The sequence below is a fragment of the Malaclemys terrapin genome, chromosome 5 (assembly GCF_027887155.1).
Source record: "Malaclemys terrapin pileata isolate rMalTer1 chromosome 5, rMalTer1.hap1, whole genome shotgun sequence".
NCBI lineage: Eukaryota > Metazoa > Chordata > Testudines > Emydidae > Malaclemys > Malaclemys terrapin.
In genome coordinates, this window is record NC_071509.1 from 111,583,558 (window position 1) to 111,655,646 (window position 72,089).

Below are 72,089 nucleotides of genomic sequence, written 5' to 3' on the forward strand. Positions count from 1 at the left end.
AGGAATCTTTTCGGTGCAGGCTCTTTGGGAGAGGAGGATTAGGCATGCATGCCTAGATGCGGAATAGTGCATCGATGTGGTTTATCACATCACGCGCAGTAATTGGCCTCGGTAATCTCCTCGAATGTCTCATCCAGAACGTGTGCAATGCGCTTGCGCAGGTTTATCGGGAGAGCCACCGTGGTCCTTGTCCCAGCCACGCTAATGTGTCCGCGCCACTGTGCCGCGAGGGGCGAGGGGACCATTGCTGCACACAGGCAAGCTGCATATGGGCCAGGGCGGAAGCTGCATTGCAGTAGAAGACCCTCCCTTGCTTCCCAGGTCACCCTCAGCAGCGAGATATAGTCCAGGACAAACTCCTGTGGAAAATGTTGGGACAGTGTTCAGTGTAGGTGCCCCCTGAAGCTGCTGGCTCTCTCCAAGGCACAGAAACCCAGAGGACAGTGCAGCCCTGAAACAATCAGTCCCCCTTACTCACCATTTTGAGGCTCCCGTGGGATGTGTGTACTCTGTTTCGGAAGGGAAAATTATGCTATTGTGTAGACCCTGTGTGTTTTCTACTCCTTAAGTGCGGGCAATCATTACTCTGTCTGGTATAAACAATGCTGCCTCTGTTAAATGTTGCATTTTGCCTATATAGCAGCATCAACCTTGAGACCTCAGCCGTCCCTCTTATCGCCTGCTCAGAGACTGCAAAGATTCAGGAAGAGACCGCGAAAAAGCAAAGAAGACATGCTGCAAGAAGTGATGCGGCAATCTATTAAAGAAAATGAGAAAGCACAGGACTGGAGGGGGAGAGAAAGCAGGATCCGCCAGGAAAACACAGTGCACCGGCGGCAAAGCACCGCGCACTAGCAGCAAAGCACTGATAGGCTCATAAGCATCCTGGACCGCCAAGCAGATGCTATCCAGGAGCTGGTAGCCATGCAGAAAGAGGAGCAGTACCGCAAACGCCACCCCCCCCCACAGCCCTTGTCCCAAAACTCTTTCCGTTGTGCCCCACTGTCACTTCCAACCCACTTTCCCCAACTTCCGTGTTCTTCATGCCACTCACTGCCTCCAACACCAGTATCTTCACCACCCAGCCCTGAAAACCACGACCCTTACCCTCTGCACTCAACCCCCATCACCATGCAGTATAGCTGTCCTGAAGTGCAGCACTTACTGCACACCAGACAGGACATACGCGAATCTGTGATTGTACTGTTCCCCACTCCACCCCCTTATTTCTTTTCAATAAATAATTTTTTTTTCAATAAATGGATTCTTTGGCTTTGAAAACATTCTTTATTATTGCATAAAGAAAGAGACTCCTTAGCCCAGGAAACAAACAGGCACTGCAAGTCTGCTTGTCTGCTAAGCAGACACTGATTCCTAAAGATTGGAACTACTGAACTTCACTCCACTCCTGTGCAGGGCACCAGATATCACTGCTGGTTTTCAGCCTCAAATTGCTCCCTCAAGGCATCCCTAATCCTTGCAGCACCACGCTGGGCTCATGTAATAGCCCTGCTCTCTGGCTATGCAAATTCAGCCTCCAGATGTTGAACCTCGGAGGTCCATGCCTGAGTGAAGCTTTCACCCTTCCCTTCACAAATATTATGGAGGGCACAGCACAGCACGTGGATATAACCGCGGGGATGCTGTTTTCGGCCAAGTCCAGCTTCCCATACAGAGATCACCAGTGGCCCTTTAAACAGCCAAAGGCACACTCCACAGTCATTCGGCACCGGCTCAGCCTGTAGTTGAACCATTCCTGCTGCTGTCAAGGCTCCCTGTGTAGGGTTTCATGAACCATGGCACTAAGCGGGATCTCCAAGGATCACAATGGGCATTTCGACTTCCCCTACCGTGATCTTCCGCTCTGGGAAAAAATTCCCAGCCTGCATCTTCCTGAAAAGCCAAGTGTTCCAAAAGATGCGTGCGTCATGCACCTTTCCGGGCCAGCCTGTGTTAATGTCAGTGAAACGCCCACAGTGATCCACAAGCGCCTGGAGAACCATAGAGAAATACCCCTTCCGATTAACGTACTCGGATCCTAGGTGGGGTGGTGCCAGAATAGGAATGTGCATCTCATCTATCGCCCCTCCACAGTTAGGGAACCCCATTTGTGTAAAGCCATCCACTATTTCCTGCATGTTACCCAGAGTCACGGTTCTTCTGAGTAGGATGCGATTAATGGCCTTGCAAACTTGTATCAACACGATTCCAACGGTCGACTTTCCCACTCCAAACTGGTTTGCAACTGACCGGTAGCTATCTGGAGTTGCCAGCTTCCAGATTGCAATAGCCACCCGCTTCTCCACTGGCAGGGCAGCTCTTAATCTCATGTCCTTGCGCCGCAGGGTGGTGGCAAGCTCCTCACACAGTCCCATGAAAGTGGCTTTTCTCATCCAAAAGTTCTGCAGCTACTGCTTGTCATCCCAGACTTCCATGACGATGTGATCCCACCACTCGGTGCTTGTTTCCCGAGCCCAAAAGTGGTGTTCCACGGTGCTGAGCATGTCCGTGAATGCCACAAGCAATTTCGTGTCGTACGCATTACGCGGCTCGATAGCATCGTCGGACTCCTCACCCTCACTCTCACTGTCACTTTGGATCCTAAGGAATAGTTCGACAGCCAAACGTGACATGCTGGCGAGACTCGTCAGCATACGCCTCAGCAGTTCGGACTCCATTTCCGGCACACAGATCGTGCTGCACAGAAACCATTGAAAGATGGTGCCAAAGGTGGCGGAAACAAAGGGATTTCTGGGATGCGAAGCGATGCATCACGGGGCATTAGGACAGGACCCAGAATCCCCCGCACCCATGCCCCCTTCCCACAACCCACAGTGCCAGAATGGGAAAAGATGCTCTGTGGGATAGCTGCCCATAATGCACCGCTCCCAATAGCGCTGCAATTGCCGCAAATGTGGCCATGACAGTGCGCTGGGCAGCTGTCAGTGTGGACAGACTGCAGTGCTTTTCCTACTCAGCTACATGAAGGCAGGTTTAACTCACAGCACTGTACATCTGCAAGTGTAGCCAAGGCTTAAGTTGGAGTTTTTCTGTCAATGTAGGAACACCCCCCCCCCCCACATATAAGATTAGCTACATCGACAGAAACACTCTTCCGACATAGCTGTGTCTACATTGGGGTTTTTGTCAACATAGCAATGTCAGTCAGGCGCATGTTTTTCACACCCCTGACTGATGTAACTTTTAAGTATAGACCAACCCTCAGTCTCAGTGGCAGCAGAGATGGAAGAGGGAGGTAATGAGGGAGGCAGGGGAAAATGGCAAGGAGGGTGAAGGGGTGATGATCATATCTGCTATGACCATCTTCTTTTTAGACAACGCCCTGTGTGGAGAGGAAAGAGTGCTGGGGATTTAAGGAGGGAGTCAAAGACAGCATATAGGTGGATGGGACTGTCATTGTAGGATTTAATGAGAGAGGAGAAATAGAATTATTCAGCTAGAAAGATGGCAGAACTGAAGAGAGAATGAATTTATAGTGGAGGAAGTCTGTGTGGTCACTGGATTTTCCTCAGCAGTGCTCAGTAATGCAGGATCAGGTGGTGAGGAAGTGACCTCTAATAGGTGTTATTACTTACTCCAGCCAAACATCCTACCATACCAGATAGTATAATTAATACATCATGTAACCATTAGTAAATAAAAAATTGCATGCATGCAGTAGATCTCCTCTCAAGGGATTCTAACAAGACTAGCAGACTGGTTACCTGAACACCACTGAAATGTGACTCTCTCTGAAATATAGGGTAGTGGCCAAACAACTGACATCAGAAATAAGCAGCAAGGGAAGATTTTGGCCAAGAATGTGGAGTCAACAGCTTCTCTTAGGAAAGGTGCCATGCAAGGGTCCTTTAAAGTCCATGCAGAGCAGGAGCTTGTTTTGTAAAGCCAAGTCCCAAGGCCCTCCAACAGCAAATTGCATGATATCCATTCTATTCTCCCCGGAAGGATGGGCCAAGCAGATCCTTCCAGCTGGGAAAGGGTCAGCCTCAAAGCAGCTTGCCTAGCTTTAGGCCCTGTCCTCCAGCCCCAAAGAGCTCATCCTTATCAGGAGCAAGGGGCTGGGGGAAGTAAAAGGAAATCTCAGAGAGGAAGAGGGGAAGGAAGATGTTTGTTAGGGCTTCCCACTTTACTTGGAGTGGCCCAGAACAGCCAAGGCAGCTGGGAGGCAGGAGAGGGTTATTACGCGAGCCCCGGGAGCGCTGCAATTTCACATTAGCTAAGCACATTAGGAAACGGACACAAGGTGTCGCCCGCTATTTTGCACATTTTGCAACCAATGCCACTGAAGGCTGGGCTGCCAGGGGCTCCTTGTCCCAGGGAGTGGGTGGCGAGGGGCTGGGATGGGGAAGGTAATCATCACAGCCCACACGGCGGCCAGACGGCCTGGCTGCTGCCGAGCTGGGGAGGGCTCCGTCTTCAGCACCCCCCCTCCCCCATACGGGTGCTTTGTCTCCAGCTGAAACCTGCCCTCCCTTCCCCCTCCTCTCCCGCACAATCAATCCAGCATCCAGACCAAACACACGCAGCCCGCCCCCCCCCCCCCGGGAGCGCCCTTCACCAGCAGAGCGGCGTGAACACACAGCGACGGGTTAAAACCCCGCCCCTGCTGCGGGACCTCGCACCCTGGTGCCTGGGAGCTCGCGCGCTCGATTCTCCTCCCCGCCCCCAGCATTAGGCGTCGCTGGCCCGGGTTTGCCCCCGTTTCCCTGCCGTGCTGCGGCCGGGCTGGCTCCACGCCCAGCCTTGTGTGAGGCCGGCCAGGCGGCAGGGGCAGGCTGCGCACGGGAGCGAGCCAACCCAGTGCCAGCGGCTCTGCGCCACGCAGCTCTCTTTACACGAGACTTGGGAGGTATTTTCCTGCACGGCCTGGGAAAGAGCCATGTAAAGCTCGGGGATTGAGGGAGAAGGCACAACGCTGTAATGCTTCCCGGCGTGGGCTAGCTCCGCTCCAACCCTCCCTCCCCCCCGCTTCCAGCCGCCTCGCCCCCTCCCCCCCCCCCGCCCCACCCCCAACCCACTCTAATGAGAACACATTAAGCCTCTCTCAACGCCCTGGTGTGCTCTTACATTGCAGAATCCCCGCCTTGCAATGCACAATGCAGCCCGAGGATTTCTAGCGTTATAGAGATAGATAGATAGATGCAAATGCTTGCCCGCCTCTCCCCAGCGTGCAGCAGGGATTTAAGTGTGTCTACTTCTAGTGAAAGTAAATGCCTGGTTTCGCCCCCCCCCCTTCATTAGTAGGACCCCCACCCTCCCCTATTCCCTCTCACAAAGGCATCTGTATATTCTCTGGGCATCTGACACTTCTGCACACTGCGGACACTGTCCGCGGTTGGAATTGTGGACCACACACATACATCGTTTACGCTCGGGGTTTATAAAGCTTTCACATTTTATTCCTTCACACACACTGCCCGTTATTTTTCAGCTCCTCGTGCAGATAAAAGAAATATGCAATACGGGAAGGAAGGCTGACAGCCCAAATGGTTTTAAATAACGATTCCATGGAAATGAAACTATTTTATTTACCTACTTACTTGGCTGCATAGGGATCATGTATTGAATTGGCGTAATGGGTTGGGGAGAAAGAAACCACCTCTCTTCACTGAGCTGGAGATTTAATGTGACTCATTAAGCGAGGGGGAGAAGCCTATTTCTTCCTTACATTCACAAAGGATATTCAAGGTTACATAGCTCAAACTTTGGTGCCCATGAGGAAATAAACCACGCAAATTCCTGTTCTGTTGCATTGGGTGTGGGTGCAAATGCCCATTAAAGTTCTGATCTCCCATGCTGGCAATAAGAGGGCCAAAGTGGAAACATTGAAGAGTGACTGAGCTGGATTGAGATTTCTCAGTTCCCCAAAGGTGGTATTGTTTCACTCACCACCAGTACGACTGGCACTGAGTACCCCAGGGTGCAACTAGCAGAGGATGGGAACTCAAAAGCCATTAATACATTGAAAACCAAATCCTGCCTAAGGCCAATTTTAAGAGGCAAAGGGCATTCTATAAAGTAAATTTCTGATTCTTTTTCCTTTGGCGAGTGTAAGTGTTTTTCCGTGGCTTCTTTTCCTCTACATGGTTTTTCTTTTGCAGTCCTTTCTCAGAGGCTGGCAACAGAGTCGTTCCAGCATTGCATTTCGGAGAGTGCATCACTAAAAGATTAGTCAGGGGTCTGTAGGCCACAGAGTGCTGAGAAAGAAAGGAGGGAAAAATGGTTAACTGAGCAACGGTCATCCAAACCGAATTGGTGCAAGAGATCAACACTCGATCCTCTTTTCTTCCTCCACTGCAATGATCAAATATTACCTCACCTCTAAAGTATTGCCCCTCCATTAATAAACAAAATAACTATACAGCCCCTAATCTAGCATATCATTCTTGGAATCTTGCATGAAATGATGCAGGGGAGCGATTCACTGCTGGGGACCAGAAGGCTCCCACCTCCCTCCCCCGCCCCCATTGTTATGGAAGAACGGTTCTCCTATCTCTGTGTGTGTGTGTGTGTGTGTGTGTGTGTGTGTGTGTGTGTGTGATCCCCTGATTATTCTTTCTCCTCCTTCCCAGCTCCATGTGTGGGGGGAGGGGAGTGCTGTGTGATACCCACTTGTGGCAGGAGCAGAATTGCCAGTGAAATAGTTGTTTCCGGCTCCAGTGGCCAGAGTCGCTACAAAACAATTCATTGCCACCCAGCTGCCTCTAGAATAGATTTTCCCTGCCACGTTGTCCTGTGTTGAGTTCCTCCAACTTGCTCCAGACACAATAGTTTCAGTGGGACATAAACGGCAGTTCCTTAGACCTAGTGGAAATCAGTATACGAGCCCCCTAGACTTTTCAAACCCTCCTCTTTCTTCCCCCAGCACCACCTGCACAGTGCTCCTTTCTCCTGTGAATTGAATGAGATCTCATCAGCTGTCCCATCTTTTGAGATGCATTCTGGTATCTTTTGCACAGAAGCTAATATCTAAATAGAACTTATATTTAGCAGTGTCTGCTGCTTTTCTTAACGTAGCATTGCAATATATTCACGACATTGTTAGTAGGTGACTTTTAAAAGGGGTGCTATTCCCTTTAATTTCCCAAAGTAAATATAAATATAATTTTATAAATAAAAAGCTTTTTCTTGCTTTCATAACCTCCTCCCTCTTAGTGTCTGCAAAATTGGAAATATTGACAACTGAGATGCTAACATGTCTTAGGGAACAAACCTTTGAGAATAACCTGAATGTTTGACATCCTTTAGTTAAATATGCAGTCAAGCAAAATCTCCAGGTCCTAATTGGTTATTTTAATTGTTCCAAACTGATAACGCAAACTAGGACTCCTGACAAAACTGACTCTCCTTGTTCTACATCTTTAAAAGTGACATAAATATATAGAACCTGCAAATCTGTGTGGGGACTCATTTGGTTACATTCAGTTTTTTAATTGCTTGGTATATTGAATTAAATATGTATTTATCAGAAGGGATTTCAGAGATGGAGGGATATTTACTGATTATCAATAATAATAGGGTACTTTTTATGGCACCAACAAAATGTATATAACCCATAAGCAAACAATAAGCCTTTGTGTCTGTTTAGTTGAAACCTCCTGGTTTTCTTTGTTGTCTGAATGTATTTCACTCTTGTGTCAAAGTGTGTCAACTCTAACCTTTCCTTTTGCACTGCTGGCATCTATCCAGTCTCCAAAATGCCTGTTTGACTCCCATCTGACACCTTTATCTGATACAGTCACAACACCTCTCTGCATAAAGAGCAGGCATTTTCTACACATCAGCATGCTCAAAAAGGTAATTAAAAACGTTTAGATTTGTTGTTTTGTTGCTTTCCCGGATTCAACAGCACAAATGTAACTTCTGCTCAATTAAGCTCTAGGATTAAAACAATAAAAAAATGAAAGAGGTCTTAAAGCCAGTTCTTTATTTCTGTGCATTAAAACTGTAGCCTTACACTTGTGTATCCGCCCCCCCCCCCAGGAAATCTTTAAATAAAAATGACTTTATTTGACCTGACCACCATTTATAAAACAAACAAACAAATAAACAAACACCCAAATCTGTTTGTGCCTCTTCCTGCTTATGCTGAAGGTATATCCCTCCCCACTTACAACAGCATTTTCACATTTTATAGGAGGAATAAAGAAGGGAAAAAGATGCATGCTACATGTGGAGGAGCCTTCCTTCTGTTATCCAGAGAAAGAAGAACTAAAAGGATTATAAAAGTTCAGATTAAAATGATATAAAATCTAGCATTTGGCTCCAACACTAGTGCCTTGGTCCTCTGTAGCTAATCTGTATGCACTCTGTGACCTCCTCGCAGCGAACCCTGCTAAATATATTATTCCCACGGGGGCTTTCACTGCTGCTTGGTGTCAGAAATCAATATGTATGAGGCGCGTGGATGGGAATTTCTAATAGATCTGCCTGGCCCTGTGCTGCTTTTCAATATCTGCCTTGGACTATTAGTGCCGGCTCGGTGCCTGTGAAATAACCGAGATAATCTTTTAAGGTGCACTGTTAAGGTGGAACCTAAATGTTGCTGTTTCAATTAAAACTATATATATATATATATATATATATATATATATATATATATATATATATATATGAATGACAGTGCTGTGTGTAACCTTGTGTGTAGCCTGATTATAAACAACGGGGATTCAAGTATTTAAGGGGAGGATTCTAACATTTAGATTTCTGAGAAAGGATTTAATTTTTGTAAAAGGAAAACTGTATGTTGAGCACCAAAAAAGTGTGGGGAGGAGGGGAAAAGAGGGGGTTCACACACTGTCTCTCTAAAATCGTGTTTGTTCCGATTGTGGGCGAAAAAACAAGATTGCCACATTATTCTGAATAATGCACCCATTTTACCTATAGGAGATGAGATTACAATTCGGCGGGGCTCTCCAGTTTAGTATAATTTATGCACATGAAAATTATTGCACAAGTGGCTGGGGGAGGGGGAAAGGGGGAGGTAGGGAGGAGGCGGATAACCGCACAAAATGTTGTTTTAAATCATTATTGCACCGTTATGTCATGTCATTATTTATCCTTCTATCTGCCTGGCTTCCTCGGGTGATAGCAGTGGGGCTGAGAGAGCAGGTTCATTAGCGTGCCATTCCCCCACCACACACACACACACACACTCACATACTCATTGATGACTACAGCTCCTTTCTTCAACAGCCCCCAGCACGTAGCGGAGTGAGGCTCAGGTCTGAGAGCTGTGTACAGGGAACGCTGCATCGTGCTCTTTTATTCTCCTTTTCACTCTTTGTTTTCAGTTCAATGCACAGAGGAAGCTGTTTCAGTTCAATGCACAGAGGTGCCGTGTATAAAAGCAATAACTTGCAAAAGGACCTTTCTCTCTCTCGCTTGCTCTCTCTCTCTCTCTCTCTTTTTATTAGGGAGAAAGGTAATCACTAATCCATGCATACATTCATCTGGCTTTATACATAGCAAGGCTGAGTTCAAATCCCTGCTAGAAATGACATGTAGAAAGCCATCACCCAAGAGCATCCTGTTTAGCCACATTTGGCTCTGTTGCCCTTGTGTGGTTGTCACCCTCCCAGAGGTTGAAGAACTGGCATATAGCCCTGTATATTTTTTTCTCTCCTCCCTGCACACTTCACTTAGCACAGCACAATCCACCTGACAACTCTCCGAAATCCCCTTGACTGCTTGTCTGGCCTTATCTGGAGTTAGTATGTGTGAGGCAGTAGCCTACAATTAAGGATGTGGGGTCTAGAGAGAAACATGAGGAAAAATACCTAACGTATAAGTATTCCGACAATTTAGAAACAGCCATGTCAGAGTAAAAGTTAGAGCCTTCAAAGGGATGTTTAACCCATTAGAATTTCAGCACAATCAGTTGAAATTAAAATAGGCACTAGCTAATTTCCTAGTTTATTTGTTGTTGTTTTGTTTTGTTTTTAAACACACACTAATTTATCTGCTGGTGTCACAGCTCTTCTCCAATTAAGCAGTATGTTATCCCAGTTCTAGAAATAAAATAAATGTTGATGTTATCTGAAAAATATAAAGGGGCTGCTCAGACACTTGGTTAGGACCAGATTCTGCTACCCTCACTGGGGCTGAGTGTTACCTCACTACACCAGTGGGCCATTAGAGAAAAAACAATTGTCAGAGTTTTTCTAGAACCCATTCTCCAAATTAAGACCATGAATCTTTTCAATTTATGGCAATCTGGCTGAAATATACATTTGCCCCAAAGCTAGTATATACGTAAACCAGAGCTGCAAATTTCAGATCTAGATTTTAAAAACCACCGCCAAGATCTGGGAATTTACATTTGCGGATTTGGCTTAGCCTGTTAGGGACGGGGATGAATTTTGGATTCAGACTCATGTTCCGATTCCAAACCTACTCAGAGTTCAGGGGTGTTTGGCTCTGAGCAGTCTGGCTGAGTGCACAATCCCTGCTTAGAACCCTGCCCCAGCAGAAAAGCAAAGTACATCATCTTCAGCTGAAGTGGAATTCCAGGCATACAGTTTGTATTAAATATCCCCTGCACACTGAAAAATGCAAATGTTTATAAAGGGCTCTACACTGTAGGCAGTTTTATCCGGGATGTAGAGAACCAGCCAGCCAGCTAGTTTGCTAGCTATTTGAGCTCCTAGCAGTATCCATAATGCAGGCAGTTTTAGTTTAACACATGCAATTCGCAAGAGTTTAATACATCTGAAGTTCCTTTTCTCCCCTCCCCTTTCTCAACCCATCAATTAGGTAGGTGTATGTGAAAACAACCAACCTGTGTGTTTTCTGCATGTCCTAAGGAGGTGTAACGGTGTGACTGTAAGTATTCACTGATGGCAAAAGAGGAGCTGAATGAGGCTTTGTAAACTATAAGCTTTATTTTTCACAAATGCTGAAAAAGAGCAATGTAACTCAGAGGACTACACTGACAATTGTGGTTCAGCCTGCACTAGAAAATCAATTGGCCTGAGACCCAGTGATAACCCGCTTGTCATCCAATATGGTTAACAGATGGTTCTGTTTTGCAGTATAAATGGGACCTACCAATATTGTAACCTGATTCCCTAGCACAGTTGATTTTGTAGAGTGGACAAGGACCTCTGACTTTTTTAGCTGCTCTGATGGTGGTCTTCTCGAGATTATACAGAGCTATGTTATGTTAGTGAAGGGCGTAAGCCAGTAGCTCACAGCTGAAAACCTTTCACAATACAGTACTGGAATACCTGTTTGGATGGGGAAACCTTTTACATGGCATCAGAAAAAGCTGAGTTTTAGAAGCTGATACTTTTTCTGTGAACTTTTACAAAAATAAGAATATTGTTGTTGGCAATGGTAGAGGTTGGGACCCACAATCTTCTGTACTTTGTATGAGAACACACTTCATAGTATGTGCCAATATGACTTCAGTTACTTTTCTATGCATGAATGTGAAAGTTCTCTATCTTCTATCGCATTTTCCGATCAACTTAATCAATAGCCTTTAACACAGAAAGCCCATCAAAATCCATTTGCTTGTGATACATCATTGTCTTGCCAGCATATATGGAATGGCAAGTCTCATGACAGAGTACTTTGCTTCAAAAGATGAAACAGCCTGTTTCCTTGGTCTGTTTTTCAAACTGATCATACTTGTGTAAATAGAAGCATGTCTTAGGGTATGTCTATACACCAAAGAAAAACCCACGGCTGGCCAGTGCTAGCTGGCTATGGATGAGGGGCTGTTTCATTGAAGACAAACTTCTGCAACTGTATAAAGATGCATGTATCTGACCTTTTTCCAGAGCCCCCACTTTATATCATTATACTCTAAATGTTCATAGATGGGATTTGACAAAGTATGTCACCTTCCCTTTCATTGTAATGGCAACAGAGTATTTCTTACTTTCATAGGTTTTTCACCCACATCATAGCCACAACTCATTGCTGTCTTCTGAGGGATACCCCACTACAGGCTTAAGTTACTCCTGCTCCATTTTTTATAGAATCTGAAATACAGTTGATCTGAATATGTTGGGATTATGAAGGTAAAACTGTTAGGTGGGAACCAGAAATGGTAAAAACCTGGTTATCTCTTGGTCCATGTTACCTATATTGTCTGCCTGAAGCTGCAGTAAAAGCTCAGAGTAGATAAAATTTGTAGCTGAATGGAAATTTTACAGCTTCTACTGCAATAATTTTTTTTTAAATGTTTTTTTTTTCATTTTTCTATAACATGGGTGTTACAAAGAGACATTGTTGTGAGACTGGTTAAAATGGGTTCCATGGAACTCCACCAGTTGCACAGACTGGCCACCCGTAGTTTAACCCTAGTCACATGACCCAGAAGTTAAAACACCAGTGGCTGCTGGCACCTTGTCTATGCTAGCACTACCATCGATGTAACTCCACTGGTGTATACAGCAAGTGCAGACAACTAGTCCTCCCACCGTTATCCTACAATGTATCAATCACTGAACAGGTGGCCTCTGTGGCCAGTTTCTACTCTATTGGCCCGGGTCAGGTTTTCTCAAATGTTCAAATTGGGCTGCACATCTGGGATCTCACTGTGTGGTATTTCTTGCCAGCATCCACTTTGCAATCACTGTATCACTGTGACAATTTGGAAAATCTGTTGATGTAAAACTTGAGTTTTGATTGATATTTTGAACTCTCTATATTGTTATGCCTCAAAGTATTTTGACTCAGCTGTTTGCTAACAGGGACTGTGTCTTATACAGGATGGACCTTATCTAGACAGTTCTTACAGGAACATCAAAGCGCATTAATGTTTCAATAGGTTTACCTTACCCATACAGTGAGTTGGCTAAAAGGGTAGTTAAGCTGCAAGAAATCGGTTTTTCCAGTCTGGATTTCAGGTGGGTAATAATCAAGCAACGGGTAACCTGACAGGAGAACTTGATCACCTCATGGCTTACCAGGATGGTCACATGACAGAGAGGACTGAACTGTTATCAGAGGATAAGGTCTGGTTTTAATAGCTTTCTCTCTCCAACCAAAACAAGAAGCTGGGAGAAGTAAGAGGAGTGGAGGTGTCGGGAATGGACTGACCAAAACCCACAGGCTCTCAGAGTGGTGAACACATCAGATGGAGGGTTTTAGTGCAAATGTTTATTATTTTTGCATGGATCTGTTAGTCTCATGTTTTCCCTATAAGTAAAGTGAGTTTGTTTTTAGAAATCCTTTGCAGAGTGTGAGTGATACTTGCGTTCATTGTCACACAGCTCTGAAGAGGAGTAAACCAGAGGGTCTACAGCTGCAGTACCATTCTAGGAGCATGTAGCAGCTACTGGGGAAGCTTGGGAGAGCCAGTGTAGTTTCTAGGTGTAGGCAACTGGACTAGGGTGTCCTCATTGCTAAGAGGGGTGTCAGACACAGGGCCTACATCTGGAGTAGGTGTCTGGAGGCCCACAGCCATTCAGCCAGGCCCTAAACTCTGTCTAGACTCATCAAGACAAGAACTCTTGGGACCTACGGTTTAAGTTGATGACAGCAACCTGATGAGTGCCCAGCTGGGGAAGCTTATGGAGGCTGTAACAATTACCCTTTTGGAGCATGGCGCAGAAGATGCCATCATGCGAACTTGCTGCTGGGTGGCCAGAGGCAGACATGTGGGGTGACTAGGAGATAGTCATAGGTCTGTAATTCCAATGCAACAAACCCCAGGGTGCTAACAGCTGCTCCAAGGCAGGGAGGAAAATCTGCCCCTTTTATAGGGCATCTGTGGCTGCTGAGTTCATTCTAGACTGCCCTCAGGGACTTACAGCATGCTGTTGAGATACTAGGATGAGCAGGCAGAGGATATGACCACGGAGGTTCAGTCACAGAATCAGAATATGCACTATACTGGGGTCCCAAGACCTCTTTTCAGAGTCAGAAGCTTTGAAGATCTGGCAATGATAGTTAGAAAGCAGAACTCAGATGAGGGAACCTCTGCACAGGGTGAGTTACTGTTGTTATTTTACTGCTGTGCATTTTGTCTGCATGCTTTGGGGCTAGGGAGAGTGACTTTCTTGGCTCACATGAATGCTTCCATTATTTTAGTGAAATGGGTGGATGCACGTTCATGTGAGGGTGGAAATCCTCTCTCCCACGCTGCTCCATTGCCACAGATGAAGCAATAGCTCTGTCCTCCATCCCCCACCACCACAATGCAGTCTCTCGGATACTTCCCTTTCCATAGCCCATCCCCCATCATTCTATCCATGTTTTACAGTACGGACCATTGATCTAAGTGAGGGCTGAAATGGAAATGCTGGGCAAGCTGGGCATAGCAGTTAGCTGAGCCATGCCACGGCACTGGATTCAAAGTGGTGGCCAAGTGGGGAAAAATTAAGCTTCAAATGTCACTAAAACAATATTGGAAAGGACAAAGCAGATTCATTTATTGCAGTAAACCCCATGGCCCCATCATGTACATTATGTTGTATCACTTAGCCCATATGCCATTGCTGAGGGCCACACCAGAGCACCTATGTAGCTCCAATGGCTTTCATTCCACCTTTCTATGAAATGCAAGGAACACGGCCATAAATATTATGTCAGACAGTGTTCTTGTCTAAAACAACCACAGATAGCGGCCGAGGCCATCACCTTGTCCAATTGCCTGCAGGGCTGAAGCAGCAATCTAGTTTATTTTAGCCTTAATTTTTGCCCCAAATCCTCAGGAATAATCTCAGAAAATCTCCAGCAAAACCGGTGCTCCAACTTGGCAATTACATTACAAGACAATGCTAATTCTCCTACCCTCTCTGCACCTCTCCAGCTCTGTGGCATGTTTGTGTTATTACCTGAAAAAAATAACTCAAGAGTGAACTCTTCAGACAGGCACTTCCTTTCCCTTGCAGGAAACCTCAACAGAGAGATTCTGTCCAGGCACCTTTCATTCTGCAATAACTCAATGTAACTCCTTTGTGCTGCAGTATACACACCCCCATTCCCTCTCAATATACCCTTCTCAAACACCATTAGGGGAACAAAAGTAAATTAAATATTAGGCAGCCCATGGGGGTTTATGTGCTCACTAGCTTGAATCCCAGAATAGAGTGCTTTCAGAGATCAAGACTGAACTGAAAATCTTACTTTTTTGGTTTTCGGGGATAGCAGTTAATATACCTGTTAGCCCTCTCCTTGTTTCCCATGTCAGACACCACTGCTCACCAAAGCCAGGATCTGGAAATAGAGACACACCAGGCATCCGGCATTGGGGTCACAGTGCTCCTTTCCAAGAGGTAGAGACCAAGAGATGAACTTCAGAAGACCAGCACATTGCTAGCCTGCACCGCTTCTCGCCGCCCCCATTGGCCCGGGACGGCGAACCGTGGCCAGTGGGGGCCGCGATCGGCCGAACCTGCCACGTCAGCAGGTAAATAAAACTGGCCCGGCCTGCCAGGGTGCTTACCCTGGCGAGCCGCGTGCCGAACGTTGCCGACCCCTGCTCTACTGTTTCCTTTTGGTCATTCCCATCCCATGGCACTTCAAACTTGCCTATGTTGGGGGGAAAGAGGACAGGAACCATAGAAAATGCATTTCCTGTCCCTGTGAACCACATTTTGTATAGTTTTTCTTTAGCACTGGTTACTCAGTGAAGCTGGCTTGAATTTTTTGTGTTAAGTGATGTTATATTTCACCATTTATTTCTTTGCTAAGCGCTCACAACAGAAAAGTCTCCTTCCTCGTTCACAAGTTCTGCACCCACTGACGTGCATCCCAGGTCTTGACAATGCACCACTGCCCCACAAGTCTGTGTTCATGGTCCAAATGGTAAAATGCTCCTCCAGTTAACTCACATCATGATGCCAATTTGGTCAGGGATAGAGGAAGACAAAGCCCCTCTCACTGCATTGCCAAATGAATTCCATGCATTGCTGCCTCTGACTCTGGCTGCCTGCATGTATTGGTGTCACATTCTCCCTATGCTCCTGAGATGCTGAATGATTCATTTTTCAGGACCTCCCACAGCCAATCGTTTTTCTGATGAAAGAGCAAGCTCTGGCCATTCAGCCTGATTCCCCAGTTTGAGACTATATTTTGGAACAGTGTTCAAACCCTTCTCCCACAATTCCCTTTGCTTCCAGAAGGTCTTTCCAAATCTCCTACAGATCACTGCTTTAGGAAGCCATGACAGGTACTGTGGGATAAGCAACCCTGCAAAGCTTGCGCAGAGTATTGAGTGTGAAGAGGGGGCAGAATTATACCCAAATTAGATGGCTATTGTGAGTAAAATGCACCATAGCTATTTACACTGGTGCAATCCCACTGGTTCAGTAATTACTAGTAGTAATTGACTGTGGAGCTAGCAATAATGTAAGTGTTAGAGTAGACAATCCTCAGAAGCATGAGATGGGAATAAAAAAGTATCAGCCGTTTCTACACTGGCACTTGCTCACTCACTAGAAAACAGGTACGTAGTTTTCCAGCCAGGCAAGGCCTGGCGCTATGGAATTCCTCGGTGGGTAGTTCACAGTGTTTTTTTGGACTAGCAGCAAAGGATTAACCCTTTTTGTTGCCCTTTGCCCTTGATCCCCTCTAGTTTTCCATATAAGGGCAAGTAGATATTAACCAGGTGCTCTCACACACCATCATTTACACCCAGGGGAAAACAAAGATAGAACATTTATTGAGTCATGTATGTTTTAAATAGTAGGAAAAGAAAAATAATGAATAATAAAACAGGCCCACTCTCCAACCTAGCACTTTATGTTAATGATAGCACTTTCCATGCATAAAGACAAACACAGAATCACAGTGGGCCTAGGTATCATCCATTAGTTCAGCAGTGGTGAAGAGTGTAAGAGCTCATGCCACTGAGCTTATGAGCTGCCTAGGATACTGGCACAGCAAACAGAAAAAACTTCAAGTATACATCCAAATGCATTGGATAGAATACAAGTAAGCGATCAGACAGCCATCCAGTGGGACATAAACACACACACAAGCCAAATCAAAATGGAAAATGGAAACAAAATTATGAAACATCATGTGTGCACCCTTTCCTATCACTCTTATGGCTGTGTGGTATTGCCCTGGATTTGGCTTTTCTGGCTCAGGGTTAAATATGGCAATTGCTAGCAGGGTTGTAAGAGGGGGAAAAAAATCTCTTCATACTGAATGGGAAAACTGTGCTCCAAGTTTGGCAGCAGCCACAGAGTTGGAAAACAGTTGCCCAGTGTGGATCTAATAAAACTGTGCTTGGTAACCACTTAATGTGGTCATTGTAAGTATACAGGTCCAAATTCTGCACTCCATTACCTCTGTGTAAATCTGGGGACATTCTATTTAATCAGTGCATAAGTTGGACCATTATTTAAACAAGGCCTCACAGTCTGAACTAGCTGTTTGTTTCCCAGTTTCCTTGCTACTTCTGCAAGAGGAGGGTGAGGACAGTTAGATCAGCTCAATCAGGTTACAGCCTTTGGCAAGTAGAGCAGTTGATCAATGGGAAATCTGAGGTCAGAGAAAGAAAGACAAAGTACTGCACATCAGTTCCCCTCTAAGACTGAGAACAATTTAGGTGGAGACAAGCTGAGGCAAGTTTAACAGAGCTCCCTTGAAGAGTTGTTGTATGGAATACCATGCATGATATACATCCAGGAAGTCCAACTCCTGCAAAGGGCTCTCCATTAAGTGGTTAAGAGTCTGCTCTAAAAACTGGAAGGCACTAGCTGACCGACAACAGGGAAAGAGCCAGGAAATCAAACATACACAGGGTGTGGTAGAAGGATGCCTGCCTTACATATGGTGGAGAACACAGTCTAAAATAAACCCTTTTCCCATAATAACCTGCTTGCATTAAAAAGGATGTTGTTGAAGAGACTCTGGAATGGGTAAAGTATTGGGATGAGTAAACTATACAACACTACCCAGAGATAAGATAATACATTGTCTTATAGAGGACATGGGCAAATTCCATAGTGAATCAAGAGGCTCTGTTACAGACAAAGATACCTGTACCTCCACTCTCTCCTTTAGTCCCTCCTCTTTCAAAAAAGAACTCATTCAGTACTGTGGGCTTGGTGACAACAGAAAACCGACCATGGTTCTAAGAAGTACATGAAAATACAGTGGGCTCCCTTGATTGTCATGGCCACTGATAAATAATTCAGTGTTTGGGAGATGGGTCATTCTTTTTCATTAGTCATTACTTTGTAGATATGATTATGCATGTTTCTCCCTTGTCAAACTTGTCCACTACTCCTTGAACTTGATACAAAGCATTTTGGCCATATTATTGTGTGATGCTGATCCTCACATTTATTTAACTAATGAATAAAGTATGTGAAAAATGTTAAAAATAAAACTGAGTTGAAACTCAAACACAAAATTAAGGAAACTAAAAAATATTTCATTTTCCCTCCATAATCCCTCATTGTGACTAGGTACAGCCGTACGGATGATCCTGCTCCTTGTTTTGAAATGCCTTGGCACAATGGGCACCTGACAAAGTATGCATTAGAAATGAGCGGAACCAGTATGATATATTCTAGGGGCCAAATGCAGAGGTGAGTCTAACTTGGTGTAACTTGAATCTTAATCTGGCCCTCTCAGCATGTAAATTACACCAGTTTAGATGCAATGAGGCTCTTTTAAACTCCCCTAGATTCACATCCACTTATCCATATTTAACTTTTGACAGCTTATACATCACCTTTGAATGTGGTGTAGTAAGGGGATCTAAGATGGTGTAATTTACATACCAAGAGAGCAGAAGAGAAACAAGCAGCAGCAAAAGCAACTAACAGGAGACTATAGGTAGAAGCAAGTTAAAGTAGAAACTGCATATATATCCTGGTTAAAATCATGAGTTTGCTCAGGCAGAAATTCAACATTTTCCTTTTAAAAGGACATTTTCCTGTCTGTGGAAACTGTTTTTTGTTTCTGCAAAAAATATTAGGTGAAAGCAAATGATATTTTGCATTCCCACTAACCCAAGAAAAAACTGAGCCATCACTGCTGGTGAGATTGTTTTTGAACAGTTCTCTATTTCAGGCCACACTTTGGTGCTTTGAGGCTGCACTGAGGAGCACTGAGCCTTGGCACAGCTCAGTGCATTTTCAAATCCCTTCAGCATGGGTTGAATAGAAACATTTAAAAAGTAGGAAAAATATTGCAGGGTGGGTGAAGTGATGTGACAAATGGGCTGATTCTGCAGTGCTGAAATCAGTGGCAATTTGCCATTGATTTCTATGGGAGCACAAGCAGGCCCTTTATGCCACAATTTATATGAAGACAGTAGAATATCCTCATAGATAAATATTTTGGGGGAAAATCACCACATGACAATATTGAATATTTCAATCCCAACCTCCTTATAATGTGAGCTATTTGGATGAATAGTGACAATCTGTACAATTAAGAAGCAGTTTATACACAATGCAGCACGTTAACCCCTCCTCGCTGTAATTTGCACAGGCTGCAATGGAGTCTGTGGAGAAAAAAATCCATTAAAATAATAATACGTGAATTATTACTGATAATGAGAAAAAAATCCCAGTAATTTATACAAATAGCTATCATAAATACCTAAATATGTTACTTGTTTTAACATAAAGCTAAAGAAAAGAGTAATAACTATAGAGGCTACCATTATGTGTCAGAATAACAGTGAAATACCACATCAAAACACAGCAGCACACCACGTCTGAATAGAGGGCCTGTGATGTGCTCCAATGCAATTCACACTGCAGTGTGACTATCAATTGCAGGAGGTTTCTTCAAACAACCATCTTGGATGTAATCTGCCTCTATATATTGCATGAGGGAGAGAAAGTGAAGGGATGAAGCACCGTGTCATTTAAAATGAGGAAGACGTAGACAATAGTAAAAAAACAGTTAGCATATTTGCAGTGTGAACATCTGCCCCCATATGTTTGGTGATGTTTGATTAAACAATTATCAGAAGCTATTTAGCTGCCACAAGAGTAAAAAGAGGTTCTGCTCTATTCTATACAGGTTCAATTACTGCCCTCATCACTGTAGTATCTGAGTGCCTTCCACTAGCACAATAAGCAATGTGACCAACATCTGTTATGTGTTGCTGGTTTGTTCGTTCTCTTTGGTCCTTTTTTCGAGGGGGGTGGGAATTGTGCGTGCAGTGTAGTGTTACAGAGGTGAGACTTTTTGGAATTTTTAGTGAAAAAGAAATAATACTTTTAATTTAAAAAAAAAAGCACCCACCACAATCTCTTACACTAAGGGTTCTCTTAAAGTTATCACTTTCATTTGTATTACTTTCTTTTATTGACAGCAAACTTAATAAGTGGTGGAGTTGGTGGTGACACCTGCAGTAAAAGTTGCCTAACATGTTCCATTACAAGACCCTGTTTTCATTTGTTTATAACTTTGCAAAACCCTCTCTCTTTGTGCTGAAATTTTCCATGACAGTTGTCTGACTCAAGCTGAATGTGTTTTCAAAGTTTCAGTGAAAGCAGTTATTTCCAAGAATGAGATTAGGGAAAAACAAATAATTTTGCCAATGTTAATTTTGTACAATATTTTTCAAGTTTTCTAACACTCCCAGGGTTGACGATTGGCAGGGGGCAGTCCTCTGCTCAGACATATTCCTTATGTTGTCTGCATGAAAATTCACTCAGGTTGGCTAAGTTATTAGCCACAGAACAGTGCCACTTTCAAATGCTTGGTGCTTCGTAGAGCCATCCTGGTAAAATCTCTGAGCAGTCCATCTGCATTGCACAGTCTCAGAGAGCTTGCTAACTACCAATCACTCTGCGTATGCTGCAGCTCTACAGAGCTCCCCAACCTGTGAACCACACTGAGCATGTGCTCCAGCAGCTGGAGGCCCAGATGGGAGGATGATGCAGCACTACTAGCAGCAGTGCCCCTTCAGCCTAAGGAAGGTAGGAGTTAAAGTGAGGAGGGGATGAAGCAAAAGAAGGGCTCCCTTTCCATTCCCTGGTGTAGGGGAGCAGCACTCTCCCACAGCTTCCTCCACTTTGCCTGGTGCAGGTGTGTAAATATACTTTAAAAACTGGAGGAAGGTGTATTGGGTCACCAGATGGAGACTATGAATTCTGGTCATAGCTCTTCCACTAACTAGTGTTAATAATTCTATGCACTCCACAGTCTTTATTATCAAGCAAGACCTGACATGATACCTTAGTATCATTCCCAGTTTACAAACAGAGTGAGTGAAAGCTTTCGCCAGGTCACTTCTGGCAACACAGGAAATAGAATCCAGGACCCAGAAAAATCAGAGCATGTCAGCCACTCCCGTCTCTGCCCCTAACATGCCCACTCCCACCCTCAGTATGTTGCTATGCCAAGGGCTGGGAGTGGGAGGATAATGTTATACACCCACATGCACCAGACCCATGCTGCTTCTGAGCTGGCAGAATTCCCCTAAGGGTCCTCTCCTTACTTTAAGGCTAATGTATAATTCTGGAGCAGCAAAAAAGGGACCAAAACAGGGACGAGAATCTGGTCCCAGGTCTCTAATACAGCATTCACTTAGACTCATTGCCTTTCAGAATGAATGTGCCAAATCTATGTGGTTGGCTTTGTTGTCTATAACCACTGGATCACATTCTCCTCCAGAGGAGGGACCAAAATCCAGGAATACTGATTTCCAATATTCCTGTGCTGTCTAGCATGAAGAGTTGTGGAAACCACTGGCAAAGTGTGTATCATATTCTCCTGTAGTGGCCGGTTGGCGTACAGAGGACAACAACATATTACTGCTATCGATTACACTTTGAAGCTCAAGTGATAGAGCTGCTGTACTGTGCATCTAAAGGTCCTGGATACAAATCTGGATGGTAGCCCATACCATGAGGGGAGGGGATAACATAGTTTCATAGTTTCTGGGTTTTTTTGTTTGCTTTTTAAAAGACCTAAGAAATCAAAAATAAAAACTGTTACTAGAACATTAACATAGTAAAATCTAATACTCTAACGTTGGAAAAGGCCAGAATTAAGGCTGCCTGTCCAGTCCTAATACTGCTCTCTCGTTCATGTGTATTATGATACTGTCTTTAATCAATGTGTTCTACAGGACCCTGCCTCATACCGTGCACAGGATGAACAGTGAAGGAGGCAGATCACTGCAAGAAGAGAAAGGTCATTCTCTGGCATTTAAGGAACTGTACTGGGATGCAGGAGAACCAAGTTCTAGTTCTGCCACAAGCTTCCTATGTGATGTTGGGCATGACTGTTATTCTGCATTGTCTCAATGAGTCCAAATTAAGGTTGTCTGGGTATTTCCAAACTTTTGAGTGGTTGACTTTTCAATCTTAACATTCTTTTAAGTTTTTCATATGTAATATTTATAAAACACGTCAGCTTGACAGATATAGAGAATGAAGATTTCTATTTATCCACAGAATTGGATAAATACAGTAAATACAGCATAATTGGTGTCAGGCCATGTTTCCCCATATCTGCCTTGCCAACTTTGTTCTAGAGGCACTACCTCTAAGGAGGAGAAAGTTATTTAATCTCTACAAAAGCCAACCCCTAGCCTCCCTGATTAGTTATTCCCAGTAGTAATGGACAGCATTGAACAGCCTTTATATGGTAATTAATTTTGGTTACTACCAAGGTGACTGAGTTTGAACCAGCTCTTTAGGAGAAAAAAGCTACACCTGCCAAAACTAGCTGTTTGAGCTATCCAGTCCTCCTGCAGTTATTTTTTTTACTGTAGTTTTACAATACAACAATTTTACTTGACTTTATGAAGTTCTTCTGACTTCAGAGGTGCAGGAGGGTGCACGAATTTTTGCCTTTGCCTTCTGAAAATGAGGCCCTCTTGTGTGTGTCTTTTACATTACAAGTTTCAGAGTAACAGCCGTGTTAGTCTGTATCCGCAAAAAGAAGAACAGGAGTAAGGTGCCACAAGTACTCCTGTTCTTCTTTTTACATTACAGTGATACTTGAACCAGAACTCTTGTAGTCCAGCTCTACCAGGTGAACCAAAATATATGGTAGGCAAATGCTCTGCTAAATTTGTCTGAGCTGGAAGTTGCTCTTTGCATGTTATAGTATTTAAAAAAGAAGATCTATGAAACAGGTACAAGGCTAGCCTATTAAAGCAAACTCCAATCTTGTTTTTTCAGCCCTGCAATCTGAAAGTTCAAAAAAGGTCAGAAACACTCCTCATCCTGAAGAAAATGTGAAATGAATTTGAAAGTAAGGTTTTCAATTACAATTGGTATTTCTGAGTTTACCACTGGTAGCAGCTGTGGGGACAATTACAGAAATCTGGTTAAATTGAGTTGAAGTCTGCACCTAATTGATGTTCTTTATGTTTGTGGGGTTTTAAAATCAGGAAAGAACTGACACACATACACTTTTAATCCAGATCAAGTCCAAGTTTATTACCCTGTAAAACTCTTCCTCCACAAGCTAATCATAAGAAATTAATGAATGATTATGGAGTCTAGCATAAATATATAACAATTTAGCCATAGGCTGGAATTTATGATTGCTCACAAAATATCAGCAGATCACATGACACAGTATCAAAAAAGGCAAATCAGTTCAAGAAATGCAAACAATCAGCATAAAAGGCTAAACTAATAAGAGTAGAATATCAGCAAGCAATAATTCAAATCACAGTGATAACTTTCTTTAAATCTACTATTTACTTAGTAATCCTCCAGTGCAGGTGGAAACTAGATACATGTAACCATTTCTCCTAATTTAGTTACAGTGTCGAACAGTACATTCTCATATAGTATTTCTGCTGGTCAGATTAACTAATAATTAAATTCTGGGCATGGGTGGCAAAATGTAGGCACATGAAAGCCAATTATACTTATAATCCAGGGTGTTTCTCATAAAGCCTGTTGGCCTGAGAGGTTCAGAGCTAGGATGTGGGGGTTATGCAAAAGATGTTGAATGGGATAATGCTCTAGGTCATTAACTTGCGTTACTTTATGAATTAATGCAATGTACCTTCTTTCCAGATCAAGGTCATCTAGTATTCTACATGGTCATCAGGTTCTGGGAAGTTTTCCTGCATCTTGTGAATTGCAGACCTGATCCGTAACTCTTTCTTCCAGGTTTCCAGAATAAAGTGTGTTTGAGAGGGTGGGTGAGGATGTCCATCACTGCTGTTCAGGATAAATGTGTATGAATGTGTATCAGTCAGGAGGATGGGGATAGGAATGTGTGTTGGTTCCTGTCCACTTCAGTGCTGGTCTTTTTCAGTATACAGTCTCTGAACTCTCTGGCTACGGCTTCACTTACATGTTACATCTGGTGCAGAGGGAATGCATGGCAGGAGGTTTAGACAAATAACAGAAGTCCCCGACCTGGGTTAATTTCTCTCTTTCTCCCCCCGCCCCACATAAATTGTCTCCCTTACTGGTAAGTAAGAGTTATATTTCTCCCAATTGTGCTCCCTGGGAGAGGTGTAGACAGTTAGTGTAATCACCTGTTATTAACTTTGTTAAAGGAATAAGGGAACAAGGTGTATAGGTTAAAGTTCTCTTCTTGGATGAACTTTTTATGCCTTATGAGCTAGGCAGAACCACACTGAATAATTAATTCAGGTTCTGTTTTACATCATGGTATCTGCACACTTTTACACTGGAATTGTTTTGAATTCCTTTCTAGCAAAGACAATCCTTGACTTTACAAACTAAAACAGGTTTATACAGACCATGGGCTCCAATTATGGGATATCTTTTGCTCACCCTTGACAGAAAAATTCTTATGTTAGGTCAGGATGTATATCCAAGTTTCATTGGGAAATTAACCCCTTAGGGAAATGCTCTGACACAACCATTTTTTTGAAAAGAAAAAAGAAAAAGAAAAAAGTATCACAGGCCACATCTAGCCCTCAAATTATGAAACTGTAAAAGAATGTCCATCCTGCTTTAATGTTGTTTTAACAATTAGAAAAATAATGGGAATGTTTGACTTTTGAACATTAAAGCTTGTTTAGGATTGTTAAATCAGCCCTGCAAATGGTTAGTTTGCTAATAGGTTTCCCACAGTGACAGTATCTCAGGTAATATCACTTTTCAGAAGGACCTAGCTAGCCAGTTACCAGTGTTTATCATGCTCATTATCACCATAGTATCTGCGATACCAATAGACTGAAAACTAATTTAGGGCCTAAGTCTGCCACCTTTCTCATGCTGAATAATATCTTCCCCCGTCAAGTAGTTCCACTGATCTCAATATTTATTATATATTCTGCAGCTTATTGACAGTGAGAAGTATTTCTTATTAGTTTTTAGGACCACATACAACTTTCACTGGCATGAATGGGAGCTCCACTTCACATTGGTGACAGTGTGCACCCTTAGAGTTAGTATGAGTAAAATATGTATCATCTTCTTTTAAGTGAAAGTGATCTATAATTAGATCCTGCAAAGTATCTAGTGAAGTCAGTGGGAGTTTGAGAATGATTAGAACCTCACAGCAGACACTTGCATGATCAGGCTATTAATAATTACAGAATTGTTTCTTGGAGAAATATGTGAGAAGCTGAACTGGCTAGTGGTTAAAACAAATTATGGTCAACTCTTACTATAAGAATGGAGTTTCCATATAACAGGATATTACTGGGATCATGAATGAGTTTAAGTTTTACTTTGAAACATTACTCTTTCTTTGTTAAAAAAGCAAGCAAGCAAGCAAACAAACACCCTACAAAAAGTAGACACAGTTCTAAACAGCAAAGCTCAAAATTTCCCTGGAGTTCAGGGACGTTTTTGATTATGCCCATCTCTGCTATAAACATTTTTTTAACATTCAAACAGACAGCATTAAAGGGATAGGAACAGAGAGACCTTTTCCCAGTTCCAAATCAACCATCTCACCAAATGAGTATCCTTCCCGACCACAATCCTAGATTTAGTCTAGAGAGATCACTGTCTATTGCAAGTAACCTGCAGCCCCCTTTCTGTATTCAAATTGTATTCAAGATTCACTCTCTGTATTGTTTAATGAGAGTTATAAATCTCACAAGAGCATATATCCTTAAAGATTTCAATGAATGAGAGCTGGCTCAGTGAAAAATCTGCTTCTATTCCTTTCATTTTTGTTGCTTACTTAAAAAACCAACAAGTACACTGACATCTAGCTGGAAAATTGCTGGGTATTCAGAGAAACTCAGAGACCAAATTATCTAACTCTTCTTTCTGCACCTTTAACAATCAGTTTTTGATGCAGTAGCCTAGGCATAATGTTTATCAGAATATATTATCAGAACAATATGATTCCAAACTTCATAAAAACCTGGTTATATGTTGTCATTGAATTCTGCAGTCAAGAACATTTAAAACTGTTTGAAGTTGTTCCAATGTCTGCAACCACAATAAGGATTTACAATGTGCAGGAACCTGTTTCTTCTGCTTCTTGTAGTTTATGAGGCAACCAAAGAGCAGAACTTTGTACTGAGAAGTAGTAAAATGAGGGTAAAGTGCTATTGCCACTCTAACAAACCATATTCATAGTCCAAAATATTCCAGCAACAAAATGGTATTTTAATCTCAGGGATTACTGATGGATTTAATGACTATGGATGAAATTTCACTGGTGCATACTTTCTCCTATGTAGATAATTCTGTCAAGTATCAACCTCGTTACTTTCCTCCATCATACAAACATGTTTCAATATTATTGAGTTATTTTTCCTTGATCCATTTTGCTTCTATTTCAGTATTTTTTTCATATTCTCAAAAGCCTAATATAACATTTCCAATCTTTCAAATTAAAAATGTACTTTTTCTGCTGTCATAAAAAATGAATCGTACTATGTCATCTCCATGTATGCAACTTTTCCATCAACTGCCAATTGAGAACAAAAACTTTATGCCGATACTGTACTGAAGCTTTGTAGTGTTCATTCAGTTACAGCATTTGCATCTTCTTCATTATTTTGAAGATTAGTTTTCTAAGGATAATGTTTTCAGTGTTTAAGATCCCACAAACAAAAATCTGTCTTTGGAAAAAGAGAGATATTTTGCATACTAAAGTCCTTTATTCAACAACACAGAAATATCACAAAAACAACTTTACTGGGCAAACTGAATGTTTTTATACAGTTTTGTACATGCCCCATAAGTGACTTTTTTTTAATAAATACACTGTTTTCCAAAACTGCTTTTTTTCATAATTGCACAAGCATACATACACCTTACACAAATATCTTTTAGAAAATTTAATAGATAACTGCACAGTTCAGAAATAGGAGAACACTGTGAAAGGAGTACATTTTTGTGGCCCATGTTTCTGAAAAATCTCCTAGTTCCCTGCATTTGTGAAAATGGAATACTTTCTATCATAGGAGCTGTCTTTTATTCACTAAGAATAGAGTAGATCTCAGTGTGAAACTGCCAAATTTAATAAAAACAAAAATCTGAAACATTTAGCTGCTACATGAGAACCAACTGTTTGATATCACTATGCATCTAACCATGATCAAAGACCCACTACAGCTTTTTGCTGAATATATTCGACCCTAAATGGTATGTTCATTTAACTACTTTCTTTCTTCATTATTTGATTACAGATATAGCCCGTTTAGAGACTTTATATTCTTTAACATTAATTGTATGACTTACATACCAGGGGTTCTGGACAAAAGGAAGTACTTCCTTTCTCCTAGGGAGTGTCTATTATTGTCACATAATGTGTATGTGTGCCTCCTTTACAGCCTTATTATTTAATAGGTTTATCTGGGGTATGATAAAAAGATTTTTTTCTATTAGGCATGCTTAGTGCTCACACCTAGAATACTTCAAAGTTATATTATGCGGTTTTTGCACTGTGAAAATGAAGAACACAAAAAGGGATAAAAAAATTCATATTGTAAAGTATGTTAGGATCTTGTGAAAAGCACAAATTCAGTAATTAGAACTTGACAATAATCTAATTTATAAATATGTATGTACCACGTATAGGAGAGAGAAAGAGAGAGGCCAGAAAAGGAATTTCCTTCTTCAAACATCAAAAACAAAAATGCTCTCTATGTACTACATCATATAAATATTGTTTTACCAATATGGAAAATTGATGATATAAAGAAACAATGTCCAAAAAAAAAAGACATATGTGGGAATCAACGAAAATCAATCCTTGTTCATTTTTAATAATTAACAGGTTTGTTTGCTTTTCTTAACAATTTTGAATTGACGTAAAACACCACAATTACAATATACAGATCCATCAGTTCTTGAAAACAAAACAACAAAACAAAAAAAGAAACCACATCAAGACATGCAACATTAGGGTATTAGACAGTAAGTACATTGCTATGAATATCTTTGTACACCTAATGTAGCCTGAACTGAATTTTGTCTCTACTTCTGTCAGAGCAATCACAATTTTCCAAAAAGCAAGGCAAGCTCACCAGCCAGATGTGCAAATAAGGCTTCAGTCAGTTTTTAAATCAATTAACAATTTGGTAAAGAAGGCCTTATGTAGCTCTCATTGGTCCAGCAGTAAATAACGGAGGCCTTAACCAGAAAGTCTTAAATGAAATAACATCAAGTACAAAGCTGCCAAGTAAATGAAGGTAAAGCTTATTTTATGATTGTTTAATTAATGATCTTTTATAAAATATAAGAGGGGGCACATGTTGGGAGCACATTAAAGATGGCATTTATTTTCTGAAATTACATGTAAGATGTCATGCTACACAGATCCCAGGACATGTGTCAGCCCTAACGTTTAGAATGCACGTGCAATCTCCTCCAGCTCAACACACCAGTCCTCTGATGCTCTTCTACTGTGTCCCAGCCCTTCTACTGACCCTTGCTGCTACACAGCCAATTCTAGGATGCTTCTCCTCCCATCTGCTGCCCTTAGGTTGCTTGACCATTGCCAGGGCTCGTCAGTCCTCAGACTTTCCCAGAACTCTGACTCTCCACAGACAGCTGATGACACACTCTGCTGCTCACCTAACCCCCCAATATTTGTCAAGCAAGTGAGTGTGGCCATGTGCCAACAGTATGAAACAATTAGCAGATAATGGAGAAAGTGCTGAAATACTATGCTATTGGTACACTCTCTGCATCATTAGCCTGTTATTTCCATGCTTTTCTGTGACGCTACTAGCATTTATCATCCTATCTTGTATAAAATACTAAACATATATAATATGTGGCATAACAGCATTCTCTTACTTTCATGGGGTGGCCTTTTCATGTGAGTGAAAACAAAGCCAAGCTATAAATAGGTGATGAGGTAATCTGTATGAAGTGTACATAAACTCAGTATCCTCCATATCCTTGTATTACATCTGAATTATATAACTCTATTCTCTGCCTTTATGAGGAGTAAATGTTCTGTATACATAGCTAGTACAGGAGAAAGAATGGTGAAGCATTCTACTATAGGCCCAAGGGACCAGTTATTCAGCAAGCCCAAGATCAGTGGACAAAGAAAGATGTGTGGGGACAAATAGTCACTCATTGAAAAAATGTGGGGTTTTCTTATATACTTAAAAAATACCCAGGCTCTCATGGCCTGCACAACTGCAGGAGATATTCAAGCCTGTCTAAATTTATAAACTAGTCTAATCTCTAAATGTTGCACATGGAGCGAAAATATTTTCATATATTTTATAAAAATTTTATTCCGTCTATTGAAAAAACCTACATAGCAACTCTTAGTGGGACGGTAAATACATTGAGTCATAGATTTTTCTCAGATATGGTACTTTTTTCATTTTGTATGCTAGAACATGCTATATATAAATGACTGATTCCGCATGTCCATCTATACTGTGCATTTCACCCTACAGCACAGTCAAAAGCAAGTCAGCTATGGTGTGTTACTTTGGAGGGATACCCTTCTGTAAAGCTCTTTTGGAAGCAATGCAAGTGTACAACGACTACTCTAAAATAGTGCTCAAAAAGATTAATCTTAGATTTTTTGTCTTCCCCTCTTACAACAATACAACTGAAGGTAATTGCTAGATGCATCATAATCTTTTAATCTTGTAAAACTTGGCATCAAGTCTCTATGGAAGGATGCATGGTAAAACAGTGCTGCTGCTGCTGCTAACCAGCCAGCAAAATAATATTTAAAGCTAGAATTTATTGCTCCAGATTTAACTTGCAGAACCACACTGTTGTGTACAAACCGTTAATCTCCATAGATGCTCAGACATGATTGTCTCCTTGTGTCTAAACACACAAAATACAAGCTGCTATCTGTACAGTTTACAGTACTGAAACACATATATTTGAAAATGAAGTATAGATATGTTACTTTTCAAAGATACATGATTTTATAGCAGGGGTTTACCCAAACTTTTTTATTTTTACAGCCACTTTAAAAATAGACAACAACTTCACTAGTATAGCTAAGTTACATCAAATAAAGATTCAGTGTACTGAATGTGAATAAACTGGCCAATTCCCCAGGCTCCCAGATTGTTTAAATTTTGTTTTTGAGGAAACCCCTATACATAAATGAAAATAGTATCTGAGTATATTCTTCAATGGTGGACTAAGCAGTTTCTTAAAACAAGACTTTAGCTTGCCATTCACTTCGGACTGCCTTGAAAATAAGATCTACTACTGCTTAAAAGAACCATCGGAATGCTTCAGCGCTGGGAACAGGTGTTCTCTATAAAAAAAAGCAAGAAAACAAGTTAAGCTTTCTTTCTGTGGCATTATAAAATAAGATTTCTTCTTGTGTTTTTTTCCTTTACATTTCAGCCATATTTTTAGTTATCTAGATATAACATGATGCCTCACATAACTCAACAATTAATAGAAACGTCCTCCTTCTAAAAATGTGCCATTTCAGGATTTTATACATACATACACTATGTACTATCTATTTCCTCTTTAATTAAACAATAAAGTCATGGAAATGAAAACATAATTATAAACATCTAGTAAATATAGCCTGGAAAATGGAGAGTAGTCATGGAATAACCATACCATTTTGAAAAGGTTTCTGCCTATCCACTGATTTACTGGGTGTATGCTTATAGTTGGGTGGTTTTGCAGACACACACTTTGGCAAGACATTTTTTTTTAATGCAAGAATAATGAAGACATTGATCTAATGATCACAATGTGCACTGTGAACTGATGCACCTGTGTTGATGTCTTGGGAGAATAGGGCAACATTTTCAACGTAGAGTTGGCCATCTCATTCCATATTTTGGCACTTAGGTTCAGATCCAGCAAAGCACTAGAGCTTGAACTTTAAGCATGTGAATGGTCCAACTGACTTCGACAAGAATAGTGACTTGCTTAATGTTGAGCACATGCATAAATGCTTTCCTGGATCTGGGCCTTAAATAAAAATGGCTGACTTTCCCCAGGTGCTGAGCACCCACAGCTCCCACTGCAGGCAAGCATTCAGTACTTCTGAAAATTGCACCACTCTCTTAAGTGCCTTAATCAGCCCTTGGACACCCAGCTTTTGGCACCCAAGTTTGAACATACAGGGAAGGACTTAAACCATGATCTTGCAAGGTGCTGAGTGCTTTCTATGAGGTACTGAGTGCCCTCAATTCCCTCTGCATTCAATGTGGGTTGATGGTGCTCGCATCCCAAAAGATTGGACTATGGGGTCTATTTCTACTCCTACTATACCTAATGACTTTACATTGACTACTGTGAGAGCAAGATCAGTCCCTTAAATCATACATGCCAATTCACATCAGTTATTCCATCCTGCTGTATTTGGTTCATTAAGAAATATCCACATAAGCAAATATCATATCTGAAGAAGTGTAACTAAAAAACCTAATACACGGGCTTAAGGAAATTACAGATAAATATTGTTTTGAAATAGTTCTTGTGGATTATGTTGAAGCTTTAATTAGAGAATGCCACTGAAAAGAAGCAGTCTTTAAACTATATTTTTATGGCGGTCCTTTAAATGTTTCCATTCCAAAATACAGCTAATAAATCATACACCCAGAAATTTGTATGGATGCAGCGCTAGATGCTCTGAGGCACCGCCAATCAGTTATATGAGTTAAGGCATCTTTTCAAAGTTCTACAAAACTAATAATTACCACGGCAAACATTTTATACCATAAAAGTAATCAGTTGTAATAACCAGGCTCAAACAGTATGCAGGTCCCCTTGCAGAAATACTTAAAATTAATCAGTTTAATAAATATAGCAAGGGGATGAAAAGGAAGCAGAGTTCCTCTTGTTTTATCTTTATCATTCATTCCCACTGGAATATCAGAGAAGAAAGAATTTCTGCTGTGTACTCAGAATTCTAAACTATTCAATATCCTACTTCTATCTATGAATGTTAAAGTTTAATAAATCATCTGAAAATTAGCTTCCAAAAACGAGTTTGGTTGTTGTATAAATATGCTCTGAATATTTGAGTGTTCTTTGTTAGTATGTGCCAGAATAAGTATTGATTATGTCCCCTTTAACAATTCCTATTCTATTCTGTCACACATGCTCAGTTCTAGGGTATGTACCTGTAATGACAAAAGCAAAGCAAAGCTTCCTTCAAAGGTATACCAAAGAAAGATGATATGCTTGCTAGACTATCCACAGAGTTCTGTGTAGGTTGTAAGATGGCTGCTGATAATATAATTTATAATTTATAAAGAAGTTGACTATAAAAGAAGCCTGAGTTTAGAACAATAGCAAGCAACCATATGTCTAAATCAACCTCAGAAGAATGGCTAATCACGTATAAGTATTACCCTTACATATTGACTTTGAAAGCGACATTTAAATATTCCACTATGAATACTTTTTTATATATCTGGGGTTGAGCTGGCATTTATTTACTTTCTTGCAGCATCAAGTTGAGTTACTCTGTCAGACATTGTCGTATCAGCTGGAAGTAAAGGTGCAGTGTCTGATTAAAAGGTCAATCAGACCTTTAAATACACAGAATAATATTTCTGAAGGGCAAAACTGCTGTTTAATATTTGTGCTTCTGAAAAACTACAAGACAAGGTCTTTTGCATCGGCATAGGAAATTATAATTAAACATATATTATATAATTAAATATCTATTGCACTAGCCACCGACTGGGGAATCAGCTGTGACTATTTTCAATCATTAACCAAACAAAAACAAAAACAAAAAAAATGAGGATTGAATAGATGGATCAAATTAGCTCAAACCCAATTTATGGGATGAAATGTTTTGATTTTTACCCTCACAACAGACAAGACTATAGCCAGTAGAAAAGAGATCTTTCTGCCAGTTTGGTGGCTCAGCACACCAATCCATAAGCTTAAGTGCAATGACCATCTACCTTCTGGTTATATAAATTCAAGAGTCCCAGCTGGGGAATCAAACTCTTGATGAGATTACAGTGAGTTTCTGAATCAGGGTTATGCTTGCAGGGAATCATTATCCTGAGTGACAGGGAAGACAGATTCCCCTGGAAGTTGGGGAGGAGGGGAGTAAGGAATAGAATTGGAGTTGATCAGCATTGTTGAAGGCAGCCTTCACTGCTCATGCAGGTGCAAATACTGACAAACAGCAGCCTCATTCCCAGGAGGGAACTCAAAAACCTGCAGCCCCAGCTTCTCCTAACAGGTAATGCTATAAAGCATGGTGTTCCAGATAATTTATCTCTAAACAACCCTGATATGAAATGACCTTCAAGCTTAAAACTTTCTATTCTGTTTCTCTTTGGGTTAGCTTTAACTAACAAAAGTATTTTCTACATAAGTAAAAGAAGTAGCTCAAACATTTGAAATATTATATTTTAATTGCATTTTTAAAGTCAGCTTCACATAAACAGCCTAGAGAATTACATTTTTGGCTTTAAGATAAGAGAAACACAATCAAATCCCTTTAAATAAACACACACCAAAAATAACATTTTAAAAATTATATATATTGGGCCTGTATCTGTTCACATGGGCAAAAATGCCCATTAACTTTAGTGAGACCAGGTCCTTTATACAAATACACACATACACACGCTTCCAATACAGCAAAACAGCAAAATATACTGAAATTACAGACTCTTTAAATTCTTCACCACAGACTCTATTTTAACTTGAACTCAGCTACTTTTTTGGTGCAAGAATTCAGACGTTTTAAAAATGTATTCTGTATACACTGTTGCTGTGAGTGTAGCTCTAATACAGTGTTGCGATACAAGTCTTTGCAGATGCTAGATTACATATTTCTATTATTATTTTATAGAGAGCATTAGGGAAACAATTTTGTAGCAGCATATGGAAATTTTAAAAAAGAAATGTATTTGAGAAGGATACATAGTTATGACCTGAGTATTTGTAAATTTTAAAGGAAAATCCTTTAAGCACAGTAGCAAATTCAAATCTTGGCTTTTACACACACCCAGATACTTGCAGGCCAGATTCTGAACCCCTTATTCATGCTGAATAGTATATACTGACATGACTAGTACACACTGAAGTAAACACGCCAGGCCATGAGAGGCCCTTATGGGGCGCACAGAGTTTGGGGTGCACACAAGAAGCTGTTTCCCTCACTGGCATGGCCTGTGCAAAGGCCTATCACAATTACAGTCCCTAAACTTGGACGAGTGCATGGACTATTCCCTTAATATGCCCCAAAGACACAGGTATCATAAATGGAACATGGAGGCCCTTGGGTCCTCTCCTGACCCCAAACCAACCTGTGCAGTGGGCCAACCTGCATAGAAAAAAAGCAGGCTGAACCATTCTGCACAGTGCCCTGTGTACCGGGGAGCTTGGGAAAGGAGTGGCTCTCTGTGAGGGACATTGCCTCCCTGAAATCCCCAAGTCACAGGTCCAGTTCTGTACTTGGGCCACTGGAAAAATGGCACAATTTGGCCCAGTGAGACTTATGTCATTACTACCAGACATTAGCACAAGCTGGAGAGTCTGGTGCCATGTGATGTGTGACTGGAGGGATAAGGAGAAGCTTGTCTTCAAGGCCAAGGATAGATTATCACAATTCCTGCATGTAATGCATTTTGCATACATTATCAGCCCAAGATCTGGGGCTGGCTACCAGTTACTATTGCCTAAGTAACTAGCTGAATAGGTTTCTTATATATATGAATAACACAGCATTAGTTAGTTAAAGGACTACTATACTCTACAAAATCCACAAAGCAGCCAGAAAATAGCAGAACATTTGAGGAGGCAAGGAAGCTCTGTCCAGGCATGTGGTGTCCCCCTTGCCCATTCCACTAAGCCAGACCTATTACCTGCAGTGCTGCGAGCTGATGGAAGCTTCATTTTACCTGAGGTTCCTCTTTTAAGGCTAATAAAAGATGGCTGCTACTCACGTGTCCAGGAATGGGTGTAAATCCATATCCTCCAAAACACACCCACTATCCCACCAGACTAGCCCTCCTCCTCATGCTACTCTCCTTGGAGCAGGTCTTAGAAGAGTAGGGACAAGGTAGGTATGAATACATAGAGTGTATTCTCCATCACACAAAGCCAGAATAAGTTACCTTTGTGCAGGATACTATGCAAGGATTGGGAAGAAGAAATCCTTTCCCAGCCCAAGGTGAGGGTGCAGGGCAGCTGCATAAGGCCATTACCCTGGTGCTGCTTTCTGCAGGGATTTGGTTCACACCCTTGTAACCTATACACCTCAATGTCCCCTTCAAAGTGACTAGGTGAAGCTGACAGAGTTAAGCTGTGCTGTGCACATGTGTGAAGTCCCTATCTCTGCAGCCAGTTTGTTCCACCCCTGAATATACTTACAAATATAGGAATGGCTTTGGGGTACCCAATAAATGCCAGATTCAACTCACAGAGTTTCCCTGAAATTCTCCCTCAGGCTAAAGAGGTTGGAGAACCATAGAGGAGTGTGTGAACTCCTAACCTTCCATACCCTGGAAATCTGCACAGAAGAGAAACTACAGGCTGCCTTTTCAAGCTATTTCTCTGCCCTGTTCCCAACCCCTTCTGATGGATCTTGCTGAGCTGTGCTACCATTGAACAGGCTAGCTGTGCTGGCACAGAGACAAGTTATTGTGTCTCAGGTAGGCATGAATACAATTTAGGCATGAATATCCACTGACTAACAGAGGGAGGGGAGGGGGATTGGTTCCACAGGGAGCTCCTACTCCCCCTCCAACCCTGGCATCTCCTCACAAAATCCTGCAGAGTCCTAACCCCACAGAAGAGCTTCCATAGGATCTGGACAAAGATGGAAGCATACCATGGAGCTGTCATTCTCCACATCTGCCAGGATCTGCTGGGTTCTGCTGTCATTCTCCACATCTGCCAGGATCTGCTGGGTTCTGCTACCTTCCATCCACAGACCCTGTCTTTCTATTTATTATAAATTATACCATACATGTAACAGACGTCCTCTAACAACCAACTTAAGATTGGACTTGTCGGTTAAGTGGAACAAGTACTTCAGGTCAGAAACTCAGTGATGAGCTTATTTTAACAATCTGAGTTAAAATATCTCTTACCATACCTGAGCCACATTCCTGTCTTCCTTCATACCAGGGATGAGATTTAACATTTATGTTAAAAGTCAGTTTTATTTGCTTCGGGAGGACATGAATCTTTTTACTGGCAGTTATTTTTCCACTTGTACTGCATATCTTCCATGCTGTATTTGACACAAACCAGATTTAGAACAGACCAGATTAGGAAACTCATTTGACTTTCTCTGCCACCAAGTTCATACAGCAAAACGTAAACCACTACACTGGATACTACATAGAAATAAAAACTGAATCATTGATTCTGGACCAGGGTGTCATACCCTAACTCACTTTCAGTACCTGACTCAGCAAGCAGTCCCACAGATTTCAAAGGGGCTATTTGAGGCATGAAGTACAATTCAAGGCATCAGAATTGGCTGGTGGTAATTACAGAACTAAAGACCTGTCCTCACAGGGCCAGATGTCTCCACTTGTACTCACTGTCAGTAGCAAGTAGCCCCAATTGAAATAAATGGGTCTACTCATGAAGTAAGGTACGTCTCGATGGGAATAAGGATAATAGGATATGGTCTTTATTTATATTCAGTATTTGACATTGTTTGTTTCATATATTTGTTTTCTTTTACTTGAATTTACTTGGAACATCTTTTAAAAGCATAAGATTAAATTTTGGGAAATGGGTGAAGAATTTTAACATTTTAAAAATATCAGTGAATAGTATCACTGTGGAAAACAGTTAGTAAATACAGATCAGTAAGTGCATGGAACCAGAACTAGCGTTGAGAAAAATATCAGCCGTGAAATATTAAGGTCCAGATCATGGAGTCCCTAATCGTGTTGGTGAGCACCTACACCTATGAGTAGTCTCACTGGCTTTCAAGGAAACTACTCACATAAGTAAGATCTCCCCAACATAAATAGATGCTTCACCATCTGGTCCTAAATCCTTAAGGGCTAGATTGTGCAGTTAAGCAGCGCTTCTTTGAACACTGGCATGTACATGTGTCACCCCAAGAAGCAGGAAGAGCTTCGGGAAGGAACAGTTTTGCCCTTCTTCTTCTGGGCTGGGGAATAATTTGCTACAGTCCCTTTCTAGCACACTCTCTCCCTTATGCCAATTCAGCTCTGCTGGCCAAAAAACTGAGGGTTGGAGCCAAGACTCTGCGTCTCCCCACCCATCTGCTCATGAGGGGGAGTAGCAAGCTTGTAGATCCTGCTTTCCCCATTGCCCTGCACCCAAAGCAGTGATCTGGAAAGGCTGTGCAAGATGGTGGTGGGGATCTTGCTTCCCTTTATGTTACTGTGCAGCCACGATCTTGCAATAAACAACAGTCCTTAATTAAAGCTTTCTGTCAAAGGTGAATCAGAAGAAATCAACATCAGAGGAATGTCATTTAATATTTTTTAATTCCTGTGGATTTTCATCTATACCTGAAGTTGAGGACAGAGCTGATTAGCTGCTGAAGGCAGCTTCCAAGCTGCTTATGATGACATTATTATTATTATTATTATTATTTATTTATTATTTAATAAATAGAGCCCAAAGGCCTCAATCAGCATCAGGGATTGTTTCTTGTTTGTTCTGACTGGACTCTGACACTCTATTTACTATTTTTCAGGGAAGGAGAAGGGACATGTAGAAGCACTGTAGTAAAGAGAGCTAGGAAAAATGTTAACCTGTCCAGAGGAGATATGAATTAGTACCTTCAGGATCACAGTTCAAATTAAAATATGGTAGCATCCAATTTATTTACTTTAGCTCATGTGATATTAAGAACAGTTTAAAATGTAATCCTAAACACTGCATTTGGCTATTTCACATCAACATAATATAAATATCAAGAGGTTATATTACAAAAAATACTAAAAATCAAAACCACTCATGACCCATTTCCAGCTCTGTCCCTGTTCCCTTCTAAAATCTGTCTTGTTATTTCTTCTCATTCTACTCTGCTATGAATTAACAGCTATAAACTCCCTTCTCCCTCCACACACACAGTCTGTCACTATAGTAATTTAATCCCTAGGAACACCATCCATCAGTCCCTATCACTTAGCCCCCCCCTCCCCCACAGGCATTCTTGTTAACATTCAATCCATTAATAAGAAATCCCTGTTGGTACATCATCCTCTGGAACACGACTTAGCACTCAAGCTTTGACATCTCTTTAATGTCCTCTAGGTTACCTTTTTTCTAAGAAACCTCTATCTCAAGACATAGATGAGGCATGGTTGTCATCACCAAATCTAAATATATATTTCCTTTCTCTCGACCTAGAACTACACTGCCGGTGAGCAACCCTTGCTCCTCCTTCCCACACCGCTGAACCTAAAATGATCTAATCCAGGGGTAGGCAACCTATGGCACGTGCGCCGAAGCCGGCACGCAAGCTGATTTTCAGTGGCACTCAAACTGCCCAGGTCCTAGCCACTGGTCCGGGGGGCTCTGTATTTTAATTTAATTTTAAATGACGCTTCTTAAACATTTTAAAAACCTTATTAACTTTACATACAACAATAGTTTAAATATATATTATAGACTTATAGAAAGAGACCTTCTAAAAATGTTAAAATGTGTTACCGGCACGCGAAACCTTAAATTAGAGTGAATAAATGAAGACTCGGCACACCACTTCTGAAAGGTTGCTGACCCCGATCTAATCAATAGGACATCATGACCAATTAATCCATTAGGATTTCTCACACTGTGAAAGTAGCAGAGTTAGTCAAAAAATGGTCACAAAAAGGCTTCCTTGTTTGTGGCAAAACTGTCAAAAAAATAACAACTAGCTCTAGTAATTAGTTGTGACATCTTCAATTTCCAGGAGCAAGGGACTGTTTTTAATCAATGTAGTGATTGTTAAAGGTGCCAGACTGACAGTCCAGAAGCCTGGTGAACTCAACATATCCACAGATTAGGTCCAGCAAGAAGAGCAGCAGCACAGTCTTCCCTAGAATTTAAGCCAAATTCCTCAACTGGAAGGATCACCTCTAGAGATTAAAAGGTTGCATATCATTTCCAAGGCCATTCAGTCCTTGGCCTCCCTTCTGAGTTCCTTTACAATGACAATTAACACTCAACTTGGCATGATTTTGTGAGGTGGCCACCCTCACCGGACTTAGACCTCCAATTCATTTTACAGTAGGCCACCAAACAATCACTGGAGTATTACAGTTTATAAGCATCACCATTCTGGGCTGGGCTGGGCTGAACTGGTGATTTACAGGGGACAGGTTTCATATTTCATTACCAATCCCTTCTTTCATCTAGTCCCCCGCCCCTGAATCACTGGTGAGTTCACTATTCATATTAATAACCTCTCCAAACATCTTCTTGCCTCTGACTTTTTCCCTCCCTGATACATTTTGTCTTTGTTTTGTCACTGTCATCCACTCAGGAGATCACACCTTCAACATAATCCACTTCCAGCTCCCCCTTTTTCATCTCTAGCTCTCTGACACTGCATCAGGATGATCACTCCTTCCACAAATTCAAAATTGCACTCCTTGAGCCTATACCTTCCTCTAATAACCTAAAACACACAGGCCAAGCAGTGCCCACTCAATGAATCATCTCAGTCCTCCGTTTGCTAGCATCATCTCCCTTCCTCCATTTATCAGCTTGTCAGTACTAACAACTTCATCATTTCCTCTTGATCAGCTTGTCTTCCTCTAATCTTATATAGCTTCCCATGCCACATGTTCACCCTGGTACCCACATCATCTCCAATGGAAAAGAAGTTGAATAAATTGGAGTTCACTATCCACTGGGACATGTGGAAGACCAGTTCACTATCTTTAAAATCCTCTTCTAGTGTGTGAAGACTGAGTGTCTCTTGTCAATCATAATCCAGGGTCTTGGGAATTCAGTGTCAATCCAAATCCCTTTTCCATTCTGACACTTCTCCCTGCAACCCCTCTCCACTGAGGTGGTGTTTGCTACCATCTTTCTTTTGAAAATCTAAGGCCATGTCTACACCAGTGAGCTTACAGTGGCACAGCTGTACCGATGCAGCCATGCCGCTGTAAGATGGCTCGTGCAGTGACATAATTAAACCATCTAAAAATGTCAGCGGGAGAGCATCTCCCACTGACGTAGCTCTGTGCACATGAGCGCTTATGCCGGTGAAACTTATGTTGCTCATGGATGTCTTTATTTCACACCCCTGAGCGACATAAGTTTTGCCCACAAAAGGGGTAGTGTAGACATGGCCTAAATATTGTGTCACTTCATCACTACTTTTAGCACAGCCACCTTTTCCTCTCTCCACCTACAACCGGCACTCCTTCCACAGCACTTCTAATGGCCACTGCTGTCCCAGTTACAACCATCACTGGTCATGGTCATGAACAAAACCACCTCCTCAGTAGATCCCCCACCCACCCTAAAAAAACAGCTGTCATAACCTTCCCCTCCATCTTGCAATATTATATTAGCATAATTTCCCATTGATGCCACTGGAGATTTTATTCCGGCTCTGAAAGCTGCAGACTACCCCACCACCACAAACCAGAAAAGGTCTCATTAGACCCTTCCTTATTCACTCCCTCCCTTTCTCTCAGCAAAGTCATGGAGAAAGCAGGAACCTCTGAGCAATTTAAGCATCTTTCCCAGCACACACTCTTTGACTGCTTTGAATCTGGTTTTTAACCCTTTCACCATCTTTAAGAATGTGCCTCTTTGGGCAGTTAATGATAAACGCTCTGCCCCAACCACAAATTCCTCTTTCTTCTTGCACTATTTGATCTCAATGCAGCTTTCATATTATCAATAATTTTGCCCTTCTTTAAACCATGATCATCTCCAGCACTGTCCTCCTCTGGTTGAACTGTTTCTGGGCTGTCTGACTGCCACTTTCCCCCATCAAGACCTTGCAGACCAACTCTCCATCTCACTTCATTCACTGGCCTATCTTGACTCTGTCAGCTCCTGGCTTCACCATAATGTTCTATTGCAGAATACATCAACTATAGCAGTGCTCCTCCTGGATAAAACATCCTGTTTGTCTCATGTTTTTAATTTTGCTCTTATTCTCCTTAAATCAGATCTGGACTTTGTCCCACAACCAGAGACCTCAAGGGTCATACTAGACGCCAATAATATTTTCTGATATTTTGAGTATGTGTATATTTTTCTAACATCAGCTATGAAACATTGCAAGAATTCATCCTTACCTTGATGCAGCTTCTGTTGAATTTTTTATTCAAGTTTTTGTCACTTCCTGTCCTGACTACAGCAGTTCTCTCCTTTATGGTCCGAATGCAATAGGCTATTATTTTTCTATAAAAAGTAAAGTTGTATCTCTCCGATCTTTTGTGAGCTTCTACTGGCTCTGAATCCAGATCAAAATTGTTTATTGTGAGACCTCTCTGTAGTTGTGTTCTACCCTACCTATCTGTCCTCATCTCCACTCTTTTGACTACTACCTATCTTGAACTCCCCTGTGTCCACTCCCTACAAAATTCACTGTAATTGTCTTGAGTTCATTGTGTTGCCCTGTCCATCTGGAATTCTCTCTCTCTTCCTCACTCTTTAAGCCACTGAATAATTTCCTCCCTTTAAAACCTCTCCGTTCTCCTTACCTTACAAATGGCTCTTTTAATAAAGTGTTTTATGATATTGAGTATTAAAGACGCTACATAAAATAAATTGTAACTCACTGCAAGTCAGAATGGAGCTGAAACATGCACTGTCCTGAGACAATAAACAAGAAGGTTTCTGAAATGTTCAGAATTCAGTAATCTCAGTAAAAGTACTCAGTAACAGCAGAAAAAAGAAACACTAATGTAGCTAAATAAGCAAGTATTTGATGAGTTTGTTACCCTTTAAGAACAAGGCACAAAGTATAACCTAGACTTGAAGTTGTAGGTTTTTATAATATTGCACTCATCACTGTAGTATCTGAGCACCTGGTTAAATATTAAGTAACAGTAAAACTTTAGAAAACTGCAAAAATCCAGTAGGCTTAATAGATACCTGGCTATGGATTTTTATAGTTTTAAAATAAATTAAGAGGAAGCCTAGGAGTTCCAGGGAGGAGAAAATATTTCCCATAATGTTTGAGAGTAGAAGTTAACAAGCCTGCTGGGATCTTTTTAGCCCCTGCAGAGCTAAGGCTTCAACATTATTAAATGGCTGTCGCATCTGAAGTATGGTGCAACATAACTCAATAAACAACAGAAAACATATGATGCTGAATAGGGGGAGGCTTTAGATTACCCTGCAGAATAATTCAATTTTAGGACAGGTGTTTCCATGTGATGGAACAAGATATGACTGCAAAAAATACAAATGCACCCAAAACAGAAAAAATAAGCCACTGTAGCTTTGAGTTTCCAAATAGCGGAATAGTGTCAAATGAAACAATGTTATTGTTCAGTGTGAGCACTCAAAGGAGAGATTTAAGAGGACAAGAACAAGTGGATAAATTGAATTTTCCCCAAAATATATAGATTACAACAACAGAGAATGCTTTTTGAGGACAAAACTATTCCTCAAAAATAACTGTGCCTACAGGAAAAAATTTCAAAAGCATGTAAATGACTTAGGAACCCCATTTTCAATAGCACTTAAGTCCCATAGAGTCACTTATGAGATTTAGGAACATTTTCAAAAAGTGACTTGGGCACTTAGGAGCCTAAGTCACTTAGACACTTTTGAAAATTTTACCCTAAACCTTTCACAACATGTCCTAAACAAAGACCATTTAAAATTTAAACCAGTGATTGAACAGATTCTGTAATATTTTATTAAAGTTGTGAGTTCTAGGTTTACCTGCATAGGGATATTTTATTCAGCAAACTTAAACTTTAAAACCTACACATTCAGGGTACCAACTTTCCTTTCATTGATACTTTTTTTAGTATAATTTGAAATGATTTGTTCCTGGTTTTACTGCACTATCAATACCATAATGGTCACTATACAACAAATACATTAATGGTGGTACAGCAATTTGTAACTGGCTTTTATCAACTGGGATTATTATCAAAGTCTCTGAAGCAGACTTTTTAAAATATATATATTTTAAAAGTATTTCCATATACTTGCTATTCATAGTGTGCCAACAGCTGAAGTCTTAACTCATTCCTTACTAAAGCAAAACTCCCACTGACCTCAGAAAGAGTTTTGGAAGACTAAGTAATAAATATAAACTGAGTGGGAACTTCAGGATCCGGCTGATTAAAATAAAATATTAATACTTTATATAAATGCAAATATTTAGGCCCTAACTCTGCAACTCTTACACCGAATAAACAGTATAGTGAGGTACTCAGACAAGGAGTCCTATTGACTTAAATTAGACTACTTGGCAAGCAGTTCATAGCCCACACAATGTAGTTATTTGTATGATCCAAGCATTGAACAAATACACCACTAGATAAAATTTTCAAAGGCACCTAAGTGACTTAGGAGCATACTCCGATTGGCTTCTAAGTGCCTAGGTCACTTTGGAAAATGGGGTTTAGGTTACTAAGACCCTTAGGTCCATTTCAAAATTTTACTTATTAAGCTTATTTCTACCAAACAAATATTTGGTCTTATTTACCATATAAATTGTGAACCAATCAGTTCAACCCCACCAAATCAATATGCATTGATTTCAGGGGCGTTACACCAGTGTAAAACTGGAAAAATGCAGTGATGAATCAGTCACAATACTAGATTAAATCCTGGCCCCATTGAAGTCAATTTCAAAACTCCCATTGACTGCAATGGGGCCAAAATTTCACCCATTGTATTTATATAAGGTAAAATACCTTAAGATCGCTGAACCAAATTAAATCTTGACTTAAACAATGTGCAACCTCATTAAAATAAATGACTGTAACTCGGGGTTGAATCTGATCCATAATCCTGACACAATATTTTTAAAAGGTATGCAAAGACATAGTCCATGCAATGAAAATACAAAAAACTGTCATAACTTGTTACTCTCTGATCATTCAGGCATTTTACTGATGAACAACTCTAGACTAGTTAATATAAATGATTTTTGAGTAAAAAGTAGAGTTTGCAACAAAAAAAAAGTTTAACCAGGTATGGCTGTCTGTCTGATTCCTTAAAATTAGGTTCAATTTAGTACCTAATTTTGGTGGTGCTAGATTTCTTTGGAGGTGGTCCATTTCATTTTAAAAAGCATTCATTCCCATCTTGCACAACACAAAATTCTAGTGCATTTCATCAACAGTAGTCTGTGAATGTCTCCCATCAATGGTGAACTAAAAATTTGGGGATTTTATTATATTAATAGGTTGAATTGTACACCAATAATTGGTGTGGTTTCTGTTTGGTTTGTATTTCTAAAAATTACATAAAGACAGTAAGAAAATATGAAATTTAATAAAAAGATTAAATACCATCTCTGTTTAAGAAGGTACCAATTCCTCTACAGTTTTAAAGATCAAGAACCCCTTAGAATTGTTGATCAGTAAAGGGACAGCAGGCCTGATCTGGAAAGGTGCTGAATGCTTTCTTCAAGGTCCTCAAGTTCACTGGCCTCTCATGACTTAATTGAAAGATGAAGACACTTAACACCTTGCAGGACCCTGTCCTATGTGTAGAACTGCAAATGGCTTCAATGAGATTTCTGAGCAGCTGCAGGATTAAGCCGTATGTCAACCAGAGTGAGTGAAGATGCCTGCAGCTCTTCCAAACTATACCTTGAAGCAGCAGTCATTGTGATGCGCATTGTCTCGATGGGATCTCAGCTGGCCAAAAGGAACTAATTATTTAATTCGTGTCTATCATACCCATCATTGTAATATACAGGTGAATGCTACAAAAAAATTAATTAAAAAAGCTATTGCAAAGTTTCAGCAAACCTGCCTCTGTCTCCTCCACCCACTGACAAGATAAATACCTCTTTGGCTACATGCTCAATTGAAGAAGAAGCAGCAGAAAACAAGAAAACACAGAGAAACAAATGCATCTTGCCCTGTTTCTAAAAAAACAAAGAAACAATCAAATAAAATCACCCGATTCTGATTCTAGTACATTGCAAGGAGAAGTGAATTCCAGAGCCAAGAACCTTCCCCTAAGAATGTTCTACCACTTCCCCTAAGAGTTCAGTCATGGAGATGGAAAAACAAGAGCATTGTGGCAGAATACAACTGCACAACGAGGAAGAAACTGCAAAGTCCCAGACTGGTGCGGGATTTATGGCTCATAACCAAATTCTTGAAATGAGCCCATAAGAGACTGATGCAATTGCTTAGATTATAAGCTCTTTGGGGCAGCAACTATCTTTTTGTTCTGTGTTTGTACAACGCCTAGCACAATGGGGTTCTGGTCCAGGACTACGGCTGCTAAGCACTATGCTAACACAAATAGTAACTAATAGTAATAATTAATTCAGTGCACAACAGGAAACACAGACAGTGAGCTGATCACTAAACACAGAGAGTAGTTTGCACTTTCATCTGACTTTCCAGTTAGTCATCCTGACATTCACATTAGCTGCCTGTTCCTTCTCAATTTTCCAGTGTTCCTTCACACTATTGATTCCCATCAAAATATGTAACTTAAAGCTAGAAAGACATAAGGAAAAATGCCTCCTCTGAGGCCCCACTAATTGACCCCTACCCACCGAGCTCCATAGTGTTGCCTTAACAATGTTCACATTTGCCACCAAAACAAGGAGCAAAAGGGCTGAGGTTGCCCACAGGTCCCCTTTTTCCCTAGTGGCAATGCCATATGCTGCTACATTTTCAGGGTCAAATGCTGCTTCCATTGAAATCAGTGGACCCAATCCTTTTCTCAATTAACTCAATCTCAAAACCGCACTGAGTTCAAAGGGAACAGGATTAGGCCCTTCATATTTAAATTTTAATATTGAAAACTTGTTTTTGAATGGAAAATAAGTATGCTTATTTTTTTACAATAGTAACTCAATTAATTAACATGTATCTTTTACAAATAAAGTACGTTACACCGAATATTGTAACACTATGCCCAAGTATGAAAAGTACTTAATGTTGTGCTCAAATCCCACTCTTACTCAGTTGAGTGACTTTGTGCTTGATTTTGATATTCCACTGGTTTAAATCAGGAGTGGTGCAACTGAAATCAATGGAGTTACACCAGCATAAAACTGACTAGTGAATTCATAATCAGGCCTATTGACTTCAAAGAGTGAGAAAGGCACAAAGTAAGATTTGGCTCTTAGTCTTTATAACTTACAGTAGGTGTTATATAAATGTGTACTAATGGGAGGAAAATAAATAATCTCTCTGGACTAAAAATGGTTATGCCTCTTTAACTGTAAATCTAAATGAACACAGTGTATACATACACAAGTATACAGAGTGATACATGGCATCAATTTTATTTTCATACATTTATTAATACTATACATAAAGTCACCTAGTAATGATAAAATTCTGTTAAAAATACTAGAGCACAGGTAATATAAGAAAAACATGGGAAAATAAAATCAGTTTGAAAAAAAGGCTGGAAGGGAAGCATTTAATTAAAAATGTAAGGATCAGGTAATCTGAAAGCATTAATGAGAATCTGTTTTAAACTTAGTGTACTAACCTTGAGAGTTATATCATATGCCTTCATTGCACCAGGACAAGAACAGATTTAAGGGGGGAAAAGAAAGATGAATTCAGTGGTTTCAACCAATTTACTGACTTTTTTGCGTAGTTCACTTCCAATCTTTAGTCATTTCCATATTTTGTAGATGACATCCTTTATATTTTGTATGTAACTGACAACCACAATTTCCATATGTATATAATGGAACTTGAACCCTTGATTCTTATTATATTGTCTCAGTAAGGTGCCTACCTAGGTCATAGTGTATCACCTAACGAGATCTGTTGATTTACAAAGACCACAAGACAAGCTAGCTTGAGAAGCCAGTTCAGCAAGCAGACTATGCTCACCCACCTGCAACCACGACTGCTGTTTCAGTTCAGTCATGTAGGCCCTGTCACTCTCTGACATGCTTCCAGCTGGTTGCCTTACAACCAGAACAGTGTTGCTGCACATGTGCTTGAGGCAGTCATGCTATCATTCTTTATTATTTAATTAAAAAAGAAGAAGAAGAAAGAAGAAAAATGACCAAAAATAGAGAGTTATCCAATTTGGGAACTTTTCCTTTCCTACTGACAAATAACATGCCTGTAAGGATATTAGCCACACGCCGTGACATGCTTTGTGACTGGATATGACCTACGGAGAATGAACGTCTACTGATATCTCTACAGCTGGAGAGAGAAATCTGCTTCCTTCCAGTCATAATATAGCAGCAGAGGTGTGTGTGACAGCGAGAGAGAGAGAAAAAATGAAGAAAAGCAGTGAAGGCAGGTGGTTATGAAAGTACACAAGTGGCTAATAAAACCATGGTTTTTTTACTAGCCACAGCAGTTAAACAATTTTAATGGGTAGCATTCTCATAACATGCTTGAACAATTTTTAAGGCTGTAGAACACCTTTGTCAGGAGCAAGGAAATTCATGAAATGTGTTTAGAAATGCACACAAACTCATACAAAAGTCTGATAACATATAAACTAATCTCCTCTAGAAATATTTCACTTTCTGAACAAATCAATAATCCATCGGGATCTATCATTTATCATAAATAATAAATCACAGAGGCATCTTGGTTTACAAACCTAATGAAAAAGAACTTTTTGCCTAAGTAGTATAACAAAGTTCAACGTCGCTGAACGAACAAGTGCCACTGAAAAAAAGTAATCTCTCTTTAAATTGTGGATCAATATTAAAATTCAGCATTATCTGTTTATTGCAGAGTGGGTGATTATAAACATTCTTTGAAAACTTTCTACAAATATAACAGAAGTATATTGTTGACCAAAAACAGTAAGTGAAATCAAAAGTTAACAGCTGATGTCTAGCACCAGAAAAAATCCATATAATTTGCTGTATTTCTGTGATACTGGATTACTTACAAAAAGCAGCTGAAGAAAATGTAATAAAAATGGGCTAATAACCAAACTTTCAACAAAGATAGTTCACTCTTGCAAGGAGGAATGAACATGATATTTTGATGGGACTCAATATAATACAATAAATCACAATGGCAAAATTTTAATATAAAAAAACAAAATTTCCTTCAGTTCAGTGGCAATATTAATATCAATAAGGCTGTATTCATTTATTTGGTGTCAAACAAACTGAAGGATTGTTTTTCTTTACCCCAAGACCCCACCCTTTGTTGGAGAAAACTCCTGCAACCAATGATTTAGAAAATAACCACAAAACACATGCAAACTGGAAAGTTGCAGTTTTTCACTTTGTTGCTATTTTCTGTGACTGCAAATCTTAATCTGTCACCCAGTATACACAGTACTCCTCTGTACTAAATCTACCATTCGCCCCGACACCTTCAGACACGTCTGATATGTGCATCTAACCAGCAACACTATAATTTTAATAATGACAAGGGATTACATATGATTACTAGTCTTTCCTCTGTCTTGTTTTCCTTTGTCTAAAAATATCACCTAATAGCCATTTTACATATATTTTTGTATTTTTATCATTGTCTCTTGTACTCAATACATGAACTGAAATTTCCACAACATCATATCTGTCTGTCTTTTGTATGTCTAGCAAACTTGAAAACCTGTCTTTACAGCTTTGTGATATTCAATACATTTGTCAGTTCTGAGGACATATTGTAAAAATAAATGTATATACAGTTCAATCAGACATAAGTTCAGTCATACCTGTGCTTATTTTTTACATCACATTTTAGTACACCAAAAAAAGGATTATGTTGTAAAATGCATTGCCAAAAAGAATTTGTAGCACATTTCACCAAACTATTTAACTCTGTGACTAATTGTCTTTCTTGAATCAAATTGCCATCAGTCACCCTGAAAATAACTAGCTATTACTTTGTTCTGAACCGCTGACCACTAAAAAGTCAGGTGTTCAGCTACATTCTTTTCCTGCTCTTTTCCCCCTCCTCTCCACCAAAAATCAAAGATAATTACCAGTCAGATAGAAAACACAGTAGATAAAGCACAGAGATCTCATAATGGCAACAATTAAGTTAGAAAAAATAAATAAACACCCCATTTGCTTTCAGGTTTAAAAGTGTTTACCCTCCACCCCTGGTTTCATATAAGTAAAACTCTGTTCCATGTCTCCAGACAGAACTCTTTAAAATAACAGATAAGCATACAGAGATTGTTCACATCAATGTGGATGTGCCCAGCATGTGCAGAGGTGTTAAAGAACCCTCTTAACGAAGATTTTAATTCATCCTCTGTGATGTTAGTTACTATATGAAACTATAGTGATTTTTCCAGGGACCAAAATAAAAATGTCAAAGGGATTCCCCACCCTCCTCCCCCACTTCCTTCGCACTCTTATTTAAGAGCATCCCCCACCCTCTACTTTCAGGGTGGTTTCATACCAGGTGCTAGTGAGGGAAGCCAGTGTCACATATGCAATAACCCTTACAACCTGAATGAGGCTTCAGAAAAGGGATGCTGCATCTTGAAGCTAGACAAGAAGCACTGGAGGGGTGGGGGGAGGGGGTTGAGCAGGGACGGAGGGAGGCTGGGGAAAAAGAAATCATCTCCTCTGACCTCTAGTGAAGTGCCAGGTTTTTTCTTTAGCTCTTCACATTTCCTAAATTTGCAGATCTGGTGTCCCGTTTTGCGGTTCCTGCAACTGCTGCAGACGCCACAGTTGATGAGCCTCTTGCAGGGCACGCAGACCCCACACCTTTTCCTCTTCTTCTTGGCAGGGTTGCCTGCCCCTCCTCCCCCGCCTCCTCCTCCTCCTCCCGCCCCCCCTCCTCCGGCGGCTCCCAGGGAGGAGGAGGACGAGGAGGAGGAGGAATGGTTCTGCGGGCAGTCTGCCAGATTGGCAATTTGAAACGCACTGTCTGTGACGGCTGCTGAGGCTGCTGCGGGGGAGTGAAGGGCTGTCATGACGATGACCCCTGGAGGTAATGAGATGCCCCCTAAAGCCGGGATAGCGGAAAAAGTCCCCACGCGCTCGGGGAGATTCATTATCTCTGCTTCAGCAGCGCCGCATTTGAGCTTGTTCATGCATTCCCCAGCCAAAGGTCTGCAGTGTTCGGGGGATAAGGTGGAGAGGAAATTATTATTTGCCATTTGCAACGCGGGCTGCTCGGCTGGCGCGCAGCCAGGCTTGCCCAGCCGCTGGGACTCGTTCCGATGGTGCATGCTGCTCCTGCCGGCGTGGAGCGAGGCGGAGGCGGCGGCGGAGGAGGAGGATTTCCTTGCACCAGCCGCGCCGCCTGGGACCGTATTGCTGCCGCCGCCGCCGCTGCCCCACAGCATGGCGGTGGCGGCGGCGGCCGTGGCGGTATCGCAGTTCCAGGGGGACATGCCGATGCGGGCGGCGGCGGCGGCGGCGGCGCTGGGGAAGATGGGGGTGGTGATGCGAGCGATCTTGGCCGCCTGGGGGAAGGCGCCCCCGTTGGTCTTGTAGAAGGTGGCGAAGGAGCGGTAGCGCTCCATCTCCGAGTTGTAATCCACAAGGCTGTTCAGGGCCCCCTCGGGCAGGTGGTTATCCTTGGGCAGCCCCGGGGCCTCGGGGTTGGGGCCGCTCTCCACGCACACGTTGGTGTTCATGGTGGCAATGGGATGCTGGGGTGACAGGGGGAGAAAGGGTGGAGGAGGGGGGCACCAGTGAGGGGCAGGGCAGGGTAGGGCAGGGCGGAGGGCCACAGGAGCCGTCGTCTGGGTGGGATGGATGGGGTCGGGTGCTGGATGGATGGGGGGGGGGTTGTTAATCCTCTTTGGGGTACATTTCTGCAGACGGCAAATTGTCAGGCAGCCTCTTCGTTTGCATTCTCCCAGGAACTGTGACAACTAAAATAAAGAAAGTCATTTCCAAAAAGATGTCAAGGCACAGGAAACAGTCACACAGACACACTCAGCAGCAATTCCAGAGCGTTTGCACGCGAACCAATAAAGCCACGAGCCCACCGCCACGCTCCCGGTCTATTCTGCCTCACCTCCCCCTGAGTAAATGCATTAATAGCTGGGCATACCTGGGGAGGGGCGCTGACAAATGCCTAGGGAAAGGGACCAGTTGGAGTGCTAAAGACATGCAAACGATGGGTGGAAGGGCTCTAATACCTATAACCAGAGGGCATATGAAATGTGTGAACAAGTGTTGCCAGGGCATGCAAATGTCAAGTAAAGCAGAAAGCAGCGATGGGCTGAAGAAGCAAATGAACAGGATATGAAGTACTGAGAAAGTCCACAATGCATTAGAGAATAAACTGTAAGCAACACACAATACTAAGAGCCTGCCCACAAACAAGCTGAACTAAAGAGGCAGAAAAAAATGGGGAGGGGGGAAGAACTACCAGCTGCCACAGTGTCCTTCTGTGTCTGACGGTCATTAGTTTGAATCCCAGCACAGCTGGTTCTGTCAGGGTCTTAATTCTATGTACCAAGGACAGATCTCAATTGTACAAGCCATTTGATGGTGGTGGTGCTTGTGGGGTAGAGAAGGTGGTGTTCTGCTTGTTTTTAAAAAATGAAAAAGGAGAGGAGATAAAAATATTTAAGCCAGGCAATTTCACAGTTTTTGACCTCAGAGCCTGCAGCTGGGCTGAACATCCCCAGTCCCTCTGGAGGCTCTTTTCCATCTCCAAGCCATGGGGGCTGCACAACACTGTTTTGTTTTGTTTTTTAAAGCACCTCCTGCAGGCATTACAGGAATATACATTGGTTATAAAAAGAAAAAAAAGACTCCATTAGGTATATGGTTACCTGCTGAATTAACCATTAGTGGGATTGACAGATTCAATGTTATTCTTATTATTTTATTTTTTAAAAGTTTAATGCAGAAATAAGGATTTTTATGCCTTTTATTTCTCATAGGCCATTCTTATGATGTGGAGAGGGATATTTTAGTTTATAATAGAGAAAAAGATACACTATTTCTGTCTTTAGAAAGTAAAACAAAACCTAACTAAAACACAATTCTATTATCAGTCTCTGTTTTCTAGATTCTTCAACTGGATATTTATTTTAGACTTATTCTAGCATTTTTTTAGATTTATATATATTGATCAGAAACCTTTACTTCCGGGACACCAAATGTGGCCCAGTACTGTTTCAGGCTAAAATATGTCTAGTTCAAATGGTTATCAATTATAGTAATTAGGATCATAATTAGATTAATGAACCGTTTATAGCCCAATTTACCAAGTGCAAAAACTTCATCATCTACTGATGTTATATTCTAAAAAGCAGGGTTTATGTAAACAAATCCAGATTATGGTAGAATAAATCTAGATAAAGAACCTCACCCTTGGCTGGATTAGGAACTAGCATGCATCTTTCAATCACAGAAAGACCCTAATCACACATGAACCACCTCTATTTTCACATCAGGAAAAACTGAGACTATTGCTCCCTTCAGGGGTCTGATGGCAATAAAAAGGGTGCCCCCAAAAGCTCCAGGCTAAACATAGACTTGGAAAAGAAGGCTAAGAATTTGCACATAGCAAAGACCTCTAGTTTCTATAAATGAAACTGTAACCGCATGTCCATAATAACAACTACTCAATAAAACTAGTTTTGCCAACCATGTGTAGTAAATCCACACAACTGGGGAGGGAAATTTGTTAACATTTTAGCCTTTAATTTGATATATTAAATAGTACACGCATTTTATGCTTTATTTTCATAGTATTAAAGTGGCTATTCTGCACAAAACCTTTCTTTTCTTGCTACCTCTCCAATCCCCCACCCCTATCCCCCTTCAAGGTTTATTGCCATCAGAAAGGAGAAAATGATGGTGCCCACCAACCAGGTCATTATTGTTTAATCGATGCATCTCTGGAGCATGAAAAGGGTACCTAAGACGCAGCTATTGATTTTTTCTTAACTATAGTCCACATTTAAAAATAATCATAAAAATAGCTATCCAGACTGCATGATTTGGTTCCTGCTTAAGCCAATGTGCCTGTACATGTTCAATATTGCATGTCTGGTCTGCCAGAGACATAGAGATCAAAGGTCATATTTAACATTCAGGAGGAGGGGCGGGTGCAGATTAATTAATAAATTAATACAGCGGCGCCTTTTATTGCCCAAGTCTCGCATTAATCTACTTTTACGATCCTAGAGGACAGGAACAAAACCAATCCCCCCTCCCCAAAACCCAACCAAAGAAACCCCAAAATAAAAAACCCCAGAAGGAAAAACAAAAAGAGAGAGCAAGAGAACCAAACAATCACTTACCAGTCTCTTTATTTGGGGGGCTGGAAATTGCAGACGCTACCAGCCTGTCTGCCTTTAATTAGTTGCACATCACTCCCTAGCACAAAGAAGAAGAAATATCCAGATGTGTCTTGGCGGCTCCTCAATTACAACTTTGATACTTGTAAACAAACTGTGAAGGGGGGTGGGTGGGAAAAAATAAAGACGCCGAGCCACTAGACAAATACCTGTAAGTGGCTTTCCCCCCCTGGTTGCAGAGAGAAAAGGAGGAGGAGGAGGAAGGGGGGGGGGAAAGAGCAGGCACTGGGTGAGTATGTGTGTGCGTGTATGTGTGAGAGCGCCTGGCTGTGTGCTCGGTGGTCTCCTCTCCCTGCGCGTTGCTCTCGGTCCGTCTCCAGTCGCTGTGTGCGAGGGAGGGAGGGAGCCAGGGAGTCTCTCTCTCCCTCTCTCTCTCTCTCTGTTTGTGTGTGTGTATGTGCGGGTGGTGGTGGCTGGGGGAGGGGAGGGAAGAGAGAAGAAGAGGGGAGGGGGTGATTGGCTCCGAGGTGAGGAGGATGCAGGGATGTGGACACCTACTGATGATTGGCTGCAAATTACACCGGGAACGGGAGGCTCACACGGGCCACTGCTTCGCTGCACAAATCCCCTGCTCAGCGCAGGAGCCAGCCACGTTCGTCTCCCATCCCCGCTGCACAGGAGGGCTCGCACGGTGGGTGGGGGTGCTGGAGGGCGGGGGGGGCTCCTGGAGAATCATTTGTAAGGAGCAGGCACTTGGCAGAGGCTTCTAGCCCCTTGATTCCCCAGCAAACTTGCCTCTGTGTGGGGCTGTGCTGTCTGCTGGGGGCAGGCAGAGCCGCGCCGCAGAATGAAGTGGGAAGGACCTTGCTTGTTATAAGGATGCTTTTCATGAGCACCCAACCTCACCCCCTGCTTAACCATTTTCAGGCGGCCGCCTGGAAGGAGCAGTTTCTCTTGAGAAGCTTTAGAGGAGGAGAGAAACAGCTGCACTGAAGTCTGCTTTTTCATAGCTGCATTGAAATGAACATAGCCTGAATCTCTGAAGTCAAGAGATGGGAGAGACCTCTCATATCATCCAATTCAGCTCCCTGCCAGCGCAAATGCATCTAAACCTCCTTAAGACTATCAGACTAGGGTCTAAAATAAATATTGTAATGTTTTGCCTCTCATGCTCTTTACTGACTTTTAACATATTATGTCTATCTATGTAGGTAGGTATAGGATTTACCTGTGATATGCGAGGACTGTAAGTACAAGTAGGCACAAGTCTCTGCTTTGCATTTGTTAGGCAGTGGCTTGAAGTAAAACTATTTAAAAACTTTGATACTTTGAACATGCATCCACTAGTGTATCATCATGTAGTTTATATTTAACATACAGCACTTTTCAACATTTTTACCATGCAGGAATCTAATATATGCCATCATATTACTGATGATCATGGAATTTGTATCTAGCCTCATCAGCATGCATGCTTAGAGAGAGAACATTGACAGGTCCCTATCCCAAGAAGTTTACATTCTTAGGGCCCAATCCTGCATAGGGATCTATGCAAGTGACTCTTACACTCCAGTAGGTATCTCAGGGCCTAAATTAGACAAAGCACAGAAAGGAATTACCAAAAGTGGAGGTGGGGAATGAGGTATACAACAGTGAAAGCATGAGATATGCTTATTAGGTAAGTATCTTTTTAGGGAACCACAGCACTGGTTGTGTCAGTGTTTGAGTTATTAACCATTTTTTTTCTTGGGGTTTGCAGCATGGCTCTTTTTTATTTGGATCTGAAATTTAATCACATCAGTGATAACTAATGTTCCAGTTGTGGGGTATAGAACAAACCTAAGACCAGATCCTGCAGACTTTACTCAGCCTTTACTTAGGAAAAAGCCCATTCACTTCAGATTGTGTCTAAATGCTGCAAGATATGGCTCCAGGAGTGCTACCCCATGTATGTGGTATTAGACACTCAGATACTATGGTGAAGAGCACAGTATAAAAACTAGGGCTGTCAAGCGATAAAAAAAAATCATGATTAATCATGTGATAAAAAAATTAATCATGATTAATCGCTCTGTTAAACAATAATAGAATACCATATATTTAAATATTTTTGGATATTTTCTACATTTTCAAATATATTGATTTCAATTACAACACAGAATACAAAGTGTATAGTGCTCACTTTATATTTATTTTTATTACAAATATTTGCACTGTAAAAAACAAATAGTATTTTTCAATTCACCTAATACAAGTACTGTAGTGCAATCTCTTTGTCATGAAAGTTGAATTTACAAATATAGAATTATGTATAAAAAAACCTGCATTCAAAAATAAAACAATGTAAAACTTTAGCGCCTACAAGTCCACTCAGTCCTACTTCAGCCAATCGCTCAGACAAACAAGTTTGGTTATAATTTGCAGGCTATAATGTTGCCCACTTCTTATTTACAATGTTACCTGAAAGTGAGAACAGGCGTTCGAATAGCACTGTTGTAGCTGGCGTCGCAAGATATTTACATGCCAGATGTGCTAAAAATTCATGTCTCTTCATGCTTCAACTACCATTCCAGAGGACATGCGTCAATGATGATGATGGGTTCTGCTCGATAACGAACCAAAGGAGAGCAGACCGACATGTTCATTTTCATTATCTGAGTCAGATGCCACCAGCAAAAGGTTGATTTTCCTTTTTGGTGGTGTTGCTCTTTTAAGACTTCCGAAAGCATGCTCCACACCTCATCCCTCTCAGATTTTGGACTGCACTTCAGATTCTTAAACCTTGGGTCTAGTGCTGTAGCTATATTTAGAAATCTCACATTCGTACTTTCTTTGCATTTTGTCAAATCGGCAGTGAAAGTGTACTTAAAACAAATGTGCTGGGTCATCATCCAAGGCTGCTATAACATGAAATATAAGGCAAAGTGCAGGTAAAACAGAACAGGAGACATACAATTCTCACCCAAGGAGTTCAGTCACAAATTTAATTAACAATTTTTTTTAATGAATATCATCAGCATGGAAGCATGTCCTCTGGTGGCCAAAGCATGAAGGGGCATACAAACGTTTAGTATATCTGGCATGTAAATACCTTGCAACGCTGGCTACAAAAGTGCCATGCAAATGCCTGTTCTCACTTTCAGGTGACGTAAATAAGAACTCGGCAGCATTATCTCCCGTAAATGTAAACAAACTTGTTTGTCTTTGCAATTGGTTGAACAAGACATAAGACTGAGTGGACTTGTAGGCTCTAAAGTTTTACTTTGTTTGTTTTTGAGTGCAGTTATGTAACAAAAAAAACCCCAACATTTGTAAGTTACACTTTCACAATAAAGAGATTGTACTACAGAACTATGAGGTGAATTGAAAAATACTGTTTCTTTTGTTCATCATTTTTACAGTGCAAATATTTGTAATCAAAAATAATAATATAAAGTGAGCACTGTACACTTTGTATCCTGTTTTGTAACAGAAATCAATATATTTGAAAATGTAGAAAAACATCCAAAACTATTTAATAAATTTCAATTGGTGTTCTATTGTTTAACAGTGCGATTAATCACGATTAATTTTTTTGAATTAATTGCATGAGTTAATTGTGATTAATCAACAGCCCTAATAAAAACCTAAATAGGTAAATAAACTGAATAGTGAAAAATTATATACATCTTATGTCCATGAATATCTGGTTTAAATTTTAAACCAATTTGTTTCAGCTGGGTTCATACCACTTTAATGTTTGCTTTTCATGACTATTTTAGGAAAAGTTTGCTGGTTGAAATAGTCAGCAAAATAGAGAGTTTTAAGCAAATGTTTCAGCAGTCATGGAAAGTGAATTACTTAAATTTAATTTTGTAATCATGAGTATTTCCACCAGAAACCTGATTCTGAGTTAGTCATCCAAACAGGCCACGGACATAGACCATTTGATCTATGTTTCCAATCAAAATAGCTTGGATAGTGAATTATGACTATGAAAAATGCGAAAATAATGCTCTCAGCACACTGTTCAAGAGGAATCCACAGGCTGAAATACATCTGAACAAATCTAATAATTTTGAAAACTAACATATCTGTAAAAACACAGCCTGTTTGTAGATTTTTTTGCAAACACAAAAAAGGGCTACATTAATTGAATAAATTATGCATCACAAGTTTTTCAGCCATACTGAATTGCTAACATTCTAACAGAACATTGGCACTTAAAGGAACCTTGCCCAGTTTAATGCAAATGAGCATAGAAACTAAACAGTTAACCCATAAATGGGGATGGAACGTGATTATTTTTAAAAATTTTCAGAAAAACATCTTAGCCATTTATATATTGTGGGAAAGGAAGGAAAAGCAATCATTTCATTTGCTTTATTGTGCTCATATAAGAAAATGAAGGCTTTATCATCAAACTGAAATCTTTTAGTCTTTTTAGCTTTAATATGAACTAATGCTCTGGGATATTTCATAGGAAAATCTACATTTAGAAAAGTTGTACACGCACAGTAACTTTTTTCCAAAAAAAAATTCACGAGGAATTATAGCACATGGATTTTATGAGCGTGAGCAGTGGCTGCGTCAATGTTCCACCAACTGAAAAGGATTTACATGGTCTCTCTTGAAACTCTACAGCACTTTTCAAAGTATTATTTATTTTATTTTGTTACTTTTTGGGGGGAAAGGAATATAAATGAAAACAATTTATATTTAAATATTGACATAGACAACTCAGGGGCATTTTGGATTAAGATTCATTCTCAGTCCTTGTCACTTTGTTTCTAGGTATTACAAGGATCTGAAGGCAATGTTATTGCCATATCTGATCAGTATTCAGTATATGTTTCAGGCATGGTATCATTCTTAATTTTGAATTTACTTGCTTTTGTCACTTTGTGTCATCACAACATGAATCTCATGTAAACATAATTTTGGGTGTTAAATTATTACTTTGAATGAGTTATACTTTTTAATAACCTCAAATAGGAAAAGTGAAAAACTCAGTTAACTTTTTTCATGCATAAAAAGGAACATTCCATTTACCTTTAATTATCATATGAAGTACATTAAAACACAGTATGTAATTTTTTTGTTTCTTTTGTGAAAGATTTTCAATATTTTTGGAATGGTTCAACTCTTAAGGATTCTCTGTAAAATCCTTTTTCAGCGTTTATTTGTTTTGTTTTGTTTTCATATATGAGTACACCTCTATCCCAATATAATGCTATCTTCGGGATCCAAAAAATCTGATTGCGTTATAGATTAAACCGCCTTATATCGAATTTGCTTTGATCCACTGGAGTGCGCAGCCCCACCCCCCTGGAGCGCTGCTTTACCGCGTTATATCCGAATTCATGTTATATCGGGTCGCCTTATATCGGGGTAGAGGTGTATATCTTATCTTACTTATCTCTTCACAGTTAGAGTAAGAATATAGGGGGAGTGGAATACTGGAAAATTCCTAATAACTGTGAGTTAACCAGTCAACATTAGGACTGCAGTTTTTCATGGCAAGTGTGATGGGGTGTTTACCCCACACTAGAGTGAAAGGGATTAATGGAGGCCTCATGGGCCTGCCAAACCCCATCCCAGAAAGGAGGAGTAGAGGTGAGTCCTCCAAGCAGCCTAGACAGGCTGCTCAGGAAGTAACCAATTGGAGGGCAGATGCATGAAGCAGCCAATCAGGGCCCAGCAGGCTAGTACAAAAGGAGCTGCAGGGCAGAGCAGAGTTAGTTACTGCAGGGAGCCCAAGGAGTGTGGACTGTGTTCCTAGCAGACTGCAGCAAGGGTAGTACCTTGGACAGTGCAGTTGCTGTCAGGGACTGGGGGAGCAATAGGAGGCTCCTGTCTGCTTGGCCTTGGTAGCTGTGGTAAAGGCAAAGAAGGTGCTGGAACTCTGGGGAAGTGACCCATTGAAGCAACATTGAACAAAGTTAAAGAGATGCATCTGGAGGCTGCTATATACAGGGTTTGTGAATTGGGACGTGGAGCAGTGGGTGGGTCTGGGGTTCCCCCCTCTCCCATTTGCTACTGGAAAAATGGCTTGACTGGTGGACAATGATACTTACCCCTGAAAGGGGGAAACACAGATGGTGACATGGCCAGTGAGCCAAGTCATAAAGAGGATGCTGTGGTACTTGGATTGAGGTGGTTTGCAGGTGGAGAAGATGATGAGAGAGGCACCACCAGAAGAGGGCATGTTGGCTGGCAGAGCTAATCCCCGTGATGGCCAACAGGAGGTGCCGCTGTGGTGAGTGGACCCTGTCACAAGTTTCAGAGAAAAAATCCAGATGAAGTGGAAAAGGACAAACACTTTGATGGAAAAGCAAAAGATTAAAAATCACAGGTATTGTTTTTCATCCAAAAACTTCTCATTTCTTGTGCAAATAAAGAGTACTTCAATAACAATGAATGTGTAAAATGCCCTACCCTTTTAAATACTAGGGCTGGTCAGAAAACAAATTTGCAAAAAACACTTGTGAAATTTCATTTCTGTTCTTTGTTAAAATTTTATTTTTGTGGACTCTTTTTTTGGGTTGAATGCTCATAAGCAGTTAGGCTACTAACTTCCATTGATTTCAAATTAGGAGTCTAACTCCTTTTGAGCATTCAGCCCTTTGTGATTAGCTCTGGTGAATGCCTTTGAATTGATGTTTGCAAATCCATTTTGGCCCATCAGTATTATAGATATTGTATCCAAATTGGGGAAAGACGTGGAAGTTAATGATCTCTTTGGGAATAAAAGCTCTCCCTAGAGTCTACCAATTTAGTTCTTTTTCTTATCCGTGTTGTTGCTGAGTTCCTGCTCTCTTCGCTTCCTATGCAGCCCAAGGCTTAACTCTATAGCTCTCAAATTTTGTTCACCAGTGGTCTGATGCTACAACTTCACAGAGAAAAATTCCTATTGACATGATTGGGAATTTTACCTATATAAGAACTCTTTGATCAGGCTCCTGTTTGTCTTATTCACGTGCAAAAATCCCAAAATGTGCAGTCTTGGATATTTATCACAATGTGAGAGTAATTCATTCTACCATTCCTATGACAGCCTTGACAAAAATAAAATGTTTTTTTTAATCTGGACACAACAGGTCACTGACAATGTTCATGTCAGCATTATGTTCCTTTTAACTGTCAAACTCCCATAAAAAAATAATGATCATTTATGTGCTCCTTTCACTCCATCTTGTGTATAATCTGGGTTTTGTGGTATGCTGTTAATGACACGCATTCTGGTACAATGTGTGTTGTGTCCCCTCTCTGTGGCTGAACTACTGAGGATAACTGCCTGCTACTACTTCCTGATAATGGATTTAGTCCTATAGATCTAGTAATAAAAATCTCTGCTGAAGGCCTAAGATTTAAACTGGACTATGGGGGCGGGGGGTGATTACAATTGCATAGTGTGACAACTGGACATAAATATAGATGGTTGACTAGTCCAGTTTAGTGAGGTGTTCAGATACTCTCCTGTTCCACCAGTTAGTGTTAACAACAACAAAAGACTTAGTGATCTCAAGCAAAGAGAGATTTGAGCTCCAGTTGCTCTGAGACAACACAAATGAGATTTAGCAAAACTTTATATAGATCACATCAGCATTTAGCAGAAGATCCCAAACATACACAAAGCTGTGTAAGTTTAGGAAAGTTTGAGCTCTACACTAAACATTACATTGATATTCTTGACCCAAGTCATTACCTAAAGGTTGGGGTCCTGTCAGAGTTCCAGCTGAGAGTACAAATTGGTGGTATTCGGGTATTTCTTTGATGTAATTTTATTTATAATCAATGTACAAAGTCATGTGTCTCTGAGCATACAAGGAATCAAATAGCAGAAAATAGTTTCTCTGGCTCAGAGCACCAAGAACACTATTCCCAGTCTGAATTGCTGACCCAAAAATCCTCCCTGTGTTTCTTCCAGGGTCAACCACACTCTTTTAGCTGTTCCTTCAGGCTGTCCCTCACTCCATCTGTTCTTGTCTGCCCTCAGTTTCTGGGAGATCTCAAACACACACAAACAACCCTCTACTCAAATCAATTCTCAGCCAAAAGCTCCTGGGTGAGTTCACACACACCTTTTCCCTTTGGTGGGGCTTATGCGTATAGTTATGTTATCTGAAGGGTGAGTTCACACCTACCAATCTCAATGGGGTTTGAACTCAAACCTATACCAAGGTTTCATCTACTTCAGAACAATATTTATAATTATCTTCTGCTAGATTGATAGAGCTAAAAGAAACTACCGTAAAGTGAACTAGATAATACACAAATGTAAAACTAAGAATTTTGGGGACTTTTTTTAAACAGATAGCTGATCATGAGTTTAGAACATAACAAACAAAATAAACTTCTAAATAGCTTTTCATACCAAATAGCAATTAAATTACTCTCCTTGCTTTTGTTTGGAAAGAAAATGCAGTAATTAGCTCTACTACTCACAGCATCTACAAATATTTACTAAAATAATATATTAAAAATGAATCAAACAATTTTCAGAAAAAGTTGACTGCTTAAATACCTTCATAGTTTTAATGATTCTGGTTTCATTCTTTTTTGAAGACAGCCACTTCCTAGGCAAGAGTTTAGTTTGCTGACAAAATTGGAGATCATTAGTAAGGGGGCCAGATCCTCAACTAGTGTAAATCAGCATAGTCCTTCTGACATCAGTGGAGCTATGCCAATTTATACAAGCTGTTGATCTGGCCCTTTTACTAAGGGTACATCTACACTACAGGGGGGAGTCGATTTAAGATACGCAAATTCAGCTACGTGAATAGCGTAGCTGAATTCGACGTATCGCAGCCGACTTACCCCGCTGTGAGGACGGCGGCAAAATCGACTTCTGCGGCTTTCTGTCGGCGGCGCTTACTACCACCTCCGCTGGTGGAGTAAGAGCGCCGATTCGGGGATCGATTGTCGAGTCCCGACGGGACGCGATAAATCGATCCCCGAGAGGTCGATTTCTACCCACCGATTCAGGCGGGTAGTATAGACCTAGCCTAAGAGTGGGATAGGTGTATGCTGAGTTTTCCCAGCCGTGTAACTCTCACATGGCACATTTACATTTAAAAATATTGAAAATCTCATTAGAAAATCTGACAGTGAGAGGGTTTAGGGATAGAGGTGGGTGGGTTTAGCCTAAGAATTTCAAGATTTCTTTGTTGTATGGTCCATCGTTTACCAGCCACTAGCCTGTTCATAAATTCTAAAAAAATTGCCTTTTATTCTACGGTTGGAATGGATTTTACTCAGAACAAAAAATTAATCTTTCTTACGTGTCAGTGGTGTCGTGCAAGGAAAAGCAACTACTAACGATAAAGCAGTCCCCTCATTGGACACTGGAGGTGAGGTTCACTATATATGCTTACCAAAGCAACCTCATGCTCTCTAGTACTGAGTGGGGTTATGTTTTCTTCCTGGGCCTTTGCATCTGACCACTCTTTCTCCTGGACAGGTTGGCTTGCTGCTCAAATAGCATGCTTGTATTTGTGTGGCTTGTTTGCCTCACAAGGCTGTATTAAAGGTTGAACTGGTACCATCGTCTGTAATTCAGGTTGTTCAACACATCCTATTATAAGACCCTGTTTTCAATTATTTATAATTTTCCCAGACTAACTGTTTGGGCTGAAATTTTCCATGCTCAAGGTCTGTCAGAGGCAGAATTTTTTTTTTTTTTAAAGTTTCAGCTAAAATGGTTCAACTGTTTCTCACAACAAGGTCAGGCAAAAATACATTGTTTTACCCATATTAAAAAAAATTACAATCAATTTGTTGAGAAGCTCTAGTGCTCCCAGGCACTGAAACAGAGACTTGAAATTTGGTCAGGGGTTTGCCATGGTGTCAGGGATGTGTCCTATGCCAGGCCTGTGAAATTCACCCAAATTTGTCAAATTGTGAATCTGAAAAATTTCAACTCACATGTAATCAGTAGAGACTTGTTAGAATTTAGTAGCTAAAATCTCTGAAGATTCCATCTGTACTGGGCATGCTCTAGCTTGGGGATGCAAGGACTGAGCAGGACTTACATTTACAAGGAATTTCCCTTCAGGTGGGGAAACTGGCTTTCAGGCACCAGCACTGAAAGCAGAGAGTCCATCACTTCTGGGCTCTCAATGTCTTCCTGCTGGAGCCCAGGCAGTGGAGAAGGGGGAAGCTGACTGACTGGAATGCAGAGCCTCCAGGGTTTGGACAGGTGAACTGGAATTTGCAGGAGCCAAAGGGTAGATAGCAGCTGATTGGTCAAGGGGGTAGGAAGGGAAGCAGAAGGAGACAGGATGTGGTGCAGCATGGCAACAGTGGGGGAAGAGGACAGGAGCTGGGGCATGAAGGGCTCGTAAAGGAGCAGAGGGTAATCAGGGAAGGAGCTGGAGGCTAGGAGAGTTGGATAGGAAGGGTCAGTAGTAGGACAGGAGCTGGGGCATTGGGGGTGTGCAAAGGAGTACAGAAGGCAGACTCAGAAGTTGGGGGGGAATTGGAGAAGCTGGGGAAGAGGCAGGAGCCAAGTCATGGGGTGCAAGGAGGATAGTGAAACAGGGAAAGGGAACAGTGTGAGTCCGACAGGAGGGAAGAGACAGGCTGGGGAGGGGGCTATAATCACTAGAGCATCCTCCTCTCCAGAATGTGGAATTTGGCTCAGAGATTTCCATGGTAGTTGGCCATAAAAGCCTTTGTAAGTGTACTACTGAAACCTAGAGGAGCAAGTAAAGACAATTTGCAAATGCCTCTTAAAACAATGAAAGAAAAATATCTTATTCAGATAAATCCCAGAGAAAGACAATACGGATGAGTTTTTTTTCTCTAGAGAAATATATTTTCTCTGTAGGTGTGTGGCCACATAGCATTTCTTACGGAAACAGCCAGAGATTTTGTTAAAACCTTATCAATTTTCATAAGCATTGTGACAAAGGTTTACACATTTTACTATCCAACGTAGCAAAAGTCTTGACCCTTCCTTTGTTGCTACATTTTTACAGTTCAAGACGTGGCTTAGGCTGGAATAAACTTCTGGTTTTCAAAAAGTTAATTCCACACATCAGTATGATTTACGAATAAGGCTTTACTGGGAAGAATTACAATTATTTTCATGATTTAAATATCTTCTTGGTGCCAGAACTACTTGTATCCTTTTAAAGACCATCTTTCTGACTGGCAGCTAGCATGAGTACAGAGAGGATGGTCATTTCCCTTTCCGTTCCCTGAAGCCACGTTAATCAGCCTTTGGCATTGCTATCGGAAGGCATAAAAACAGGACTCCACATACTGCATGTGCAGACCTGGCTGAGGATCAGCTAGAAATATTGGAGCCTCTGTACTCACAGACATACAGATCTCAGTTCTGTAGCAGTATAAGAGGTCAGACAAAGGCTTCAGCAGGCTAATGATGGTGTGGACACCATTTACATCCTCAACTCGTGGTTTAAAAGGCATTAAGGTCAGATAGATGCTGAGACTGCGATGCCTAACAGGTGTGTGTAGTTAAGTCTTCAAGGGGGCCACTCTTGTGCAAGATAGGACACCCAAATGCTGGCATCCATCCCATGAAAAAGTCTGTAACCATTGCATCTGAGATGAAGCTAAGCCTCGTCATGTCTAAATTTGGCACAGCAGTTCCTTGAATACCATCCACATGGTCACAATCGGGGCACCCACACAGCAAATGTCCAATGAAGAGTTGATTCAGAAGGTAAATAACACAGTCATAGTAAAGTCCACTAGATCCTGAGGGATGGTAGGCAGAACACATCAAGTGCCAGGAATTCAGCCAGGGGGGAAGTTGCTGGGATAGGGAAGGAGATCAGAAAAGTAAGTATTTGGAGAAGCTGTGAAGAGCAGGAGAGGAGGTACAGGCAAACTACACCAGGAAGAATTTAAGAACCTGGATATCAGAGCAAATATACAAATGTATAACAAAATGTGATTAAGAAAATTAGTGAACTTTATTTTTCACCAAGATATCCCTTCTCTCTCTCTCTCTCTCTCTCTCTCTCTCTCCCAGAGTCGCACACCCCACAATGCTAATTGTCTCAGATGTATGGTCATCCAAATAATTTTACCTGCTCTACTACTGTTCTTCCACTCCCCACCATGCTGGTTAATGCCAACCCCATTGTTACAGTATCCATTGCTACACCATTAAGAGGTGGTCCACATAGGATGTCCTGTTACACGTCACTCACTAACTTGCATGCTATGCAGTTCTCTTTGCTACACATGCTGACTGAAGAATGAATTCCAGGTTGCACTCAAACCCTTTTTTGGTGTAACTTTACCCATCTACAGCAAATATATAACTACTTTACAGTACATCTGCAGAATGCAGGAAACAATGTCTGAACTACAGGGATCCTGTTAAAACATGCTATTGGCAGACCAGGAGATAGTATCAATTTTCAAGAAATAAAGTGTCCCGTAGTTGTCCATGTTATGTTGGAGCCACTTGATTCAAGTCTGCAGAAGTGTCATCTTATGCAGGGTTACACAAGTGTACACAGTTAATTAATGGACTTAAGTTGTAAAGTGTTAGCCTATATGCTCTGTAGTCCGCAAGTTTTCAGCTGACAACTAACAAAGTAATACGGTAAATTCTGCTGCAGCTTTATATGCAGAAGTACTTTTCAGGTAGTGTTCTTCAGCATACATCACTGCAATTTAATTATTGCAGTTTGTCATTTCACAAGGGCAGTACCCCACCTATAAAAGATTGCCTTAATGAAAAAAAAAAAGACTAATATTAAGCTATCAAAATATTTAGAAAAAATGAGTATATGTCATGTGGTAGCAAGGATGGGTTACTTGAGACTTATAACAAAAGAGGATCTGCCAGTAAGTGATTACTAACATACACTCAATAGTGGAAAAGTTTTGTGTTAATCATTGTTTTTGTTTTGTGGCCACGCCTGGGTTTATTTGGGTTTTATTGCTGCTTTTTTTGTTGCCAGTTGTAATAAAGTTTTAACATATAAGAGTGCTGGTAAGAGACTTGGCCCTACTCAAAGACCTGGTTTAGACTTACGAAAGGTCTGACTTATTTGATATACTGAGGACCATGACTGGGCATGGCTAGAGGGCAGATCCCCAGCTCTGGAAGGCTGTTGCAGCCAGATGTAATTTGGAGCAACCTTGCAGCTGCTCTGAATTATGCTGGAGACTGAGCCAGTCCCCAACCGTTCCAGGATTGTAGCAGCACAGATATGGGTTAAATCTCCCTGTGCCCCATGTATAGCTGCACTGAACTGAGCTCTGGCATACCTGAAGATCTGGGCCCTGGATCTGCATTTAAAATACTGTCCGTTTTTCAGCAACTAAAATATGGATAACGTATGGGTGTACAAGGAATCTGGTAGTTATTTTCTGAAATGATTATAGTAAACTGTAGTCTGTTATGTTATTTTGCTGCTGGCTGCTGGTAATAATTTGCTCTGTGTTTTTAAAGAATAGGCCCCAAAAGAAATTTGCCAGCATCTGTCTCAATCAAAATGCAGAAAGTCATAATAAGGAAACAGTATTTGAAAGAAGTGAGAACTATGTTCTCTGAATGCAGATTTTTTTTAAATTACTTTGAATTTTGCAGATTGTAGTCATTATACAGCTATTTATGAGGGAATTATTGTTGTTGTCTACAAAAAAAAGCCTGAGAAAAATGTCTGCTACCTAAAATTTAGTACTCCCATCAAATGTTACCACTTAATATTTTCTTAGAGAACATTTTCAGAGGATCATTAGAAAACATGAACCCCATTTTTAGTGCAAATTAATATTGATTAATGGTGCAGCCTGTGAAAGAATTTTGTTACAGTTGTCAAAGGCCTCAGACATTGACAATTTTGTTTAAGAATGTTATTAATACTTTTAGACAAATTACAAATTTTACCTAATTATTGTTTAGTGTCTATTTTATTGGTAGACACCCATAATTGCGTGTATAAATAGTTGCTTAAAATATGTCTATTGATTATACATCGACCAAGGAAGAAAGAACAAAATATGCCTCAAAAATATAAATGTCCTTCCTCCTTTCAATTCATGCCACAAATTTCAGAATTTCACTATAACTGCCAGTCAATAGGCACTTAAAATACTTAAAAATACAAGTGGAGATGAGAAAAATTAGAAAATTTCCTTGTCCAAATGAAGTTTTGAACAATTATCTCAAAAATTTGACAGTTTTAGGGCCATTTTTATTGCAAATTAGATATATATAATATATATATATATATAGAGAGAGAGAAACAGCAAGTGTTGCACATTTTCTGTGAAATCAGACTATTTTCATGTAATTGAAGTCAGCGGCAGCTTTTGGTCTTCTATATGTCTCCAGTTCAGCCTTTAAATATTAAGGCACACACAACCGGGGGGAGTATATTTCTTTGCAGGGGGCTCGCCCAAGGCCTATGTACCACTTAAGTCCTACTTAAGCCCATAGGTTAAGTGATGCATTGGCCTTGTTCTGGCCCAGGTGTAAAATTCATCTTTAGGGAACACTTCTGAATGTTTGAGCATTTTCAGACTTCATCACTGAGGAAGCATCTTCATCATTCTCAGAGTTGGACTCTGACTGCTTCCTTAGTTGTACTTGTTCAGCATTGCTCTACCAGTGCAGGGAACCTTATCTGCTGAAACTCACCAGAATCAAGTTATTGACAGATTAAGTCAGACAGCTCTAGAGAGCAAGTTGAAAGAGGGGACATTTAATTGAAAAAAAAAGATAGACAAACTTCCTTTTCCTGCCATGCAGTAACAATAAAACATCTAGATTCATCTTAGATCTGTAAAAAACATAAAAGAAGTGGAACTCTAAGGGCATGTCTACACAGGAACACCCAGGAAAGTTAAGGTGAATCAGCTAAGGTATGAGTCAACGCACATAAATTAAAGCGCATTAAATCCCCATGTGGATGTGCTCGCTTGGGAGTAAAGTGTCTTAGGGCTTGTCTATACTTACGCGCTGGTTCGGCAGCAGGCAATCGAACTTCTGGGTTCGATTTATCGCGTCTTGTCTGGATGCGATAAATCGAACCCAGAAGTGCTCCCCGTCGACTCCTGTAATCCTGCTCGGCGCGAGGAATACATGGAGTCGACAGGGGAGCCTGCCTGCCGCGTCTGGACCGCGGTAAGTTTGAACTAAGGTACGTCGACTTCAGCTACGTTATTCACGTAGCTGAAGTTGCGTACCTTAGTTCGAATTGGGGGGTTAGTGTAGACCAGGCCTTAGTTCATTCTTGAACATACTATAACATATGAGCATTGACTTCATACCTTTAGTTAATTCTCCTAAAACTTTCCTGGGTGTTCCTTGTGTAGGCATGCCCTTAGAGTTCCACTTCTTTTATGTAGCCCTAGTCTACCCTAGAAAATTAGGTCAATTTAACGACATCAGTTGGGATGTGAAAAATCCATACTCCGGAGCAATGTTGTTAAGATGACTTTAGTCCCCTTATAAACTGTGCTAAGTCAATGGAAGAATTCTTCCATTGACCTATGTACTGCTTCTCAGGGAGATGGATTACCTATGCTGATTGGAGAACCCCCTGCATTTGTGTAGGTAGTGTCTACACTGAAGCACTACTGCTGTGCCACTGTAGCTTTTTAAGTGTAGCTGTATATTTTCAGAAGTATTAAACAGTAGGAAGCAAGTTTACACGTGATTTCATACCACATAAGATTCATCATTGTCTCCACTACTTCCACCTAAAATTAATATCAGTCCTCTTGATTTCCTACTGCATCCCATTTAAAGGGTTTTTTTGTGGATATTTTTTATAGGCTAGCAACTCATTTTAGATTCATGTTGTTATCAACTCTGTACCTTAACATGCATTTGCTCCCTACAGTCTCAAACATGGTGCTATTGTACTTTATTCAAAGATCCTCTTCTTGTAATGCCTCCAGAATCCTGGTCCAGTCCCATCAGTAGCTTTGCTTGCAGCTCCTTCTTCCTCATGAACCTCAGTCTACACCAATCATCTTCAAAATCCTCATTCGTAATAAGGCAGTCATTTCTTCCCCTTATTCCAGACATTAAGGAGAAGAACACTTTCAGACACTTTCATTTTTCTTAAGAAATTATCAGTAGTCTCACAATCAACCTTTGCTTCCTAGAGCATGATTCAAGATGCATACATGCTTGAACAGGGTGTGTGGCAGTTCTAGTACTTACGTAGTATTATTAGTAGTAATAGTGTAGTAGTGTCCAAAGGCACCAATTGGGATTGGGAAGGCATTGTGTTAGGCGCTGTACTGACACAGGAAGATGCAGTCCCTGCTTCAAAAACTTACAGTTTAAGGCCCCAAGTCTGCAAAAGCTTAGGGCTTGTCTACACAGGGACATTGACTAGAATAGCAACAGTTTAATTTAAGACACAATGCAATGTAATGAGCAATAAAAGGGAAGGTGGGGAAGAAATATGGGCAATAGCAATAAGATCTTGTGGTTACATAGGTTGCTTGGTGGTTCTGAATCAAAGGAAATGGGTTTTGTTATTTTGTATCTGTTTTATATTGTTTCTCTTTTATAAATAGTCAGCTGTCCTGGACTTCTGTTCAACCCAGGCATCATCAATTGGATGATTTCTTGAGGCATCATAGCAGAAGGTTTTCAAAACTGATAGAATGAGTCCTGGAATATATGGGGTGCTATAGCATCTTTTGAATCTGCATATATATCTATGTCTTTAATACCACTTAATTCTTCCAGAGCTTTAAGCCGATAGGATTGATCTTGTAAGCCTGCTGGCTCCATAATAGCTATAAAAGTCAGGCATCATAATACTACCATTTCAGAATGAAGATATCATGTCTTTCTGATCATCCTTGGTTGTTTATGACCCAAGAAAAAGTGTGTGTGGATAATATATATAGGAAAGGAGAGGGCATTTTTAAAAGAGTTGAATTTCATAGGATGAGTTGGACCAGAATAGAAAACATAGCTGTATATTTATTTTAACAAATTATTTCTACCCAGAGAGGATAGAGAGTTATTCCATTCTTTAAGTTCTTCTTGTATGTTGTTCAGTTGGGGTGGGAGGTATAATTCAGTTAATGAAACTCATCAATTATATAAGAAATACTCATCACTATGTATTGTAAAGAAGAGATGACCATTTTAATTTGTGTTTTCCCTTCAGTTGTGTTACCCTCTCAATTAAAGTTCTTGTTCCATATTTTCCTCTATTGACTATGACCATCTTTTCATTCCATTCAGAACCCATCCATATGGTACTCCTGTATCAGGATGCCTGAGGTTTTCCTACATCCGGTGTTCTCAACCTGCATGTAACAACCTCCATGGGGTTTACAAACAGATTAAGTTTTCTTAATAGCTAGATGGGATCCCAAAACATTTGTCTGTCTGATGGATGGACCTTCTTTTTGTACTGTGCTTGTACAGTGCCTAGCACAATATATATCTCTATACACAATGGGTCCTGATCCATGACTTGGGCTCCTAGTCACTACGGTAATACACAGAGGCCACCTCATCCATTCTTATTACCAGTGCTGAGAGGACCCCAACAAGATTCTGCTACATTTATACTCTTGGGTTGCCCATAGGGGCTTGTTTAAGAATTGTTGATCTTTTATTATAACGGTGTGTGAGAAGTTATTGTGCTTAGGCCCTTGCACTTTTTAGCTTTTGGCAGCCCTAGTAAAGTAATCCTCTCTTACTCAAAATATGTGGGTGTTCATGAACTAGAGCCCATAGAGGACAGAAGCCTGAAGAGCCTAGAACATTGAGCACCTACAGTACTTGCCTCTGAGCTTCCAGTACACAGAGCATGGTGCCACACTGCTAGAGGGGACCGGTATTCCACAACACTCACTATGGTATTCCACAACACATGCAGTGGGGGCAGTTGCAATGCTATTTATGTTGGGTACTCATGTTATTCAAGAGAAAATGGTCTATTTAATTAATCCTACTGATTTCCTTTGCATTATAATGTAATGCCCATTTATTATAAACTTTGCCCTCAACAATACATTGACCATCTCACTCTTTTCTTTTTCACTTTTCCGGATACCAAATCCTTCACTAAGCTTGATTTGCTGTTTCTGCTAGGCCACCTAAACTATGCCATGCGTATTATACCTCAGGGTAGATCATTAATTCCTACCTCTTTGATTTAGCTGCAGCCTCATTCAGATCCCTGTATCATTTTATATCCCTCTATTTTTTTTTCCTGCCAGTTTGAAACTACACTTTGGCTCTGCTTCCTTAAACATTAGAAGAAAGTACATTTCTTTTACTTTGACCTCGTTTCTTCAGCTGACAACATTTAGCTTTTTATTGATGTCTCTCCAAATCATGGTTTTGCCACTTAATACAAAGGACAGTGTTTCCATGTTTCACCTAAGGTATTCAGGTACCTATCGTTTCCAGATTCAATCCACACTTCTGCCTTTGTAATACTAAGTTCAATGTTGCTGCCAAAATCATTAGGGAATTTATGGGGGGAGGGGGCAAACATTCTTTTTCCTGCATTGATACCTTAGCTGTACTGAGTATCACAGTATTAATAGAAGTCACTCCAGTTCTGCTTTCATTAGTATGTC

The 72,089-nt window shown here is 40.9% G+C and overlaps 1 protein-coding gene across 1 annotated transcript; it reads right to left on the reverse strand.

Annotated features, from left to right (window-relative positions):
* Positions 1 to 26,958: 26,958 nt before the first annotated feature.
* Positions 26,959 to 51,151, reverse strand: CXXC4 (CXXC finger protein 4). The gene is made up of 2 exons (XM_054030889.1): positions 49,905 to 51,151; positions 26,959 to 30,570 (listed from the first exon to the last, which is right to left on the reverse strand). Exons 1-2 carry the CDS (start codon positions 50,919 to 50,921, stop codon positions 30,526 to 30,528), a joined length of 1,062 nt encoding a protein of 353 aa, XP_053886864.1. The 5' UTR covers positions 50,922 to 51,151; the 3' UTR covers positions 26,959 to 30,525.
* Between the last annotated feature and the right edge of the window lie 20,938 nt (positions 51,152 to 72,089).

Bases quoted from the DNA above. Each gene is read 5' to 3' on its own strand.
- CXXC4 (XM_054030889.1), bottom strand. From the start codon at position 50,921: ATGAACACCAACGTGTGCGTGGAGAGCGGCCCCAACCCCGAGGCCCCG. The intron at 30,571-49,904 runs GTCAGAGGAGAT...TTTTTTTTATAG, and splicing joins AACCTGGCACTTCACTAGAG to AGAACACCTGTTCCCAGCGC.